Genomic DNA, 72,089 nt, shown 5'->3' on the forward strand with positions numbered 1-72,089 from the left:
CTAGCCCAACAATTTACAACTTGTAAGGTGTGCCTTAAAATTCCCTAAATTCACATCATGACTGCTTTGTCACTATTGTGAAAAAATACTACACTTCTGCTAATGTCATGTCCTTCCTATTGTGGAAAGAATACTACACTAAACTTTCCTATATCATTTTCCCCGCAGTGGTTTTCTTGAGATCAGAACACTTGCAAATATTATTTATTTTTATTTTTATTTATTTTATTATATATATATATATATATATATATATAAAATCTATCATAGATATTCAAGAGATCTGTATATCTTAATATTAAGATTTCAAGATTATGGTTGAAAGCCCACCCAGGCAAGAAATTTCCTTGGATTCTTATCTCCAATAAACTCATAAGGAAAAGCCAGACCCAACTGGCATTGAGGTTCAAGTGGTAGAGCAATAGCTTTGAGCAAAAACAGGCTCAGGGACAGTGCCCGAGCCCAGAGGTTAAGCCCTAGGACAAACCAAACAACAAAAACAAAATAAAAACAAACCTCAAACGTAGCATTTGTCTCATTGTATACAGAGGTACATAATTAAGGAAATTTCTTCCTGTGATATGTATAGGTAGAAAAAAAAGATGTCACCCAATTACTCTTCATACCATGTTACACCAAAGTCTCAAAAGATTGCTCTGTTTCTATATTTATAAATTAATACAATCAATTTGTTTTCTATTTGTCTAGATTATTCACATTATCATTTTACACATGAACTGTTGTAATTATCTATTAACTAATTTCTTATTATACCTCACTTGAAAGACTACTCTAGACAATTAGAATGCCAGAATCATTTGTGAATTTGTAAATTAAATCTTTTACTTGAAAATAATTTTGTAGTATCCTATAGAATATTCAATTACAAACAACAATATCTATTTTAAATCTAAATTCTAATTTAGCCAGGTCTAAAAAGTCCTACATAAAATGAACTTTCCTATTTCTCCAGGCTTAAACTTTTGTAATCCTTCATCATTTCTTTGGAATTTAACAGAATGATGCTTACTTTTTCAAATTTTTGGTTCGGAATCATGAGCTCTTTTGCATCTAGAAATGATCTGTAATTAAGACAACATTTAAAACACAACAGAGGATTATATATGAGTTGCATTTCTATAGGAAACTTGACTTCTCAAAACATAATGACAAAATTAGCCCAAATTTCCAACTGTATATTCCTTTCTTGTTTATTTTTATTCCTTTCTTGGTTGGTTTTATTGAGAAAAAATTATTTTCTGCTAGTTCGCCAGAGTTTCTGATCATCTCAAGTAACTTGGGAGTGGAGTCCATGGAGTCCATTAAATACAGGATCATGTCATCTTCATGTTTTTTTTTCTTCTTGTTTTCTTTTTTTTTAATTTATTATTTTTTCTTGTGAAAATACTGTACAGAAGGATTAAAATTACCTGGGCAATATAATGAGTAAATTTCCTGTCAAGCATTGTAGCATTCTAATTTGTTTCCCTTATCCATCCCTTTCCATCTACCTCCCTTGCTCCCACCCAATCCTCCTTCCCCCCACCAAAGTTGTAAATTTCGATTTCGACATGACTTGTACATCTTATTGTTGCAATGGGTCCACCTGTATCCATAGTTAAACTATTGGTTTTTGCCATTCCGTTCCAGAAATTATACCGACATCAAATACAGTTAAACAGGGGTTATACCATGGGGGAGGGACATATAAAGCAACAAAGAAATAAACTTATAAATGTGTTAGAAACAACCCCATGAAAGAAAAAAAATTGAATACATATCTTAGCTTTCATTTCCCTAACATCAACTTATCTGATTTATTCTTATTGACTCAGACATATTCTAGTTACTGCAAATAAGGAAGACCATGGGACCTATGTTTCTTTGGGTCTGGCTTACTTCACTTAATATAATTTTTTCCATGTCTTTCTATTTCCTAACAAATGGGGCAATGTCATTCTTTCTGATGGAGGCATAGAATTCTGTTGTGTATATATACTACATTTTCTTGATCCATTCATCTACTGAAGGGCATCTGGATTGGCTCCATATCTTAGCTATGGTAAATAATGATGCAATAAACATAGTCTTGCTGGAAGCTTTAGTGTGGTATTGTTTGTGAACATTTGGGTAAATGCCAGAAAGTAGGATTGATGGGTTATAGGGGAGCTCTATGTGGAGTCTTTTGAGGAACCTCCATATTGCTTTCCAAAGTGGTTGAACAAGTTTACACTGTCACCAATAGTGCAGTAAAGTTCCCTTCTGTCCACATTCCCTCCATCGTCTGTTGTTATTAGAGTTCTTGATTATAGCCATTCTAACTGGATGAGGTGGCATTTCAATGCTGTTTTGATTTGCATTTCTTTCATTACTAAACAGCATTTCTACATGTGTTTATTGGCCATCATTCATTCCTCTTCAGTGAAATTTCTCGTTAAGTATTTAGACCACTTATTTATTGGGCAGTTGTTTCTTTGAAGATTTGTTGTTGGGGGATTTAATTTTTTGAGTTCCAGGTATATTTTAGATATGAGACCCTTGTCCATTGTATGGCTAGTAAAAATGTTCTCCCAATCCATGGGCTTTCTAGTGATCTTGCTAGCTATGTCCTTTGCCATGCAGAAGCTTTGCAATTGCATGCAATCCCATTTGTCCCATTTGTCTTTGATTTTTTTGTGTTTCTGGATCTCTATTAAGAAAATTTCAGACTGTGCCAAGGAGACCTAGAGTTTCTGCTATTCCATCCTGTAATATTTTCAGAGTGTCTGCTTTGACTCTGAGGTCTTTGATCAATTTAGAGTTGATTCTGCTGCAGGGTGATAAATAAGGATCTAGTTTTAGTTTTCTACAAGTAGTTAACCAATTTTGCCAACACCATTGGCTGAAGTGCCTGTCTTTCTTCCATTCTCTTTTTTTAGCTCCCTTATTGAAAATTAGATGCCTATGGGACTGTAAGTTCATTTCTGGGTTTTCAATTCTATTCCATTGGTCATCTTGTATGTTTTACTTCATCTTTACCTGTTTGGATTTCCTTTAAGTTTTCATCTTGTCTTATTATCCCAGCTAGCATTCCTATACTAAGTTCAAGAGGAGTGGAGAGAGCAGACATCCTTATCTCTTTCCTGAATTTATGAGAAATGACTTTAACTTTTCACCATTAAGTATAATGCTGGCTGTAGGTTCATCAATCCTTAGCCAAAAGAACAGTACTGGAGCAATATCTAAATTTCAAACTAAAGCGAAAAGCCATAGTAATAAGAACATCTGGTTACTGGCACAAGAACAGTCCTGAGGACCAATGGAATAGGACAGAAGACTCAGAAAAGAACCAAGTGACCTATAGCCTCTTAGTCTTTTACAAAGGAGCTAAAAAATAGAATGGAAGAAAGACAGCCTTTTCAGTAAATGGTGTTGGCAAAATTGGTTAAACACCTGTGGAAAACTAAAGCTAGATCCATATATATATATCAGTCTGCATGAGAATCAAGTCCAAATGGATCAAAGACCTCAAAATAAAAGCAGACACCGTGAAAACATTACATGAAAGATAAGAGAAACTCTAGGGCTCTTTAGCACAGGCCAAAATGTTCTTAATAGAGAACCAGAAACAAAACAAATCAAAGAAACGTTGGGGAAACGGGATTGCATGAAACAGCAGAGCTTCTGCAAGGTAAAGCTCATAGATAGAAAGATCGATAGAAAGCCCACTTACTGGGAGAAGTTCTTCATGGGTCATAAAACAGACAAAGTCTTATATCTAAAATATACTTAGAAAACAAAATCATAAATCCTCCAACAACAAATCCTCAAAGGAACAACTGCCCAATAATTAAGTGGGCTGAAGACTTAAGGATAGACTTCTCTGAAGATGAAATAAAAAATGTCCATTAGACCCTTGAAGATATACTCAACTTTTCTAGTCATAAAAGAAATGCAAATCAAAACATTGAAATTTTACTTCACTCCAGTTAGAATGGCTATAATCAAGAAATGTAATAATGACAGATCCTGGTGGGGATGTGGCTAAAAGGAAACCCTACTGCATTATTGGTAGGAGTGTAAACTTGTTTAACCACTTTGGAAACCAGTAAGGAATTTCTTCAAAAGACTCCTTGTAGAGCTTCCCAATGACCCAGCAAACCCACTTTTGGGCACTTACCCAAATGATCACAAAGCTACCAACACAACCATGTTTATTGCAGTATTATTCACCATAGCTATGATATGGAACCAACCCCAATGCACCTCAGCAGATGAATGGATCAAGAAAATGTGGTGTACACACACACACACACACACACACACACACACACACACACACACACACACACACACACACACACACACACACACACACACACACTGGAATTCTATGCTTCCATCAGAAAGAATGACATTGTTCCATATGTTAGGAAATGGAAAGTCTTGGCAAAAAAATTATATTAAGTGAAGTAAGCCAGACCCAAAGAAATATAGGACCCATGGTTTACCTTGTTTTACCTTTGTTTGCAAGGATTAGAACATGACTAGGACAAGCAGAGAAGATCAAAGGCTAAGAACATATGAACATACAAGCGAAATTTACCCAAGTCAGAATCACAAGTGGTTTTCCTTTCTTTCTTTGGTTTTTAATATGCTTATAATGCACTATGTGATTCTTTTGTAGGTTCATCCCCCCACGGAATTCCCCTGTTTTCACTGTATTTGATTCAAGTGTTCTGGATCATAAATAGATAGATATATAGATATAGATAGATATATATGGCTATATAGCATATATAGCAAATATATATATATATAGATATAGATAGATATAGCTATATAGCATATATATATATATATATAATTTGGAGAGTGGAAGGGAAATAGCAGCATACTTAAATGGGGATGCAGATTGACATATTGTGACAATGAGATGTACAGGACACTGTGTCAAAAATGAATTTACAATGTCAGGCAGGGGTCGATGAGGGAGGAGTTGGAGATGTGGGGAGGGAAAACATGGCAGGGGAAAAAAAAGGAGGAGATAACAATGCTTTAAAAGATATGTACTCATTACCTGGTCCTGTAACTCTGAGTCCTCTGTACAGTATTTTTACGTTAAAATATATATTAAAAAATCTCTGCCTGGTGTAGATTTCCAGTGCTGCCCTCAGAATTTCATTTTCTGCCTATTCTGGCTGTGGTTAGGTCCACCTGCCCAATGGATCAGTATTCTTCAAGCCATCTTGGTCCAGAAGTGCGACTTGGATTATCCACTGGTGGTTAGAACCAGGCCAAGGACAGGACAAAACCACATCCAGGACATGGCTTCTTCATTCCCCATGCAACTAGGATTGCAAGCAGAATTTCTCTGAATTGGGCTCCAGAAAACAATCAGTGAATCAAAAGGCATGTCCATCAAAAACCTCCCTCCGCCCCCCCCCCATTTCCTCCTTTCTCCCTCCCTGGGAAAGTACAAAATAATTTTGAAGGCTTTGGCACACAGAAAAAATGCACACCATCTCCCCTGGTAAACTAGGTTTTAATTCACTAAGTCATGTAAACGGATAATGCTGCATTCATAATTCTGGACAACATCTTCAGGCTGTTCAATGCTTTAATTTTTATTGTTGTTGTTGTTGTTGGTAGGGGGGCCTGACCTCTATGTCTGGGTGCTGTCCCTGAGCTGTTCATCTCAAGGCTAGTGCACTACTACTTCAGACACAGTGCCACTTCCATTTTTTTCTGCTTATGTGGTGCTGAGGAATTGAACCCAGGACCTCATGCATGCAAGACAAACATTCTATCACTGAGTCTCCTTCCAGCCCTAATGGTTTAATTCTTTAAAATTTCTTCTTGTCAGTCATGGGGCTTGAACTCAGGGCCTGGGTATTAACATATCCCTGAATTCTTGAGCTCAAGGGGAGCCCTCTCCCAATTGAGCCACAGGGCCACTTCCTATTTGGAAATAAGTGACTCATAGACTTTCCTGCCAGGGTTTTCTTTGAACAGGTGAATTTTTAAATTATATTTTTTCTAGGTGTTTATTGGTACATTACAGTTTTCTGTAAACCTTTGTCTTCAAGTAATCCAACAGCATTAAATATTACATTTCAGAGTTATCCTTTAGAATATCCATTTTGAAATTATCTTAAGGTGAAATTCTAATTCTTTGTAGTAACAACCCAGTAAAGTCCAAATGGGAAATATGCTAATTTCAGCAGCCTTGCCTCTCATTCCTCTTTTTTTCTCTACAGTATCTTTTCTTGTTTTGGAACAAGTGTCATGGACTGTACAACCATTCAAAAGGAAACTTATTCCATTAATTTAATAGAAAAGGAATCCATCCTGCCTGTATCTCAAGGCAACTTTGAGTATAATATCAATCTAATAATTCATGTCAGTGGATTTTCAGTCATTTCGATAATTTTTTGTTTAACCACTCATTAAAGAGGTTCCAAAAACAAGAATCAAAAATCATGTTCTGCTTTCTAAGAATGTTTAAAAAGCTAGTAATTCAACAAGACACATTCTATTCTTCCAAGAGTCTATGGTGAAGAATTTCTCTTTTATCATAGCCCTTACCACTGACCCCTTCCCTTCGAACTTGTAGCTTTGTTCAGTTTTCTTGTACCAGCTTTCGTTTTGGTATTAGCCTCAGTAATCTCCTTGTAGTATTTGACAATGAAATTCCATTTATTTTTAGAGAGCTCAATTCATATTGCCAAAGGCAGAGTAATGAGCATATAATAAAGCATAAACTATTGAATATCATTAACATGATCAGATGCAACTGTTTCATAAATTAATATAAGTACCACATAAATGTGCATTTTCGTATACTTTTTAAAATGCAAACAAGTTACATATCTATATCATAAATTAGTTAAGATCACTGGCACAAGAGACTAAGCTAAACTTTTATATCATCCCCAATATTTTTGTCAAATTTTCTTTTCTCATTAACTTTCACTTTAGGGCCTTCTTTTCTTAGCAAAAAGTTATAAGTTGATATACTTGGATTTTAGTCTCCTTTGAGTAACCTCTTTTCTTTCCACCACTAGTTAGTCCCTCATGAAAATACCTGAGGAATAACATCCCATTTTGCGTGCAAGATGAGTACCCAAGTCGACTATCTGTTCCTACTCTTGCCTTGCTTTGTTTAGGAATGTGGTGGCAGAGACTGGATTGTCAAGGATCAGGTGGCTGGAACCATAGTGTTAAGAATTATGGGTAGCAAAATGAGTAGCATAGAAAGGGAGTACCAGGGAAAGGGTAATTGTGACTGTAATTGCTGAGTTGTAGTAGCAGGAAATTGGGTAGCAGCAACAGCTTTGCAGGGGTTGGGGTAGCTAATACAGGCATCCAGAAAAATTTAGCAGGGACAAACAAGCATAGAGAAAGTGAAAGATAAAAGTTGTGAGACATTGTGGGAATTCTTTGTCTACCCATGCTAAAAACATGGAGGAGGGCTATTCTAAAATAAAACTACAAAAGAAAATTTAAGGTCTTGGTGCAAAAAAATCTGTCCAGGAGTTATTACATTAAACAGAGAATTCAAAATGGTTTTTCTTCATGAATACGGAGATCAAAGATATTATCATAGTTATTTCAAAATGCAAATTAAAGGGGAAAATCAGTCAGGAGGTAAAATTTATATTGAATGTTAATATTTAAGAGGAAAAGAAGATCCTAGGTGGCAGACTAAAGGCAAAGCAATATCAGAGCACTATATGTTCAATAATAATTAAGAAACTTTAATTGAAAAATTGAGCTGGAATGTACACATCAGACAAAGGCAAGCCTACCTCCAACAAAGAAACACCATAATGTATATCTCAGAAAAAGTAACCAAGTTCCTTATCCTTGATTTCAATGATAAATATTACTCGCCTTACACACACTCACACACGCACACACACACACACACACACACACACACACACACAAATATATGCAACAGCTCAATCTACTCACATCAGTTCAACGTGAATCAACGATCTTCCTGTAATATCTGAAACTCTCAAAGTTTCAAGTCTTACTCTGAAAACATTACAGGACGGAATAGGAGAAACCTAACTTCTCCTTGGCACAGGCCAAAATTTTCTTAATAGAGACCCAGAAATAAAAAAAAATCAAAGACTAATGGGACAAATGGGATTGCATGAAATAGCAGAGCTTCTTCATGGCAAAGGACATAGCTAGCAAAATTACTAGAAAGCCGAAGGATTGGGAGAAGATCTGCACTAGCCATACAATGGACAAATCTAAAATATACCTGAAACTCATATCTAAAATATCTAAAATATACCTAAAATATACCTGAACCTCAAAAAATTAAATCCCCCAACAACAAATCTTCCAAGAAACAAATGCCCAATTAATAAGTGGGCTAAAGACTTAAAGAGAAACTTCTCTGAAGAGGAAAGAAGGATGGCTAAAAAACACATGAAGAAATGCTCAACCTCTCTAGCCATAAAAGATTTGCAAATAAAAACATTGAGGTACCACCTCACACCAGTTAGAATGGCTATAATCAAGAACTCTAATAACAACAGATGCTGGAGGGGATGTAGACAGAAGGGAACCTTACTACATTTTTGGTGGGAGTGTAAACTTGTTCAACCACTGTGGAAAGCAGTATGGAGGTTCCTCAAAAGACTCCACATAGAGCTCCCCTATGACCTAGCAATCCCACTTTGGGGCATTAACCCACATGATCACAAACAAGACCATAGTAAAGCTACCAGCACACCTGTTTATTGCAGAATTATTTACCATAGCTATGATATGGAACCAACCCAGATGCCCCTCAGTAGATGAATGGATCAAGAAAATGTGGTATATATACACAATGGAATTCTATGTCTCCATCAGAAAGAATGACATTGCCCATTTGTTAGGAAATGGAAAGACTTGGAAAAAATTATATTAAGTGAAGTATGCCAGACCCAACGAAACATAGGTCCCACGGCTTCCCTTATTTGCAATAACTAGTACATGTCTAAGTCAAGCAGAAAAGGTCAAATGAAGTTGATGTTAGTTGAATGAACCCCAAGATAAGTTTTTTTTTCTTTCATGCAGTTGTTTCTAACATATTTATAAGATGATTTCTATTTTGCTTTGTATGTCCCTCCCCCATGGTATAACCCCTGCTTTCACTGTATTTGATGTTTGTATAATTTGTGGAGAGGAAGGGCAAAAACAAATCGTTTAACTAGGAATACAGGTGGATCCATTGCATCATTGAGATGTACAAATCATTATGTCGAAAAATGAACTTTACAACTTTGGTGGGGGGAGAAGGGGTTTAGCCATCTACTTTCCAGCTTATCTATTGGTGTAGAAACAATACGTAATACAAAGCAATACAAACCAGTTCTTACTATAAATAATTTTTCTCTGAACATCTTAAAAATAAATTCTGAGAACATGAAATAAAAAATCTCTAAGTTTAAAACAGTCTTCTAGACAAGTTAAAGAATTACTGAGAATATGTATTTTAAGAATAATTTCAGAGAGCTTGAACTCAGGGCCTGGGTTCTGACTCTGAGATTTATTACTCAAGATTAGTGTTGCCACTTTGAGCCACAGTGCCACTTCCAATTTTCTCATGGTTAATTGAACAAAAAAGTCTCACCAATTTTCCTCTCCAGACTGCTTTATACTAGGATCTAGAGGTCTCAGATCGCTGAGTAACTAAGATGATAGTCATGACCCCTGGCACCTGGCTAGAATAATTGCTTACCTGAGAGAGAGACCAGTTAGTATTAAATGTCAATCATGTTTAACTTTGTAAAATTAAGTTAACTGAAATGCTTCCGCTAGAAATAAGGAATCAAATGTGTAGGTGGGTTAAAAAGTTCTTACCAAAAGCCACATATTTTCCTTGTTTTTTTTTTTCTTCCAAAATTGTGTGCTTTCCAAAATCATACCTTATCTTTCCTTGCTGGTTTCTTTAGTTTATCTCATACATGCCCACAGCTCCTTCAACTATGTTCTTTATGTGAAAGCTTGGAAATATCTATTTTCAGTCCAAACTCCTTGTATGCACCTCTCATCCATATATTCAACTGCCATAAAAACTTGTGAAACAGTAATCATCTCTTATCATTACTGGATATTAATGTGTAAGTAAAATTTAAGAAAATAATGAATAGCAGAAATAAATATAACATGATTTCAAAAGTAATGCTAAACATAAATACAACGTTGATTATTTTCTGAGCAATTTAATAAAAACCTCAAGGAAAAGAAATCAACTTTTTTGAGTGCTGATTTTATGGTTTAAACTCAGGACCTTACCTTGTTACTTAGGCATTTTCCCTCAAGGGTGGTGCTCTGTATTTGAACGACAGCTCCCTTTCCAACTTTACTTGTGGGATTATATAGAGATAAGAATCTCATGGAATAAAAATCATTTGTGTCTCTATCTTGGGGTTCATTTCACATAACATCTTCTTATATGGTCATATGGTACCATGTACTAGTTACTTCAAGTAAGATTAACCATAGGACCTATGGTTATATGAGCCTGGCTTATTTCACTTAATACAATTTTTTCTGTGTCTTTCCATTTCCTAGCAAATAGGACGATGTCATTCTCCCTGATTGGAGGCATAGAATTCCATTGTGTGTGTGTGTGTGTGTGTGTGTGTGTGTGTGTGTGTGTGTGTGTGTGTGTGTGTGTGTGTGTGTCACATTTTCTTGATCCATTCATCTACTGAGGGGCATCTGGGTTGGTTCCATATCTTAGCTATGGTAAATAATGCTGCAATAAACAGTTTGCCGGTAGCTTAGTATGGTCTTGTTTGTGAACATTTGGGCAAATGCCAAAAATTGGATTGCTGGATCATATGGGAGCTCTAAGTGGAGTCTTGGAAAAAATTATATCAAGTGGAGTAAGCCAAACCCAAAGAAACATAGTTCCTATGGTTTCCTTTATTTGCAATAACTACTATATGTCTCGGACAAGCATAAAAGTTCAAAAGCTATGTACATAAGACCAGATAAGATGTTGTTAAACGAAATGAACCCAAAGATAGGGTTTATAATCTACCATGTGTTTTTTTTCTTTTTATGTTCCTCCCGCATGGTGTAACCCCTGTTTTCACTGTATTTAATATCTGTGCCCTGCATCTTGTATACACCATTCTCTAGCTTGGGGAGGGGAAGGGAAAAACAAAATAGTTAAATAGTGATACAGGCTGACACATTGTAACAATGAGATGCACAAGACTCTATGTTGAAAAAGGATCTTTACAATATATGCAGGGAAGAGGGGAAGGGAGGAGAGGGGAGTGTAGTTGTAGAGGTGGGAGGGGAGGGTTAGGGCAAAAAGTTCAAGACCTCAAATAAATAAAATGGACTAGAAGTATGACAGAAGTAGTTGAGCTGCTTGGTGCTATACAGAAAAAATCCTATCTAGCAAGCAGAGAATCCCTGAATAGAATCCTAGTAATATTCCTTTCTTCCACCAAAAAGCCTAAATAATTTTGTCCTATTTGAACATCTAATTTCAAGGAAACTGACAAATCAAGATGGTGATATTTTATTAAAAATTAGGTATTCAAAAGAGAGAAAATTCTTTATGTTTTGAAAAAATTGAAAAGGAAGGAAAATGCATGTGATTTTCGTTAGCTCCATAATTTTTGAAAACATAAAATGTACTCAAGTATTTAATAAATATCCATATGTGTGCATATATCCATGTATGCATAAATATGTGTATGTATATAATCATATATATACATACATATATATGTATGGTTCATCTCTTTTCTGTGTAGCAAATGGTACAAATGAATCTGTACAATCACTACTCAAAGGCATGAATAGACAAAGAGAATAAGCAGAGAACTCATACTCAGTAATCTATGGTTATCCCATAACCCTGAAGATCTTTTACACCAGTCTGCATGTGTCAGTTAGTGCAGAACAGGGACAATAAGATGCCAATGAGATACCAGGCAGATGACATGAGAAATGAGAGATAAAAATGGTACTATATTCTTTTTGATGCGTAAGTAGAATTTCCAGTGTGTGTGTGTGTGTGTGTGTGTGTGTGTGTGTGTGTGTGTGTGTGTGTGTGTGCCAGTCCTGGGGTATGAATTCATGGCCTGGATGCTATCCCTAAGTTTTTATGCTCAAGGCTAGCATTCTACTACTTGAACCACAGCTCTGTTTTTTTTGGTGCTTAATTGGAGAAAAGAGTCTCATATAGACTCCTGCCTGCACTTGCTTGCAGTTATAATCTTCAGATCTCAGCATCCTGAGTGCTAATATTACAAGGGTGAGCCACCACCACCTGCCCTCTACCTCTTAGCTATAACCTCGGCCTTCCTCTGAGTTCCAGAAGTGTATGTCTCACCAAACTCATATTTTTTTTGCCAGTGTTGTGGCTTGAACTCAGAGTCTGGGCATGTTCCTGAGCTGCTTTTGCTCAAGGCTACATTCTATCACTTAAGCCACAGTGCCACTTTTGGCTTTTTCTGTTTATGTGGTACTGAGGAATCCAACCCAGAGCTTCATGCTTGCTTGGTAAGCACTCCACCACTTAGCCACATTCACAGACAAGGGATTACTTCTAACAGGAACTATGAGGGTGGAATTCATTGGCATACTCTTTTCAGCACAGAAATCGCTGGCCATTTCATATCTTTGCCAGAATTTGGGACCAGTGTGAGACTCGGCAATGAGGAATGATGAATGAGTGATAGCCACTAGGCCTCAGAGATCTAGTCTCACGTCCTACAGAGGGATAGGGAATATCCTATCCCTCTGTGCAAGAACTTTTCACAACTGCTACAACCTAGGAACAATGGTCTCCCTGGAGGCAGCGGGTGGCTGCTAGATGTCCCAATGAGACACCTCTGCCAGAACATAATGTACCCATTGCATACCCCAGCCAAGGCAAGCCTTCTGGGCTTCAGTTGTTAAATGGCAGAGAAGGATGCTTTGTTCACGCTACTGGCTCATGCTTAGTACTCTCTGAGGGCTTGTCCCAGCTTGCCCAGGTTGGGGGTCTGGTCATGGGCAATCTGCTGAATGCCCATCATACATAATCCATAAATACAGAGAGACATGGAGTTACTGCCTTCTTTTTTTTTCCCTTTGGCAAGACTGAGGTTGAAATATGAGCCTAGGCCCTATTACTGATCTCCTCTTTCTCAAGGTTAGCTCTCAGCCCTTGAGCCACAGCCACAACCCATGAGGATATTTTCCTGTGATCTCTTAGAAATAAGAGTGTTGTGGACTTTCCTGGCCTACCTGAAATTAAATTGGCATTCTCTACATCTCAGCCTCCTGAGGAGCTAGGATTACATACAGTAGCTACTGCCACCTGACTTTCTTTTCTTCTTGTTGTTCTTTTTTTAATCGTGACAATCTGAAATCTTCAGTGTCATTCCAATGGTTTGCATGCAAATAAACTTCCTAGGCCTGGAGTATGAATGTCAGGACTGCCACACACAAATGGAGGGAGACCCTGACAAACTCATTCCTATTTATGTGAATCCTAGTGGAATGTTATAAAAAGAATTAAATTTGCAATTAATTCATGATTCTATTTTAGAAAGCCACACAAAAAGTATTGGATTTATATCTTCCATGGCAGAGGTTGGTGTGCTAAGACTGTGACCACAGTTATGGATTGAGCATTGTAGGCTGTGAGTTGAAATCCTAGCATTGCCAAAAATTTATTCATGTATTAAGAAGCCACTTTAGACACATTATTTTCTGAAAAAATGTCCTGGGTCTCATAATGATGTATACTTCATATGCAAATATATCCTGTGTGATATGATATAATAAATGAAATGTTATATGTATAATAATACTAAATGAATAAGTGTAATAAATGTCATACTCACTAAACTAATGTATTAATTTTTCCAGTGCTGGGGCTTCAATTCGGGCCCTGGGAACTCGTCAGAATTTCTTATCTTCAAGGACGGTGAGCTTACCCTTCACCCACAGAGCCACAGAGATACCCAGATGCTGAGTTCAAATCCCAGGCCTGCCAGAAAAATGGTGCAAATTCCAAGCCAGGGCCTTATTTTATTTTATTTTTGCTAAGCACGGGGCTTAAACTCAGGTCTTGGCATCTCTGCCACAGCTACCCTGGGATCCTAGGACCCAAGTTCAAATGTCGGGGTTTTCAAGAACTAAAATAAAAAGGAGAAGGATAAAATGGAGAAATTCAACAAGGTGGTTTTACATTTTTTTTTCCTTTGCGTTGTGACCATTCTGTGTGTAAATAACAAGGCCCTGAAAGTGTACATGACATCGCATGTTGATATTTGGCTGGCTATTAGGGAAGCCATACCCAAAACCTAACTTAGGCCTGGAGGTCGAATCCCTGGACTGCCACTAAGTATTGGCATGAGATTCTAAGAAACCAATGCCCATGTACATACATATGAATGGAATTTTATAAAAGTAACAAATTAGTAATTAGTGTATGAGTATACTATAAAATTATACACAACAATTATATTACATTGACTAATTGTCAGTTAATACTTTATTATGTATTCAACCATGATACTTAAAAGTGGAAGGAATAATTTGAATGTCAATAATGGGTAGTAATATAATATATGTAATTTCATACTATACAGACACCTTTCTCTTGTTTTATACATATGTATGTATATATATATATATATATATGTGTGTGTGTGTGTGTGTATGCATATATGTATATATATATGTGTGTGTGTGTATATACATAAACACACACACACACACATACACACACACACACACACACACACACACACACACACACACACATATATATATATATATATATATATATATACACATATATGCCAATTTACACATTTATCTGTTCATACATTTGTCACTCCTGGGGCTCAGTGGTATAATGATGGCTAGTACACACAAAGCCCTGGATTCGATTCCTCATTACCACATGCACATAAAAATCCAGAAGTTGTGCTCTCGCTCAAGCAGTTGAGCATTAGCTTTGAGCATTAAAGCTTAGGGACTGTGTCTAGACTCTTACTCAAGGTCCAGGATGGGCATGAAAAAAAGATTGAATGTTGTGACTGCAACTCTATAAGGATAGGACTTCAAATACCTCATCACAGAGCAAGCCAGTAGTGGTGCTGACAGCTGCCATCTAACCTGACTTAGTCAGAGGTATATGACTGCAACTCAGCCCCACAGAACCAGATGCTGCTGGCTTGCTCACTCCTGTAATCCAAGATTCTCAGGGGCTGAGATCTGACACTGGTGGGTTTAAAAATCAGCCCTGGCAGGATTTGTGTGAAACTCTGATTGTGGATCAAAGTGATAGATATCTAGCCTTGAGGAAAAGATCTTTGGACAGTACCCCCAACATTTTAGTGTAATCCCTGTGGCTTACTCCGCTCCCCCCAAAAATACTCCTCTGAACCATTAGATGTGAACTTTGTGCAGTTTGTGATGTGTTTCTGAAAGAATGGTGATACTGATGAAAGCATCCTAATACTGATGACAGCTTGTGGGATACATCTATGTGATTAGTATGTCCTGGGGTGTTGGGGCCCTCACGGGGTGCTGTGTGCTGAGTCCTGCACAGGATGCTATGTGCTGAGTCCTTCGCAGGGTGCAGGGTGCTTAGCTCTGTATTGGGTGCTGGGTGCTGTGTCTTTCACAAGGTGCTGCATGATGAGTCCTGTAAAGAGGGTTATTTGGAGCCGGGCATCAGTGGCTCACGCTTGTAATCCTAACTACTCTGAAGGCTGAGACTTGAGGATCGTGATTCAAAGCCAGCCCGGGCATGAAAGATGCTGAAATTCTGATCTCCAATAAACCACCAGACAACTGGAAATATCGCTGTAGCTCAAGTGGTAGAGCACTAGCCTTGAGCTGAAGAGCTGAAGGACAGAATTCAGGCCCAGATTTCTGCCTACATTTAATGAATATGATTGTTTAAACGCTACATAAAGTATTGATTAAAATCGATCAATATCCTTTACTAAAGTTGTGTATAATTTTATCCTAGAATCATTCAAGAACTGTCCATTCAGTCATAACATACATCACATTCCATTGGTATTCATATAGATAGTAATGAGTTTCTAAGGATCTCCTGCCATTTGGAGGTGGCAGACCAGGATTTGAACTGTGGGCTCCAGTTCCCACCATTTTAACCTGTGGATAGGGAACTCACTTGTCTGTCTAAGAACAGCAAGATTAATGATTAGGCAGGCACCAGTGGCTCTCAGCAGTCCTCCTTGATACTTACAAGTCTGGGAGGGGAGGATCATGGTCAAATCCACCCTAGACAGGAAAGTCCTTGAGACCCTTGTCCAACTTCAGTGCCAACAAAGACAGAAGTAGAGCAGTGTAGCTCTTGTGGTAGAGGGCTAGCCTTGAGCAAAAGCAGCTCACAGACTGTGCCCAGATCCTGAGTTCAAGGTCCGGGACTGGCAACAATCAGACATACACAACAATCTGTGCAGCCATCCAGCTAAAGCAGGTCATCCTCTTGTTTCCAACAGAATTGGAAAGAGTTCCCTGGGAAAGGGGCTGGGGGAGCATCTGTCATCTTGACACTGACCATGCTGCCTACATCACAGGATTCCAGCCACACTTCATTCTTTCATTGCTCTTTCTGACCAATGGGCTACAACAATGGTGGCCACCCCACATTCCATGTTGCCAAGCATCAAGATTCCCTCTGTTGGTTGAAAACACCACCAGCAGTTGAGGAAGGTAGAGGTGGCTGAGTAGTGAGCTAGAGACATGAGGCAACTTTGGAGTAGAGTAGTAAATTGACGTCCTTGTCAGTGAGTGGGAGAATAGAGGATTTCCCAGAGCCTAGGAATGGGGCCAGCCCACCTTTCCCATTCCAGTGCTCAGATGTCTGAAACAACAAGACTCCATGAGAGAGCTGTGGGCAAGAAACTACTGCCAGAACACTGGCAGAAGAATCCTCCCCTTAGACTTGCAACATTCAAAAAAACACTGAACATGAAAAAGGGAGGGATCCCCAAAACAAACGCAACTGGGGAGGGTGATTTATCGGAGGGTCCAGCCAAAAGTGATGCTGACTGGGGGTCTCCCCTGCCTTTGGACACAGTCACAGCCAACAGGGACAAGAATATCAAGGGTTGCGATACCACCAAGGATCTGCAGAGGCGCTAGCGACACATGGTGCCCACCCTGGACTGCAGCAAAAGAGGAAAACCAGGCACTCTGTGCCAAGATCCAACCACTGAAGCAGGAAAAGACAGACCTGCAGGATCGACTGGAGAAAGAGAGGGACAAGATAGCTGAGGTGCACGAAGAACCAAAAACAGAGCTAGAGATCCACAAGCAGGTGGGCCAATGACAGAGAAATGGAGCAAGAAGTTCTCACCTGCCACCTGCAGGCCGCAGAGTGGCGCATGGTGGAGTTCGAGATGGCCGCTTCTGCCGTCACTGCTGCACAGAAGGAGATCGAAATGTTCTTTGAACAGCTGAATGATGTGACACTTCAGCTCGAGGAAAAGACCAGAAGCTTCAATGACCTGGAGCAAATGAACACAGTGTTGCAGGAGAAACTGGAAGCACTCTGGACACAGAAGAGTAACAGGAAGAACAGAATCTGCAAGTTCCAACAAGTGCTGGTGGGGCGGGAGGTACTGAAGAGACTACTGGATAACCTGAGCTGTATGGTGACCTCAGAAAATCTGGAGAGAGACACCTTCACAGAGAACCTGTGCATTGAGAGTTCCTCATGGAAGGAGGAGGCTCAGTGGCTGACTGACCAGGTGAACCAACTGACAGAGGAGAAGGAGAGAAGGGAGAGGCAGGTGCTGGACCTAGAGAATGAGCTGGGGGAACTGAGAAGGAAGCTGATAGAGCCATCTCAGGTTGAGCAACAGTTGCAGGCCCAGGCCTACCACACGCAGATGGAGTTGAAAAACCTGGAGGAACTAGGTCATATCCAGGTCAAGGAAAACCAGAAGCTCTGTCTCTAGAATGCGGAGCAGTGGAACAACTATGGAGACTGGAGGATAAGGTCCACGGTTGACAGGAGATCCCTGAGACCCCCATGATGCGCATGTGTGTGTGACCCATAGCCAGAGGAATAGCTGGCCCTGCTGTGGGATGCTCTCCACAAGGTGATCGGAGAGATGGAGGAGCTCACCAGAATCCTGAACTCAGAGCATCAGGTGAAGAAACATCTGTGGGAACAGCTAGATCACTTAGAGGAGAAGATAGAGGAATGGAAAGAGGTGTCCAAGAGAGAGAGCCATGTGGCTTGGGAGCTGCAGGAGCAGCAGGAGCAATCCCTGGCCCAGCTGCAGGAGCTCAGAGCCACCTGTCAGCAGCACATTGCCTCCAATAAGCGGCTGAACTCTGAGAAGGAGGCCCTGTAGCAGCACCTGCAGAAGCAGACCAAGCTGATGGATCAGCTGAAGCAAGTGCAAGGCCAAACCAACTAGGGGGGCCAGGTGGTGCGCCCAAAGTGGCAGGACATGCTCAAGTGCTGGGAAGCAACCAGAGCACAGGAGGAGTGCCTGCAGGCCCAGTGGGCTTCCTGGCTTTCCCTAGGGAAGGGAAAGCCATGAGCCCTGGAGAAGCAAAAGGTGAGGACGTGACCAAGCAGAGGCTGGAGACATCCCCCAGACGGAGAGGGATTTGGCTCTGCAAGCGATCTCGGAGGCTGAGATCCACAGGGGGAAACTCCTGCTACACGAGCGGTGGCCCTGCTGCAAGTGACCAGCCCACCCAGCAGCACAGTGCCAGACAGAGCTGGAGCCACAGGACCCCCGCTCCATGAGCTGCCACCACAGCAGGCATAGGGATAGGAAGTGGGACACATGGGCATCCAAGAAGAAAATCTGCTATGTCCATGACCTGCATGATGAGGTGGACTTCCATAGTCCAGCAGATAAGCTCCACCATCGATGCAGCGAGCTGTTGGCACAGAACCGCACTGTGGAGGAGTCCCTCATGGGGTGTAAAGAGCAGACATTCGTCCGGGATGAGCTGTGTTGGGAGAAAGCTGAGCACATGTGCTGGCTCTCCCAGGAGAAGATGGAGAACAGAGAGCTGCAGAAGCTGCTGTCGCTCCTTGCAGGGGAAAGCACGGACAGCAGGCTCCAGCCCCCTGCCATCACCACTGCTTCAAATACCTCAGGCTCTGTGGTGAGTGAAAGGAGGGAGGAGCAGAAAGGTTTTGAAGATTTGCAACTTCAAGACACCTTGGAAACTGCCAGAGAAGAGGTCGGAGTTCCCGACCCCGTAGATAACTCCCCCATGGAGCACGTCCTGCAGCAGATGCCCCACATCAAGAGTGGCCTGCAGCTCGTGGGCTCGGGCAAGGAGTACTCTCTCCCTTTCTTCCGTAGACTGATCTGGATGATGACTCTCTATATGACATACTGACTTTCAAAAGCCTAGGCAGCCACCAGAAGTAGATGGCCAGATGGCCTTCTCTCAGGCCTTCATCTGCCACGAGATGGGATGGATAAACTGTGGGTCAGGTAGGGCGAAGGCTGCTGGGTTGCGACCCAAATTCAAGGGACATCTAATGGCACATTGGTGGCCAGGGAAGAGACCCATGTTATGCTTATCACAAACAATAAATTGTTTTCAAAGGGAAGAAAAGCCTCCAACAAAGATTCGTTCTTCCAGTCCTGGGTGTTGAACTCAGGGCCTGGCCACTGTCCTTGAGCTCTTATGGTCAAAGCTGGCACTCTACCAGTTGAGCCCCACCTCCCCTTCAAGCTTTTTCTGTATGGAATTGAACCCAGGGTATCAGTCATTCTAGGCAACCATCTACCACTGAGCCACATTCACAGCTAGGATGATTCCTCTCCCCCCCCCAAACCCATATGGCCATTCCTCAGATAAATAGGAAGTAGGGGCTAGGACGAATATGAAGCACAAGTATTGTTCACACAGAAATACTCCTCTGCCCCCTCTTTGATCCACTTAGTTGAACTTTCTATTCTAACATTTAGGGATGGGAGAGGGAGAGGTGAGTCCCGAGAGAGGAGGACCATGAGCAGTGGCCCTGTGAGCCCCACAGCCTACTTCACACAAGTGGTCCTCTAGATTCTGATCTTACCTGATTCAATTTGGAGTCTACACTATCTCTCCAACACTTCAAGGCTCAGGATGAATTAAAGGCCAGCCCTGACTTCAGCCCACACCCAGGGTAGAAGCTCCTAATCCCAGACTGACTTCCCCGATTTAGGCTGGACCCACCACTCATCACAATGTTGGCAGTGATGACCTCATGGATGGATTCCAGGAAGAAGGTCTATGGCAAAGAGCAGAAGCAGCAGGGTGAGAAGGGTGGAAGGAGGCAGGGTGATTGCTCTGGGATCTTCCTCCTTGGAGCCCTCCCATCAAGCCAGAGCCATGCTGACCCAAAGCATGGCCAAGGCCAGGGTGTGAGATCAAACAGGATTCATTTCAGGGAAGCAAAGCAGGTTCAATATACGCAAATCAATTAATATTATTCATCACATCAACAGGAGCAAGAATAAGAACCACATGGTTATCTCAATAGATCCAGAAAAAGCATTCGACAAGATCCAACACCCCTTTATGATGAAGGTTTTGGAAAAATTAGGAATCCATGGAACATTCCTCAATACAATAAAGGCTGTATATGACAAACCTACAGCCAGCATTATACTTAAATGTAAAAAACTAAAGCCATTTCCTCTTAGCACAGGAACAAGACAAGGATATCCACTCTCTCCACTTCTCTTCAATCTAGTATTAGAATGCCTAGCTACAGCAATAAGACAAGATGCAAAAATAAAGGGGATCCAAATAGGGAAAGAAGAAATAAAACTCTCCCTCTTTGCAGATGACATGATCTTGTATTTAAAGAATGCCATAGACTCCACTCCCAAATTACTCAAGCTGATTCAAAACTTTGACAAAGTATCAGGGTATAAAATTAACCCCCCAAAATCAATGGCTTTTCTGTATGCCAACAATAAGAAAAGTGTGGCTGAAATTAGGAAAGCAACTCCATTTGTAACAGCCCCTCCCCCAAAAATAAAATACCTAGGAATTAACTTAACTAAAGAAGTGAAGGACCTCTATGATGAAAACTTTAAAATATTGAAAAATGAAATCAAAACAGAACTTAGAAAATGGCAAAACCTCCCATGCTCCTGGATTGGAAAGATTAACATCATGAAAATGGCAATACTTCCCAAGGCTATCTACAAATTCAACGCAATACCTAGGCTCTATCCCTGAGTTTTCTATTTTTTTTCAATGTATGTCATTTTACTTTTATTTATTTATTTTTATTGTAAAGATGCTATACAGAGGGTTACAGTTACACGAGTGAGGTAATGAGTACATTTCCTCTTGAACATTGTTACCCCCTCCATTGTTTTCCCCCTACCATCCCTTCTCTCCCTACCTTCCCCGAGGTTCTTTTTTCTAGGTCTTTTGTTGTTCCATATGAATTTTTGGACTATTTTCTGTATTTCAGTGATGTACGTCATTGGTATTTTAATAAGAATTGCATTGAATTTGTATATTAGTTTTGGAAGTATTACCATCTTTACTATATTAAGTCGGCCTATCCAAGAGCATGGGAGGCCTTTCCATTTCCTAGTGTCTTCTGCAATTTCTTTCTTTAACTTTTTATAGTTTTCATTAAATAGTTCTTTTACGTCTTTGGTTAGGTTAATTCCTAAATATTTTATTTTTTGGGAGGTTATTGTGTCCCTGAGTTTTCTTGCTCAAGGCTAATGTTCTGCCACCTGAGCCACAGCCCCACTTGCCTTTTGATGGTTAATTGTAAGTAAGAGTCTCAAGGACTTTGGTGGGGGCCCCAGGGAAGGAAGAGAAAACACAACTCTGGTGGGCAACCCCTGCCCCCTGGTGGCCAGATGCAGGATATGCATCCGCATGCCATTGTTCTCTAGACTTCAATTTTGGGAAGAGACCAGGGCCAAGCTGAATTTAATTCACCCTGAGTGCTGATGCCAGAGCAGGTCTGTTCCCCCTAGGCCATGAGAGCTCCAGGAGGCCCAGCACCCAGGGGTACAAGGAAAGGAGAGGTCAGTTCCAGGCCGAGCTAAGAGCCTTTTCCCACAGACACCCCAACTTGGCCTTCCCTTCCTGATCACCATAAGACCTGTCAAAGAACAACCCAAAAAAACAAAATTGAAGCTATGGCTCCAAGTGGTAGAGCTCTAGCATTGAACCAAAGAGCTCAGGGAAAGGGACCCCAAGCTTTGCATTCAAGACCCCCAGTTGACTCTCCCCCATAAAACACAGGTTGGCTAACGTAAACTAGTAGGATTTTTGAAGTGTTTCTGAAGAATGGTGATGCTGAAGAAAGCACCCTAATTCTAATGACAGCTGAACTTGTGACATACAGGTATGTGCTGAGTCGTTCACAGGGTGCTGTTTGCTGGGGCTTTTCCACATTGGGGTTTTGTGCTGAGTCCTCAAAAAGGTTCTGTTTGCTGAGTCATCCCAAAGGGTGCTATGTGCTGAGTCCATTACATAACGTACTATATGCTGAGTCCTTCAAAAGGTGTGGTGTGCTAATTCATCCCAAAGTCTGCTGCTATGTGCTGTGCCCTTGAGAAGAGAGGGATGAGGTGAAATTTTCAAGTACTGTGTGCCAAGTCCTTTACACAGGGTGCTCTGTACTGTCCTTCAAATGGTGCTGTGTGGTGAATCCTTTGTCAGTGTGGTATGTGCCGAGTCCTTCCACAGGGTGGTATGTGCTGAGTACTCTAAAATTGTGCTATGTGCTGAGTCTTTTGAAGGGTGCTGTGAACTGTTTTACACAGGGTGCTACATACTCAGCCCTTCAAAGGGGGCTGTGGGTGCTCTTAACACAGGTTGTTATGTACTGAGTCCCTGGGAAAGAGTGCTACACGCTGAGTTTTTCAAAGCATGCCATGTGCTGAGTCCTTTACACAGCGGGCTATGGACTCTCTCCTTCAAAGTGTGCTGTGCTGTGTGCTGAGTACTCTACACAAGATACTATATGCTGAGTCCTTCAAAGGGAGCTGTATGCTGAATCCTTTTTTGTAAATTTTATTTTATTTTATTTGTGAACATACTGTACAGAGGGGTTACAACTACATGGGCAGGATAATGCATACATTTCTTGCCAAACATTGCAGCCTCCTCCTTTGTTTACCTTTCACATCCCTTCCCAGCCTCTTCCCTCCCGCCCCAATCCCTATACCTCCCCTCCCCCGCCCCCAACCCCCCCCCCCCCGCGCTCCGACGTTGTAAAGCTCGTTTTGGACGTGACAACTTGTACATCTCATTGTTGCAACAGGTCCACCTGTATGTGCTGAATCCTTTACACAGGGTGCTTTATGCTGTTTTTTGAAGTGTGCTGTGTGCTGAGTCATCTCAAAGGGTGCTATGTTCTGAGTCCTTGAGAGGTTGTTATCCCCAACAGTCTCACACACACACACACACACACACACACACACACACACACACAATCACACACACATACAAGAGGGTCACTGTGTACCTGGTTGCTGTGTGGAGTGCAGGGAGATGGAGGAGAGTCTCCTCCACAGGCGGGGTTAGGGGAGAATCAATTCCCTGGGAAGGGACTCGGGTTGGGGGGGAGTGCTGAGCTGTGGTGAGGCTGCAATTGCCATGGCCTGGAAGCCTTAAGGCCCAATCAGGGCTGGGCTTGTAGCCAAGGGTGGGGGGGAGGGTCCTAGCAGAAGAGTGGACATGGCCAAGGGAAGGAGGGGGCAGGGGGCAGGGCTCACTGAGATCGCAGCAGTGCACAGGGGCATGGGGGAAAGCACTTGGGGAGGGGGCAGGCACAAGGTGGCCCAGGGGAGGAGTGGGGGCAGAGAGAGAGTGGAGAGAAAGAGCAAGCACATGCATAAGGGCAAGCAGTTTCATAATCTGGCGGCCTCCCCAAACATTGCACAGGTCCTGGTGGGGAGCACAGAGCATATGGAGCTGGCACAGCAGGCACACTGCCACGGGCAGCCACGAGGAGGCGCGGTGGCCATGGCAGCCCTGAGACTGAGGTCCCGGTGTACTGAGCACGGAGGTGATGGTGGCAGGGTCGGCCTTGGAAGAGGAGGACGAGCAGAGGCCTTGTGCAGCCCCTCTATGTTTCCACAGATACACCTGCCTCCTCCCAGCAGCATGGCGTGTCAAACATAGCACTTTCATCTTGGACCCGCATTGTCTCTCACAGTCGCCCAACAGACATGGCACACCCCTGGCCAGTTTTCAGCCCCGGCCCGGTCCCAGCCCTCAGTCCTTGGACTCCAGGCCCACATGCACACAAAGCCACTGCCTACAGCTTCTCCCAGCAGCGAAGGTGAGTGGCTGCCAAAGGCCCACAACCTGTGAACCCTCCCGCCCCACTTCTTCCCCCACTGACATGGACCCATGCCTCTTGCCTCCCCTCTCCCATCCTTCTCTTGCCTGCGACGCACCCCACAGTCTGCCATGGCCCTGCCACATATGTGCCCAAGGGGTGGAGGGTGGGGGTGGGTGTCGACCCAGGGATCCCACCCCCATCCCTAGTGGCCAGTGTCCCAGGAAATGGGAAGATGCAGGAAAGAGTGAGAAGAGGGCGCCACAGAGCCCCTGGCCTGGAGCAGTGGGAGCAACACAGCTGTGCATCTGCACCCTTCTCCCTTGTGGGAACCTGGTGGCTTTAGTCAGAGGTGGGGAGCAGCACCTCACCTGCCTTCCTGGTTCTTTTCCTTTTTGCTGAGGGTGGTGGGTGTTGGATGGAGAATATAGGCCCTCCTTGCTGTGTGAGCCCTTGTCTTTTGTGCTCGGTCACCCTTTCACTTGAGGAGGGTCCCAGAAGAGCCCACTAGGGAGGTGAGGGCATTGGGGGTCAGATAGAAGGTGAATATCTGGGAGGAACACACCCCTTCCGACACACATACACTCGGCCTGTTCCCCCCATCCCAGCTGTCAACAGTCCTCACAGGGTGATCACATTTCCTAGCTCTGCCAGAATCTGCTGGTTCTCCAGGTCCATCTGGTCTCCTAGTCCTCCCCAAGAATCCACCAAGTCACCCAGACTCATCTAGGCTGGAAATAGGGAGTCCATCCATGTATGTAGCCTTTAGGATCCCATCCATTTCCCCAACACTGCCCCCACCCCAGGTCAGACACACCTCTGGGGCACTATGACCCCCTGCTTGTTTTCAGTCCTGGCTCTGAGGAGCCACCAATCTCAGGACAACACCCAGCATCCTGACCTAAGGTTTTGGTGAATGGGGAGTCAAAGCTGGTTGTTCCCAAGGGAAAGGGTCTGGCCCTGGAGAAAGGGAAAGGCAGGGTGGTTCAACATCATTAGAGTGGTGCTTCCTTGGGTCAAGCCCCTGGTTCTGACAATGGAACCCCCGTGCTCCAGCTTGCACCTTGTCCCAGAGGAGGAACAAGCAATCTCAGGAGAGTCACTGCTCTGAGTCTGTTTGTGTGTATGTTTGTGTGTGTGAGTGTGCAAGAGAGAGAGAGAGAGAGGAGAGAGAGAGAGATCATCTTTCCCTTATACAAGTAGACTGTGCTCAGGTGAGTGATCAGTTGGCAAATTGCAGGTACTGCATGGATTAGTCTTCTGTCACAGTCTGTATGTGTGTGTGTTGGGAGAGCAGGGAGATGAGAAAAAATGAAAATATATTTAAGTCATCATGTCTAAAAAGAGCAAAAGCCTTTTATTTGTGTGTGTGTGTTTGTTGTTCTTTTTTCATCAATGCCAAGTATGAGTCTAGCCATAATTTTTTTTCTCCTTCACCGTTTCATGGCTCCGTTGGGGGAAGATTTCAGAAGATGTTCCTTTCTACCTATCTCTTCCCTCTGTCCTGTATCCCACAGTAGCTGCTGGGTCTCCCCTAAGAGGCCTATGTGAACCGCAGACCAGAGTGGACACCTGTGCTTCTGTCTTCAGCCTGAATGCTTGTGAGACCAGTGTGACCACAGCTGCACTCTTCCAGCCAGACCGTTTGCTCTCGTGTGTATAGTTGGAGCTAATTCAAGGATTGAGAATGTGTTTACAAAACATAATTAGGGACTGAGATGTGGGGGAGTAGGGCAGGGGCTGTGAAGCTAGGAGGGACTGGGGAGTGGTGAACGTTGTTACATATTAGACGGTTCACCACGACCGAGGATGAGGGGGCAACCTTCCCCAGGGCGTTGACGGTGTTCATGGGCATCTGGGCAGGGTGCTTCAGGCCCCCAGTGGTGGCGTGTTCCCTCCTGGGGAGGTGCACCGGTGGGCAGTCCTCCCTGGAGTCCTTCACACTACAATCTGCATCCCTTTAAGGCCGTTTCCAGCTGGGCAGTGGTAGGCAAGTGTGTTTCCCCTCCTGGAGCTTGCTCGGTATCAGGCCGTGGCAGTTAGCTAAGGCTCTCTGAGTGCCAGTTTCTATAACTTGCTGTAGGCTGTCTGGAAGGAAAAGGGGACCACTGACTTTGGAACCCTTTATGTTTGATTGGGACAACTGAAATGCCACCTTTTCCAGGGTTTTTTCTTGAAGCTGGCAATTTCCACTAACACCTGGGATTATGGGTCAAATTAGATAGACCACTTCAGCCACCAAACAAGGACGTTCAAAGCAGCACAGGCAGAGTTCCCCAGCCAGATGGTCTCCTGCTATGAATTTCGTGCTTTGACGGCCTTTATGCAGCAGCTGTTGATTCTCCTCTGGCTCTCTATAGGGTCACCACCACAGTCGAGGATGCCGTGGGGAGCAGAGATTGTGACCTCGCCATCCCTAGCCTGCCAGTTGTGAACAGAGATGATTCCCAGCATCTGCACTGGACTCTGGGAGATTCAGAAACGCGGGACACCTCGAGGATCCTTTCTCTTCAACATGAAACTTGGGGGCTGGATGTGGTAGAACATCCTGGCTGGCCCCGGGGGGAGAAGAGGAGGCCCCTTGAGCCAGGCCTTCACCTCACGGCAACCTTGTTCACACTTGAGTAGGGAATTGAGTGCCACAGAGCTCGTCAGCCATTGGCCAGAGATCTTTGAGAAGATAGGCATCCCAGAGGCCCCAGAATCCAGCGAGTACATCGTGGCTCACATCCTTGGAGCCAAAACAGTTAAGTGCAGTGTCACCAGGAGGGTGGAAAGAGGGAAGAAGGAGAACTGGGAGAGGTACATCAGGTTCTCCCCCACCCAGGATGCTTACCTGTATGGGATGGGACATTTCTGTAGTATTGTCATAGGCAGATGCTCATTTATTTATCCAAACACGAGTTACAGTGTGCCAAGTTCCAGTGTGTGGGAAGGTTATAGATGATGAAAGGTTCCAGTGCTGGTTCCACAGAACATGAAGAAACCTTGGTTTGAGCTGGATGCTGGAGCATCACTCTTGTCATCCTAGCTATTAAGGATGCTGAGTTAAAAAGATAGAGGCTTAAGGCCAAGGCAGGAAAGACTTTAAGTCTCATATCTCCAACTAACTACCAAAAAGAAAAAGCCAAATAGTCTGGTTCAATAGTGGGGCTACTGTGTGGTCCAAGGACCAGCTTTGAGTCACTGAGCAGGATTCACTCCCTTTTCTACCAGGTGAAACACACCTGTAAAATTTGGAGGCACTCATCCCAGATGTGCTTGTGTGTGAAAATTGCTGTCTCTAATGAGGTAATGAGCCCCTGGTTTTATTTTTTCTGAAAAGGATGAGTTTTGATGTTTCCAGTTATACAGGTTACTAGTTGTAAAGGGAAAATATATTAGAAAGGCGGCCTGCCCACCATCTCCTCCATGTTCCTGTCTCAAAGGTAATAAGGGTAACATACCACATTGTACCACCTCAGGCTGGTACAAGTAACCACTTTTGGTATGGGAGGACTTTAGATTAGAGGTACTGATGGCAAAGAATAGGAGAGAGTACATCAGCGCATCTTCCTCTGAAGGATTCTGTAACCCTGGGGGAGAATAGTGTTTGGATATGACAACTTTAGGCTTGTTCTGCCATCCTGAGAAAAGGAGTAAACAGAGGTACATACAGGACACAGATAGAACTATCAGCATACACACACAGACCAAGAACCACAGACACTTAACACACATGTCCCACACCACTCAATTTTGACCTCTACAGAGATCCCAGTTGACAGAGAGAACATCCCAGATTGCCTCTTGAGGATGCTGCAGATGACCTCTGGAGGATGTCTCATATATCCTCTCTAGAAGGCCCTAGATGACCTCTCATGGAGGTTCCAAATGGCTTCCCAAGGAAGTATCAGTTGACCTCCAAAGGAGTTTCCAGATGTCTTTTCATTGAGGATGAGATTACCTCTTGAGTAGCTCCCAGATGGCCACTCAAGGAGGCCACATATGGACTCCAGAGGAGGTACCAGATAACCCTCTTGAGAGCGCGACAGATGACCTCCAGAGAAGGTCCCATATAGCTTCTCTGGGAAGTCCCAGATGACATCCGAAGACAGTCATATTTTTCATCAAGGTAACCCGAGATGACCTCCCACAGAAGCTCCACATGACCTCAGGAGGTCATCCAAAATTGCCGCTTAAGGAATCCCCAATGAATACTTTTGAATAGGTCTCAGGTGGCCTCCTGAGGAAGCCCCAGATGACCTCTGAAGAAAGTCCAAGATGGCCACTGGAGAAGGCCGAAGATGACCTCCAGGATAGGTCTCAGATAGCTTCTCAAGGAAGTTGCAGATGCACTCTTGATGAAGTTCCAGATGGCTTCCCAAGGAAGCTCTACATAACCTCTCAAGGAGGTTCCAGATGGCTTCCCAAGGAAGCCCCATATGACCTCTCAAGGAGTTCCCAAATGGCTTTCCAAGAAAGCCACAAATGACCTCTAGAGGGGGTCCCAAAAACAGGCTGGCAAGCTTGCCCAGACGCACCCCTAGAGGTACCTATATGACTTTTGTCCATGTTGGTCCTCTGGAGACAATCACTCAAGGCCCTGAAAGCTGACACTCTCAACTATGGGAATTTTCCCCTAGGGCCAAGGCCTGATGCCACCCAAACGGATTAATCTCCATGGGGTTTCCAAAAATTCGGACCTCTATTGTTCAAGAGAATCCATCGGGATACATTTAATATAATAAATGTTCTCCAAACCACCAACCCCCAAAATTATGATATCCAAAGCTCCAAACATCAAAGGGCAAGCCTTTTTTCCCTTTGCCTTTGTCTCTTCTTCGCTACAGACTTATACGTCCTTTGAAGTCTTTCCCATTTTCTCTTCTACCAATTCCTTCTTCTGTTCAGGCCTCTCTACTCTCCACAGGCCTGAACTGCTTTGCCTGGGTCGTCAGTTGCCATCCTTCACCTCCTGCTCTCCCTCAACTTCCTCTCCTCCCAGGTCTTTCCCCTTCTGCTATCACACCACTTCCTTCCTTCCAGGACTTTTCAATTTTTATCTCCCCTTCCATTGCTCTGAACAAGCAGCATATATAAAGTCTGTACCCTTTCTCCACTCCAACTGCTAACAGTTTTCAACTGTCACATCCCAAACTCCCCACAGCCCAATCACTTCTTAACTGCTCAACACTTGGTGATTAATGTATCAGCCCTTCCCACAGAATACCCTGTCTTTTCAAGCTGGCCAGGAGATGGGACCGCGCTGATTATCAGACCCTATAGATTACTGGGGCCCTGCTGATTATTACAGTATCCTCCTTGTGAACTAGTAGCAATTGAAATTGGAAATTTGATTGTGATATTACAAACTCATTGTGACATCACAAACCCATTTTGACATCATCATTAGCATGACATCAAAAACCCACTGTGACAATATTGTCATTGTGACATCATGATTTCATTGTGATATCTCAAATCTATTATGACCTCTTAGATCCTTTGAAAACTCACATGGCCTTTTCAACATTACAGTCCCTTTGTGTCCCCATATCCTTGTTGTTAAGTAATGACAATTGAGATCAGACATGCCAATATAACATCAAAAATTGTTTGTGACATCCTCAACAGTGTGACATCACATTTTCATTATGAGAGCATCAGCTCATTGTGACATCACCAAACTCAATGACATAATCGCATTATAACAACAATTGTCATTGTGACCTCATAAACACATTGTGAATGCCTATTCTGTGATTTCATTGTATTTCAAATGTGGCATGAGAGTTGATATCAGAAACACATTTTTGTGCCTACATAACCATTTTGACATCATAATCACGTTGTGACATCACAGTGCCATTGTGATATAAATAATACCATGTAACATCACAAACCTCTCCTATCCTCATAACTTCTGTGAAATGCTGACATTGTGATATCTTAGAGCTTTTTGCCCTCATAATTTGTTTCCACCCTCATATTTCATGTGTGACATGAGATACCAGAAATCTACTGTGACATCATCACCATTGTGACATCAAACTGACAGATGTCATAAACATCGTGTCACATTGTGACTTCACAAAAAGTTTTGATGTTACAATTAGTTGGTGATGCCATACAGGTAAGGGGTCACAGTAGGTCTATGATGTCACAATTGGTTGGTGATATCCAAATGGCATAATGTTTCTCAGTTGTCATGAAATCACAGAGAGTATGAGTTCACAAATGGACTGTGGTATCTACAAAGGCATGGTTGTCACAAATGTGATGAAGTCCTAGGAGGATTTTGATGTCATAGTGTGACACGATGGTCATGATATCTGTCAGTATGATGTCACAATGGTCATGATGTCACAGTGGATTTCTGATATTACATATCATAACTGAAATATTATGTTTGAAAACAGATTACGAGCTTATAAAGAGCCTAAGTCATCACAGTTGTAGCACGTCACAAGACTAATGAGGACAGGGCATGTTTATGATGTCACAGTGTCTTAGTGATATCACCATGGCACTGTGATGTCACAAAGTGATTGTGATGCCATATATCTATGAGATCACAATGATTTTCTGATATCAACCCACATGCCACATTTAAAATAGAATGAAATAAGAGAATAGGCATTTACAATGTGTTTATAACATCACAATGACAGTATAATGTCATAATGCTATGAGGTCATTGTAAATGGGTGATGTTGCAAGGAGGTGATGGTGTCATAATGAATATGTGTTGTCACACTGCTGATGGGGTCACAGTTACAGTGGCATATATGAATTCAATTGTCATGTGTTCAATTTGAGGATATGGGTACACAAAGGGACTGTGATGTCACAAATGCCTTATGTGTTTTCAAATGTACTTAGGGGTCATGATAGCTTTATGATTCACAGTTGTGATGAGGTCACAATGGGTTTTTGATGCTATAATGATTTTGTAATATCTCAAACACATGTCCAATTTGAATTGCTACTATTTCACAATGTGCATACAAGTTCACAGAAGGAGCGTGAAGTCCTAAGTGACATGAATCTTTTTAAATGTTGTGAGGTCATATTAGGTTTTTGAAAACACAGTGGGACAGTGATATCACCATGGCAATGTCAACTCATACATCATGTCAGAATATTGTTTTGGTGTCACAAATAGTTGATGATGCCACATGGGTGATAAAGTCACAAAACATTGGTGATGTCACAATGTGCTGGCCATGTCACAATGACATGATGGTTCTCAATTGTCTTTAACTTACAATGAGTATATGAGTTCACAAAGGGACTGTGGTTTCTCCAAAAGTTTGTGTTGTCACATATTGAAATCCTAAAAGGTTTGTGATGTCAGAATTTGATACAATGGTTATGACATCTGGCAGTGTGGTGTCACCATGATCATGATGTCACTGGGAATTTGTGATATCAAATGTCATATGTGAAATCTAATGAGGTCACCAACAGATTATGAGGGAAAAAAAGGCATGTCACAAAATTTATGATGACAGGATAGGTTTGTGATGTCACGGTCTGTTATTGATATCACAATGGCAATGTGATGTGCAAAGGGGTTTTGATGTCATAATGATTATGAGTTCATGATTTGTTTATGATATCCACCTATATGCCACATTTGAAGTCGAATGAAATCACAGAAAAGGCATTCATAATGTGTCGATGATATCACAATGACAATGTGAAATTATAATTTTATCATATTTTAGTTTTGTGATTTCACAATGAGCAGATGGTATCACAACGACAATGTGATGTCACAGTTGTGATGACCTCACAAACTTTTTGATGTTAAAATGTCATGTCTGATTCTCAATTATCAATATTTCACAGTGGGGTTTGGGTACACAAAGGCACTGTTATGTCACAAAGATATGTATTTTTTCAAAGGTTATAAGAGGTCATAATAGATTTGAGATGTCACAATGTGATCCTGGTGTCTAAACAGCAATGTGATGTCACAATGGGTTCATGATGTCACAGTGGTTTTGAGGTCACAATGGGTTAGGTAGGTCATGTGTTTGTAATATCACAATTATTTGTCCAATTTTAGTCGCTATTAGTTCCCCATGAGGACACTGTAATAACCAGCAGTACCCCTATAATCCACGTGAACAGATAATCATCATGAACTCCTGGTCTGGACCACCAGAGAGGGGGGTGCATGCTGCTGGAGTGGGCAGGACATGCTGCTGAAGAGATAGGATGTTAAGCCCCACATGGTTAGCTGCCAAGAAGTTATTGGGCGTGGACATTTGGGAAGTGATGATTGAAAACTGTAATGCAGGAAACATATTTTAGTGGGGGCAGGGTACAGCCTATATGTAGGTTGCATGTTCAGAGCAGCAGAAGGGGGAAGAAAAAGGGGAAAGACCTGGAAGGAAAGAAGTGATGAGACTGCAGGAAGATAAAGACCTGGGAGGAGAGGAAATTGAGGAAGAGCAGGAGGTGAAGGATGGCAACTGGCCACCTGGACAGGGCAGGGAAGGCCTGTCAAGAGTACAGCAACCTGAAGAGAAGAAGGGAATGGTGGAAGGAAAAAATGAAAAGACCTGAATGGTAGGACAGGTCTGTAGAGAAGGAGGATGAAAAGAAAGGAAAAAGCCTTGTCCTTTGAAGTGTGGAGCTTTGGAGATTATTATTTTGGGGGTTGGTTGTTTGAAGACCAGTTAACAAATGGCTGGGCTGCTCTTTGGAGGTATGAGGGTTCATAGTTGAGGCTGCAATTAGCTCTGGGGCTCCAGCCCATGTCAAGGTAGTCGCTTGTTGCGAAATTTATGAAGACAAGACAGGTTTGTGATGTTACATTGCATTAATGATATCACAATATCAATATGAGGTCACAAAGGGATTGCAATGTCGCAATGGTGATGTCTTCACAATGGGTTTCTGAAATCAACCTATATACCACATTTGAGATAGAATGAAATCACAGAATAGGCAATCACATTGTCTCTATGACCTCACAATGTAAATGTGATGTCATAATTCTATGATATCATTGTCATTTTGGGATGTCACAATGGGCTGATGGTATCCTAACAACAATGTGATCTCACTCTGTAGATGATGTCACAAAGCGTTTGTAATGGTACAATGGCATGTCTGATGTCAGTTGTCTTTTGTTCACAATGAGAATATGGTTACCCAAAGGGACTGTGTTGTTACAAACACCATGTGCTTTTTCAAAGGTGCTAAGAGATCACAACAGGTTTGGGATATCACAAGGTGATCGTGATATCACTGTGGCAATATGATGTCACAATGGGTTTGTGATGTCACAGTGGTGATAAGGTCACACTTGGATAGTGATGTCACAATGAAATTGTAATATCACCACTATAAGTCCAATTTTATTCTACTAGATCACAATGAAGATACAAATTAACATAAGGAGCTAGAAGTCAGAAAGGCCATAAATTTTGTAAAATATTATGAGGACATAATAGGTTGGTGAAAATGCAATGGGACAGAGATATCCCATTGGCAATGTGATGTTACCATTAAATGAGATAGTATTGTTTTGAAGTCAGAAATGGTGATCCATACAGGTGATGCGGTCACATAGGTTTGTGATTTCACAATGGGATGGTGATCTCACAATCTCATGCCAGATCTCTAATTGACAATGAATATGTAAGTTCATAAGGGATAATGATGTATCCAAAGGCATATGTTGGCACAAGTGTAATGGGTTTTAACAGGTTTGTGATTCACAATGTGACTCAGTGGTCATGACATCTGGCAGTGTGATGTCACAGTGGATTTCTAATATCACATGTCGTACCTGAAGTATGAGTTAAACAATTTATGAACTCAGTGATGCCAAAGAGATCACACTGGCAGCATGTCAAAAATTTTATGAGAATAGGACCGTTTTGTGATGTAACAGTGGGTTAGTGATATCATAATGGCAATGTGGTGTCATCAAGGTATTGTGATGTCATAATAATTATGTGGTCACAATATATTTCTAATATCAACCTACCTGCCACATTTGAAATAGAATGGAATCACAGAATAGGCATTCCAATGTGTCTGTAACATCACAATGACCATGTGATGTCATAATGCTATGATGTCATTGTTTTATGATGTCACAATTGGCTGATGTTGTCATAATGACAATGTGATGTTACACTGGTAATGATGTCACAAAGTTTTTGCGATGATAAAATGGCATGTATGACCTCAATTGTCATTAGCTCAAAATGAGGGTATGGGTACACAAATGGCCTGTGATGTCACAAAGGCCATGCGTTCTATCAAAGCTTCTGAGGTTATAATAGGTTTGGGTTGTCACAATGTGATCATATTGGCACAATGGCAATGTGATATCACAATGAGTTTGTGATGTCACCGCACTGATGAGGTCACAATGGGTTAGTGATGTCTCATCAAATTTGTAATATAACAACGACATATACAATTTCAATTTCTTCTAATTCACTATGAGGATACTGTAATAACCAGTGGAGCCAGAATTATCTGTGGGAGCCATTAATCTTTGTAAATTCTTGGCCTGGCCTACCAGAGAGTGTGGGGAAATCCACCAAAGGTGGAGATGTCAAGCCTCACATGGTGAGCTGTCAAGAAGTGATTGAAGGGCTGGGAAGGTGGCTCAGTGGTAGAGTGCTTGCCTTGCAAGCCAGAGGCCCTGGGTTCGATTCCTCAGCACCACATAAGCAAAAAGCAAAAAGCCGGAAGTGGCTCTGTGGCTCAAGTGGTAGAGCGCTAGCATTGAGCTGAAGAGCTGAGGGACAGCCCCCAGGCCCAGAGTTCAGGCCTCATGACCGGATCCAAAAAAAAAAAAAAAAGAAGTGATTGAACATTGGGCAGTTTGGAAAGTGACGGTTGAAAACTGTTAGGCAGAAGACCCGTTGGAGTGAGGAGGGGTACAACCTATATATAAGTTGCATTTTCAGAGCACTGGAAGAGGAGATAAAAATGAGAGCTAACCGGATGGAAGAAAGTGGTTATACAGCACGAAGGGAAAAACCTGAGAAGAGAGGAAGCAGAAAAGTGGTCATTAGGGCAGAGTAGTGCAGGCCTATGGAGACTGGAGAGGCCTGAAGAGAAGAAGAAAGTGGTGGAAGGGAAAAAGAGAAAGACCAGAAAGGAATGACAGGTCTGTAGTGAAGGAGGGAGTAATGGAAAAGTCAAAAGCCTTGCACATTGAGGTTTGGAGCTTTGAAGATCATAAATTTTTGGCTGGTGGTTTGCAGACCAATTAAGATAGGGCGGGGCTGCCCATTGGAGGTCTGAGGTTTGATGGTCAAGGCTGCTCTTGGACCTAGTTATCCAGACCAGGATAAGGAAATCACAGTCTCCTTTCTAGTGTAAATTGGTTTATTATATTAAATGTGACTCAATGGTTTGTCTCCTTGCCTTAGAGGTAATAAGTACATGAGTTCACAGAAAGAGCTTGAAGTCTCAAAGGCCATGAATCTTTTAAGATATGATGTGGCCATAATAGGTTTGTAAAAACACAATGGGACAGTGAAATAACAATGCCTTTACCACAGTATCATGTCAAAATAATGCTTTGATACCACAATTAGTTGTTAATACCATTCTCGTGATGAGGTCACAATAAGTTTGTGATGTCACAATAGGTTCATGATGTCAGATTGGCATGGGATATCTCAATTGTATTAATTGACAATGAATATATGAGTTCAAAAAGGGACTGTAATGTCTCCAAAGGCATGTGTTGTCACAAAAGTGATGCCGTTCTAACAGCTTTGTGATGTCACAATATGACACAATGGTCATGACATCTGGCAGTATGATGTCATAAAGGATTTCTGATGTCACATGTCATACCAGAAATATGAGATTGAAAACAGATTATGAGCTCACAAAGCCCTACGTTATGATGATGGCAGCATGTCACAAAACTTACAAGGACAGGACTGGTTGTGACGGCACAGCAGGTTAATGATATCACAATGGCAATGTGATGTCACAAAGGATTGTGATATCACAATGGTTATATGGTCAAAAGGGGTTTCTGAAACAGAGTGAATTCACAGAATAGGCCTTCACACTGTTAAGTCATAACAATGTCACTGTGATTTATAATTCTATGATGCCATTGTTGTTTGGTGATGTCACAATGACCTGATGGTGTCATAATGACAATTTGATGTCACTTTTGATTTATGATGTTACAATGGTTATGAGGTCACATTATTTTTCTGATATCAACACACATGTCAAATTTGAAATAGAATGAAAAAGCCAGGCGCCGGTGGCTCATGCCTGTAAACCTAGCTACTCAGGAGTCTAAGATCTAAGGATCACAGTTCAAAGCCAGCTCAGGCAGGAAAGTCTATGAGACTCTTATCTCCAATGAAAACCAGTAGAAAACCAGAAGTGGCTCTGTGGCTCAAGTTATAGAGTGCTCACCTTGAGCTGAAGAACAGGGACAGCACCCAAGCCCAGAGTTCAAGCCCCACGACTGAAAAAATAAAAGATTAAAAACAGGCATTCATAATATTTTTATAACATCACAATGGCAATGTGATCTCATAATGCTATTTTGTTATTGTAGATTTGTGATGTCAAAAGTAGTTGATGCTGCCATAATGACAATACTATGTCACACTGATGATGTCACAAAGGGTTCGTGATGTTACAATGGCATGTTTGATATCAATTGTCAGTTCATAAAGAGGGGATAGTTACACAAAGGGACTGTGATGTCACAAAGGCCATGTGTTTCTTCAAAGGTGCTGAGAGGTCCTAATAGGTTTGGGATGTCACAATGTTATAGTAATATCAACTGGCAATGAAAGCTCACAATGGGTTTGTGATGTCACATTGGTGATGAAGTTAAATAATTTTGTGAAGTCACATCTCATAATCACATGTCCAATTTCAGTTGCTACTATTTCACAATGAGGATATGAGTTCACAGAAGAAGACTGAAGTATAAAAGGCTATGAATTTTCTAAAAAGCTATGAAGACACAGTAGGTTTTTGAAAACACAGTGGAACCGTGACATCACAATGGCAATATGATGTTGCAATATGATGACTTAATAATGTCTTGATATCACAATTGGTGATGCCACACGTGATGAGTTTACAATATGTGTGTGATGTCACCATGAGTTGGTGATATCAAAATGACACATGTGATGTCAATTGTCATTAACCACAATGAGTATATAAGCTCACAAAGGGACTCTGTTGTCTCCAAAGGCATGCATTGTCACAAAAGTGATGAAGTCCTAACAGGTGTGTGTTGTCAGAATGTGACCAAATGTTAATAACACCTATCAGTGTGATGTCACCATGATCAAGATGTCACACTGGATTCGGTTATCACATTTCATACCTGGATTGGGTATGAGAGGATTGCAATTTCACATTGGGTTAGTGATATCACTATGGAAATGTGCGGTCATGAAGGGATTGTGCTACCACAATGGCTATGATATCACAATGTGTTTCTACTATAATAGGTTTGTGCTTTCACAATTGGTTGGAAATGTCACAATGGCATGCAGGATCTCAAATGTCATTAATTCGCAATGAAGATATGAGTTCAAAAAGGGACTGTGTTGTCTCCAAAGTCATGTGTTGGCACAAATGTGATGAAGTCCTAACAAATTTGTGAGTTCACAATGTAACACCATGGTCTTGATGTCTATCAATGTGACGTCACAATGTTCATGTCAGAGTTAATTTCTGATATCATATTTCATGCCTGGATTATTATGAGTTTGAAAACAGATTATAAGCTTACTAAAGACCTAAAATATCCTAATGGCAGCATATCGCACAAGTTATGACTAAAAACTCATGGTCGTTGGAGCTTAAGATTCTTTCTTTGAAATTGTATCCTCATTGTGAACTAGTAGAAATTCAAATTGGACATGTCATTGTGATATTACAAAGTCATAGTGACATCTCAAACTCATTGTGACCTTATCACCACTGTGACATCACAAAACCATTGTGATATCACATTGCTGTTGTGCCTTCACAATCACATTGTAATATCACAAAGCTATTGTGAACTCTTGAGATGTACAAGTCGTTATGTCGAAAACGAACTTTTCAACTTTCGTGTGAGGGGGGAGGGAGGAGTGGGGAGGATTGGATGGGGGAGCAGGGGGAGGATGGGAAAGTGAAACAAAGGAGGAAGCTACAATGCTTGATAAGAAATGTACTCATTATCTTGCCCATGTAATTTTAACCCCTCTGTACAGTATTTTTCACAATAAAAAAAAAACATGAAAAAAAGAAAAAAGAAAACATGACCTCTGTGGCATCATAGACCCTTTGTGTACTCATATCTTCATAGTGAAGTAATGAAAATTCTTATCACTCGTAGCATTGTATCATCACAAATACTTGGTGCAATAATTATCACTGTGAAATCACATTGTCATCATGACACCACCATTCATTGTGACATCACCAAACCCCAATGACACATACCATATTTTTATTTTTTTCTTCTGTGAGTTTTTTTTATTGTAAATACAGTGTACAGAAAGATTACAATTACATGAGCAAGGTAATGAGTACATATACTGTCAAACATTGCTTCCTTGACATCACATTGTCATTTTCATGTCATAGACCCTTTTTGAATGCCTATTCTTTGATTTCATTCTATCTCAAATGTGCCATCTGCGTTATCAGGAAACCATTGTGAACTCATAACCTTTGTGACATCTAAATCTCTTTGTCACAGCACATTGCCTTTGTTATATCACTAACCCACTGTGACATCAAATACCTCTCCTGTTCTCATAATTTTGTGACATGCCATTGTGATATATTAGTGAGTTCGACCTCGTATTTCAGATATGACATGAGATATCTAAAATCCAGTGTAACATCATGATATCACACCGCTGGACATCATAACCATTGTGTCACTTTGTGACATCTCAGACCTGTTAGTTCTTCACCTTTTTGACTACATATGCTTTGCTGACATCATAATCCTTTCCCAAACTCATATACTCATGGTGTGTTAAGGACAATTGAGATCCCACATGCCATTTTGCCATCACCAACCCCTTGGGACATCTCAAATCTATTGCGATCTCCTCATCAATATTGCGTCACCAATTGTGACATCAAAACATTCTTATAACATGATGGTGAGATATCACATTGTCATTGTGAAATCACTGTCCCATTGGGTTTTCACACAGTATGACCTCATACTATGGAGCTTCTTCTATCACCTGGTATCCTCATATTGAATTATGTCATTGAAATTTGATATATCATTCTGATATTACAAAAAAACTGTGACATTGCAAAACCATTGTGACCTCATCACCACTGTGACATCAAAAACCCAATGGCATATCTCATTTCCATTGTGACATTATGGATCACATTGTGCCATCCCAAACCTATTATGATCTCTTACCACCTTTGAAAACACACATGGCCTCTGAGACATCACAGAACCTTTTTGTATCCATATCCTCATGGGGAACTAATGAAAATTGACATCAGATATACCATTGAAACATAACAAATCCTTTCTGACATAATCATAATTGTGGCATCATGTTGACATTATGACACCATCAGCTCATTTTGGCATGTAAAACTACAATGACATCATAGCATTGTAACATCACATCGTCATTCTGATGCCATAGACACGTTGTGTTTGCCTATTATGTTATTTGATTCTATTTCTAATGTGGCATGTCGGTTGATACCAGAAATCCATTGTGAGTTCATGACCATTGTGATATCACGATGCCTTACTAGCATCACATTGCCAGTGTGATGTCACATTGCCAAATTTATGTCAAAAAGGGATTTTGATGTGACAATGGTTATGACATCACCATGAGTTTCTCATATCAACCCACATACCACATTTCAAATACAATGAAATCACAGATTTGCCATTCATAATCTGACAATGATTTCACAATGACAATGCCAAATGCTATACTGTCATTATTTTGTGATGCCACCATAAGCTAAAAGTGTCATAACAACAATATAATGTCGAACTGGTTATTATGTCACACAGGGTTTATTATCTTACAATGGTTATGAGGTCACAATGTGTTTCTGATATCAACTGATATGCCACATTTGAAATAGAATGAAATCACCAGATATACGTTCACAATGTGTCTATGTCAGCAAAATGGCAATGCGATGTCAAAATGCTATGATGTCACTATAGCTTGGTGATGTCACAATGAGCTGATGTCACAATGACAGTCTGATGTCGCACTGGTTATGATGTCACAATGTCACAATGGCATGTCAGATCTTAATTGGCATTAGTTTATAGTGAGGATATGAGGATGAAGTCACCATGACATAAACAAATGAACTGTGATGAAACAAAGGTCATGTTTTTTTGTCAAAAGTGCTAAGTTTCCTAACAGGTACTGGTTGTCAAAGTGTTCATGATATAAAAATGGGTTAGTGATGTCAAAACTAGTTTGCAATATCACATCTTATTTCAATTTTCAATTTCTACAAGTTCACAATGATACAAGTTCATGGAAGGAGCTTGATGTCTCAAAGGCCATAATTTTCTAAGATGTGATGAGATCATAATAGGTTCGTGACCGCATGAGGGTTGGGCTGGGAAGGTGGCTCAGTGGTAGAGTGCTTGCCTTGCACCCTCGAGGCCCTGGGTTCTATTCCTCAGCAACACATAAGCAAAAAGAAAAAAGCCGGAAGTGGCGCTGTAGCTCAAGTGGTAGAGTGTTAGCCTTGAACTGAAGAGCTGAGGGACAGCGCCCAGGCCCAGAGTTCAGGCCCCACGACCGGACCCCCCCCCCAAAAAAAAAGAAAAAAAAGAAAGCATGAGGGTTCAGTAATATCACAATTGCAATATGTGTCAAATTAAAATGTCATAAGAGTGTTGTTATATCACAATTAGTTGGTGATGTCATAATAGTGATGAGTTCAAAATAGTTTTATGATGTCGCAGTTGTTTGGTGATGTGAAAATGGCATTCCAGGCCTCAATTGTCATTAACTCATAATGAGTACATGAGTTTAGAATGGGATTTTGAGGATTCCAAAGTCATTTGTTGGCACAAATGTGATGAATTCAGAACAGATTTGTGATGTGACAATGTGACACAATGGTCATTACATCTAGCAGTTTGATGTCACAATATTCATAATTTCACAGTATATAATATTTGTCATACCTGAAATAATATGAGGTCGAAAATAGATTGAGCTCTCAATGGGTCTAACACAGTGGCAACATGTCACAAAACTTAGGATAGGACATGTTTGAGTTGTCACAGTTGTTTAGAGATATCACAATGGCAATATTATATCACAAAAGAATTGTCAAGTCACAATGGTTATGAAGTCAAAATGTGTTTTTGATATGAACCCACATTTGAAATACATCGAAATCACATAATAGGCCTTCATAATGTATAAATGTTGTCACAATGACAATGTGGTGTCATAGTGGTATGATGTCATTACAGATTTTTGATGTCACAATGACCTGATGTTGTCATAATGACAATGTGATATCACATCAATGATTATATTGTAAATGCTTTGTGATGTCACAATGGCTTATCTGATCTCAATTGATATTTCACAATGAGGATATGGATACACAAAGGGACTGTGATGTCACAAAGGCCATGTGTTTTTCCAAAGGTGCTAAAGATGTCATAATGGGTTTGGGAGGCAATAAGGTGATTGTAATGTCACAATAGCAATGTGATATCACAATGGCTTTGTGATGGCACATTGGTGATGAGGTCACAATGGACAGGTCAGGTTTGTGATGTCAGAACAGGTTAATGATATCACAATGGCACTGTGATGTCACAAAGGGATTTTCATGTCACAATGACTTTGAGGTCACAATGGATTTCTGATATCCACCAATATTGCTAGCTTGTAATAGAATGAAATCACAGAATAGGAATTCGCAATATGTCTATAATGTCACTATGACATAATGTCATAATATTATGATATTTAAGTTTAGTGATGTCAAAATGGCCTGTCATCTTATTGGTAATTAAATTACCATGAGGATCCCAAAAGTTGCTATGTGCTGACTCCTTCAAAAGGCACATTGTGCTGAATCCATTACACAGGGTCCCTTGTGCATTTTTAAAGTGTGCTGTGTGCTGTCATCCCAAAAGATTAAATGCTCTGAGTCCTTGAGAGGACAATCACACACACACACACACGCACACACACACACACACACACACACAAACACACACAAAAGGAACGTTACCTTGCACCTGCTTGGTGTGTGGGGTGGATGGAGAAGAGTCTCCCCCAGTGGTTTGGCTGAGGGGAATCTTCAGTTCCCCCAGGCAGCTGCTGGGGATGGGGGGAAACCCTGAGCTGAGGTGAGGCTGCTTCTGCCATAGCCTGGTAGCCTTAGGGCAGAGTCAGAGCAGCACAAAGCCAGGGCGGGGGCATGGCCGAGGTGGGGAGGGGTGTGACTGAGGGTAGGACAGGGCGTGGCTGAAGGGGCACATAGTTGCTGCAGCCAGTGGCACACGGGAGCTGGCATACTTGCGCAGCAGGGGCTGGGCAGCCTGGGTGAGTAGTGGGGTCAGAGAGAGAACAGAGAAGAGCAGGCACATGCACCAGGGGTGGCAGCATCATGACTGGCCTCCACTGCTGTAGGAGCACAGGTCTGGGCCTGGAGCACAGAGGACACAAAGCCAGCACAGCAGGCACATACCTCTCACAGCCCCAGGGAGGCTCAGAGGCCAGGTAGGCCCTGAGTCCAAGGCCCCTGCACCAGGAGCTCAGCTGTGGAGGGGGCGAGCTCAGCCCTGCCACCTGCCCGCCCCTGCCCCGGCCCCTTCTCCTGACCTCCCTATGACACCGCGTTTGAAACAGGTTGCTGCCAGCTTGGACCCATAGCGCCTCTTGTTGCCATCCAGCAATGGTGCACCCCTGGCCTCCTTGCTGCCCTGACCGGGTCTCGGTCCCCAGTTGAAGCCCCGCGGATCTGCAACTTTCGACCTCCCCCTAGTCCCCACCCCCCACGGACTCAGAACCCCGGACTCCTGCCTCCCTTCTTGTGTCCCAAACGCCCCTCCCCAGCACCAGGCAGGCCAGCCCTGACTTTGCCACAAATGCGCCCCAGGAGTGGGGGGGGGGTAGGGGAGTGGATGTTGATCCTGGGATCCTACCCCAATCCCTAGTGGCCATTGTCCCAGGAAAAGGGCAGATGCAGGGATGAGGGAAGAGGAGGCGCCACTTAGCCCCTTGCCTAGAACAGTGGGAGCCACAGAGCTATGCATCTGCACCTTTCCTCTCCTTTGGGGGAACCTGGTGGCTTTAGTCAGAGGTGGGGAACAGCACCTCCACACCTGCCTTCTTGAAATTTTTCCTTTTTTCTGGGGGTGGGGAGTGTTGGATGCAGAAGATAGCCCCCCCTTCTGTGTGACCCCTTGTCTTTTGTGCTCGGTCACACTTTCCCCTGAGGAGAGTCCCAGAAGAGCCCACTAGGGAGGTGGGGGCACTAGGGGTCAGATAGAAGGTGAATGTCTGGGAAGAACACGCCCCTCAAACACACATACACCCTGCCTGTCCCCCTCCACTCCAGCTGTCAACATCTTTCACAGGGTGATCACATTTCCCAGCTCTGCCATCATCTGCTGGTGCTCCAGGTCCATCTGGTTTCTTCATCCTCCCCAAGAATCCACCAAGTCACCCAGAAGCATCTAGCTGGAAGTAGAAAGTTCATCCATGTATGTAGCCTTTAGGACCCCATCCATTTCCCCAACATTGCCCCTACCCCGGTTCAGACACTTCTCTGGGGGCACCATAACCTCCTGCTTATTTTCAGTCCAGGCTCTGAAGAGCCTCCTGTCTTAGGACTCCTTTACCTAGAGTCCTGGCCTAGGGTTCTGGTGAATGGGCAGTCAAGGCTGGCTATTCCCAAGCAAAAGTGTCTGGCCCTGGATATAGGGAGAGGGAGGATGGTTCAGCATTATTAGAGCGGTGCTTCCTTGGGTTGAGTCCCTGGTTCTGACAAGGAAACTCCCGTGCTCCAGCTTGTACATTGTCCCAGATGAGGAACCAACAAACTCAGGAGGGGCACTACTCTGAGCCTATGTATATGTGTGTGTGTGCATGAAAGAGAGAGGGGGGGGGGAGAGAGAGAGAGAGAGAGAGAGAGAGAGAGAGAGAGAGCCTGACTGTGCTTAGGTGAGTGATCAGTTGGCAAATTGCAGGTGCTTCATGGATGAGTCTACAGTCACTGTTCTGGATTTGTGTGTGTATTTGTTGTTCTTTTTTCAATGCCAAGTGTGAGACCAGCCATAATTTTTGTTTTCACCTTCACTGTTTCATGGCTCCTTTGCGGAAGATTTCAGTAGATGTTCCTTTCCACCTCTCTCTTCCCCCTTTCCTATAGCCCACAGTAGCTGCTGGGCCTGCGTGGGTCTCCCCTAGGAGGCCTGTGTGACCCTCAGACCAAAGTGGACCCCTTCTGCCTTAAGCCTGAAGGCTTGTGAGATGAGTGTGACCACAGCCGCACTCTTCCAGCCAGACAGTCTGCTCTTGTTTGTATAGTTGGAGTTAATTCAAGGGTTGGGAATGTGTCTGCCAAATGTAATTAGGGAATGAGATGGAGGGGGGGAGTAGGGCAGGGGCTGTGAAGCTAGGAGGGTCTGGGAAATGGTGAACGGTGTGACATTGCAGATGGTTCACCACTACCGAGGATGAGAGGACAAACTTACCCAGGGCATTGATTGTGACCATGGGCATCTGGGCAGGGGGCTCTGGGACCCCACTGGTGGTGTGAATTCCCTTCCGGGGGAGTGCACTGGTAGGAAGTCCTCCCTGGAGTCCTGCAGACTCTAATCTGTGTCCTGCCTGTGCTGTTTCCAGCTGGGCAGTGGTAGGCAAGTTCATTTCCCCCTGCTGGAGCCTGCTTGGTATCAGGACATGGCAGTTAGCTAGGGCTTGCTGAATGCGTTTCTGTAAACTGCTGTGGGCTGTCTGGAAAGAAAAGGGACCACTAACCTTGGAACCCTTTAAGTTTGATTGGGGCAACTGAAATGTCACCTTTTCCAGGGTTTTTTCTTGAAGCTGGCAATTTCCACTACGCCTGGGATTATGGGTCAAATTAGACAGACCGTTTCAGCCAACAATCAATGACATTCAAAGCATCACAAGCAGAGTTCCCAAGCCAGATGGTCTCCTGCTATGAACGTCGTGCCTTGAATGCTTTTATTCAGCTCCTGTTGATTCTCCTCTAACTCTCTCTAGTGTGACCCCCAGAGTTGAGTGAAGGTTAAAATACTTGAGGCAGTGACCATTTGTTCCTTGTTTCAGAGCAGAGCAACACGTGGTGCTAAAGTACCTAGTTGTGTGCCTTCATAAGACCTGTAAATACTTAGCTTGGGGCTGTCCTCCTGGGCTCCGCTGTGTCAGAGTGTAGGACAAGGCCTGAGCTGCAGCCCGTTTAAATAAAACAGCTGTAGAGTCTGACTCTCGGTGGTCTTCTTGGTGGGGGTCCTGTGACCTAGACATAACACTGAGGATGTCATGGGGAGGAGAGATTGTGGCCTCACCATCCCTAGCCTGCCAGCTGAGAGTAGACAGGATTCTCAGCACCTGCACTGGACTCTGGGAGATTTAGAAACCCAAGATGCCTCGAGGATCCTTCCTCTGTAACATGAAACTTGGGGGTTCAGATATGGTTGGCCATCCTGGCTGGCCCCAGCGGTTGAAGAGTAGGCCCCTTGAGGCTGGCCTTCAGCTCATGGCAACCTCATTCACTCCTGAGTGGGGAATTGAGTGCCACAGAGCTGGTCAGCCGCTGGCCAGAGATCTTTGAGAAGATAGGCATCCCAGAGGCTCCGGAATCCAGCGAGTACACCCTGGATCATGTCTTCAGAGCCAAAACAGTTAAGTTTGGTGGCACCAGGATAATGGGTAGAGGGAGGAGGCAGAACTGTGGGAGAGCTACATCAAGCTTTGCCTCGTTCACCAGGATGCTTTCACGAATGGGATGGGACTTTTCTGTAGTATTTTTGTAGACAGATGGTCATTTATTTATCCAACAAAGAATTACAGTGTGCGCCAGGCTCTGGAGGGGTCATAGACAATGAGGGTTTCCAGTGCTGGTTCCACAGCACATGAAGAAACCTTGGTTTGAGCTGGATGCCGGTGCTTCATGCCTGTCATCCTAGCTACATAGGAGGCTGTGATGGGAGGATTGATGCTTGAGGCCCAGGCAGGAAAGCCTGTAAGACTCTTATCTCTAACTAACTAGCAAAAAGTAAAACCAGAAGTGGATGTGTGGCTCAAGCCGTAGTCTGTTGGCCTTGAGTACAAAGGCTCAGGGACAGCACTTAGGCTCTGAGTTCAAGACCCAGGAATGAGAGAAAGGAAGGAAAGAGAGAAAGAGGAGGGAAGGCTGGATGGAGAAAACGAGGAAAGGAAGGAAGAAGGGAGAACATGTGAGCCTTGGTTTGGAGTCCCTGGATCAAGGGAGCAAACCATTCACAACCTATGTGGGGACAATTTAAGAGCCTAAAGCCAGTATGTAGGACCAAGCTACTGACACCTCAGCAACTTTCTGACATCCAGGAGCTGTGTGGTAGCCGACTGCAGAAGGAAGCAGCCTCGGGAGGACACTAGGACTCAGGATGGGTCACCAAGTTTCAATCATCCCTGGCGCCAATGAGTTTATTTTCTTGTCACATAAGAACAAGCTGTCCAAGGGCTATGGAGGTATTGGTGTGAAGGAGTGTCGGGGGGGAGCAGGATAAGTAGGAAGATGAAGAGGGAGGACGATCACACGTCAGGAATGTCAGGACATTGGAGCCATGACTTTGCCTGACAACCTAGACCAAAACTGATAGGGCCTTTGACCCAGCCACACTGCTATTAAGAGTCCTGGCACATTGGGTTCTCCATTGACCACCTGGCTATCGTCCACTGCAGGATGCCTGTGCAGTACATCCTTGGGGACTGGGACTTTCCAGGGCTCAATCTGAAGTTGACAACCCACCTTGTTCTTTCCTCCTCCAGAGACAGAAGTAAGCTGGCCACTAGCACAAGACAGCCAGGGAATGAGGGTGGGAGTAAGGACCCTTGTTGCCCCAGACTTGCTCTATGGGGCGCTAGGACCCCGTGATTGCCTTTCTCAGAGGCAGAGATGGGTCTCTTTAGTGGCTCAGCCTTTAGTCTAGGTGGCAGATCTGAGATTCAGAGAGGGCAGACTGAAGGTGGGGCAGGTTTGGATAGAGGCTGGTGGGAAAACCAGAGGCACTGGTCTCTGAGCAGGGTTGTTTCTTTGAGGATACTCCCAACCCAGGAACATTCCGGGGATAGATCAGCCCTTTTCTCCTTCCTGAGAGGGAGGGACCTGGAGCCCTTGAATCTGCATGCCTTGGCCAAGAAATCCTTTCATTCCCACATCCTGTGGTTGGGTAACTAGACCTCACCTCCCTACCCAGTGAAGAGGCAGGACAGTGAGAGATCTTGCGTCTTTGATAAGGTCAGGGGATCCTGAATGTGCGGTTGTATTTGAATATCCTAACTTGGTGCATGGTAAGTTCCATCTAAGATTACCATGATGTAGGACATATAATCTAGAGAATCAGAGCAGGATGGGGTCTGTTCTGGGAGTCTTGAGTATTATGTGTGAGCTTTCAGCTCCCATATGCCCACCTGCTTCCCTTTCTTGGGTGGGTCTTTGCTAGCAAAGCTTGAAACTAGGGACTGGGTCCTATCCCTTGTCGTTTATACTCTAATCTAGCACTCTACCATTTGAGCCACAGCTCCACTTCCAACTGGTTTGAGTGTTTATAATTGGAGATAGTTATCATGGACTTTGTTGCCAAGGGTGGCATCCAACTGTGGTCATCAGATCTCAGTCTCCTGAGGGGATAGGATGAGAGGCATGGAAAAGTATCTTTGGCCGGGTGACACTAGCTCATGACTGTCATCCTAGGTACTCAGGAGGTGAGATCTGAGGATCAGGGTCAAAGCCAGCCTGGGCAGGAAAAACCCTGAAGCTCTTATCTCCAATGAACCACCGAAAAGCAGAAGCGGTGTTGTGTTATGGCTTAAGTAGCAGAGTGCTTGCCTTGAGCTGAAATGCTCAGGGACAGCACCCAGGCCTAGGGTTCAAGTCCCACAACTGAAAAAAGAAACAAAGTAAAATACGTTGGCCTGCAAAGGATGGTTCAGGTGTGGGAGGGAAGAAGAGGGGGGTGCTGTGGTTGGGAGACCAGGTGCTCGCCCCACTGTACAGACATTTCTAAGACCTCCCCAAGTTTACCCCAGCTTGAAGCCACAGCTTCAAGAGGACATGGCTTGTGGCAGGCAGGGAGTGGGCGAATGGGTGCAGAGGTGGGATTGCTGTGTCTGTATTCTCTCCAATAAAGATGGATTTGGATGCTTGGTGACAAAATCTGAAGTGAACGGTTGCAAGAAGTTTGTGGCCTTATAAGATGGTTTTCCTCTGGGAATGTGAAGGTGGCTGAAACCGGAAGTCGCCAGTGGCTCACAGCTGTCATCCTAGCTACTTAGAAGGCTGAGATGTGAAGACCATGGTTCAGAGCCAGATTGGGCAGAAAAGTCTGTGAGACTTGATGTCCAATGGATCACCAGATAAGAGGAAGTGGTGCTGTGGCTTAAGTGGGAGAGTGCTCACCTTCAGCTGAAAAGCTGAGGGACAGTGACCTGTCCCAGAGTTCAAACCCCATGACCAACAACAGAAAAAGAGGTGCCTAATTTTTCTGCATAGCAGTGTGTACGGTATGAAATGCCATGCTTGTCTATGAGACATTCCAGATATATGAGAGGCTCAATGTTTTGTCTTCAGTGGGTCTGAGGTCGGTAGTGCCACCTTCCTCGGGGTGGGATATGATCCTAATGGAATGAGTTCATGGTTCTGTTCGCAGGGACTGCTGAACCCTTGGGCTATCTGTGTGTGTGTGTGTGAGTGTGTGTGTGTGTGTCTGTCTGTCTGTCTGTATGTATCTGTGTCTGTGTGTGTTTAAAGGTACAAGAACTGGGCCTTGAACTCAAGGCCTAGGTGGTTTTCCTGACCTTTTGTGGTCAAAGCTAGTGCTCTGACACTGTAGCCACAGCTCCCTCTGTGGCTATTTGGTAGTTCACTGTAGATAAGAGCCTCTCAGACTTTCCTGCAAGGGCTGACTTTTAAAAGTGATCCTCAGACCTCACCTTCCTGAGTAACTAGGATGACAGACAGAAGCCACCTGTGCCGGCCTTGTGTGTGTGTGTGTGTGTTTGTTTGTATGTTTGTGTGTGAGTGAGTGTGTGTGGAAGTGGGTTGTAACAAGGAGCACTGGGCCCTTTTGTAACTTCTAACCACAATCTTTGGGGGGTGCATGGGCTTTGTGGCTGAAGTCTGGGGGCCTGGAAGGGTGAGAAGCTTGAAGGGGACTCAACACCATTAAATTATAAGACCAAGGGATCTTTGTGCCCTGGAACTGTCTACTCACTTGGGCCTGGTGGTGGCAGAGGGAGCTTGGGAGGACCTGGGGGTGGGGCCCATAGGGGGTGGGTCCCCAGGGGGACAGAGAGTGTGACCAGCATTTAGTAAGGATGTGAGTCCTGTTAGTATGGAGTGTATTGACGTCGGTCAGACTCTGGGTCTTCTGATCATGACGTCTGAGGGGAGAGACAACCCTATTTTAAATCTTGACCTGTGATTTCCAGATCTCAGTCTCCTGAGTAGAAAGGATTATAGGCATGAGCCTCTGGCACCAGGCCTCTGATTCTTTTTGGTATATTAGAGTTTGAACTCAAGGCCTAGGTTTTCCAGTCAGGTCTTCTACCATGGGAGCTAAATTTTTCTTTCTTGATCATTTCCAAGATAGCGACTCAATATATGCTCAGGCTGGGCTGGATCACGGTTCTCCTGTGACAGGCATGGGCCACCATGCGTGGTCATCTGCAGTTGGGATGGTAGACATGTTGCGCCATGCTCAGTTCTTGACAATTCTGTGAGCATATGACAAGAAGATAGCTGGAAAGGGCTCAGAAGGGGCCTGTTATTTATCGTGCAACAGGTATGGGATTATGAAAGTAAACATGGCTGTCTTTCATCCTTACTCTATCCCCATGAGGAAAGGGATCCTTCACTGTGTTCAGTTTTGCAGCTGGGGAAAACGAGGCACGGAGAAGCTGGATGGCCTACTCATTTCCCCCAGCTTACAGGAAGCTCGGCCTGACTTCTCTGCCATGCTCCCTAAGACTATGGGTGCTAATCAGTCCAATTCTTGTGGTAGGAAGTACACTTCTTGTCAGTCAGGGGCTTGAAATCTGGGCCTGGGTGCTGTCCCTGAACCCCTAAGATCAAGTCTAGCGTTCTACCACTTGTACCACAGCACTACTCCAGGTTTTCTGGTGGTTCTTTGGAGATAAGAGTCTCAAAGATGTTCCTGCCTGTGCTGGCTATGAACCATGATCCTCATTTCTCAGCCTCCTCTGTAGTTACCATTATAGGTCTGTGCCACCGGCACATGGCTTAAGTGTACTTTTAACTTCCTCTCTCTGTCTCTGTCTCTGTCTCTCTCTCTCTCTTTGTCTCCCTTTCTCTGTCTGTCTCTCTCTCACAGGAGGTGGGCTGTGGGTCAGGAGCTGCCTTGCTCAGCCTGTTGAACTAGCTCCCTGAAGTAACCCCTCTGTGCCCAGGCTAGACCATGATGGCTATTCATTGTCAGTCCGTCTGCTGAGTCCTTCTCCACTATTCTCTGCTAACCAAAGTGGATGAAGAGGGATCGCGTTTTCCAACCACAAAACACGATCCCGGGCCTCTGATCCTCACCACCACATATTGGGCCAGACCCTGATGATAAGAAAATGAATTCACTCTATGTCTACTTTCACTTTGTGTCATTTTGGGGAGAGGGGGCAGTGTGCAGAGGAAAGACCCCAGGCCTGACACCTCCTGGGGGACATTTGTTCTTGTGACAGAGATAAGTCATTGCTGTGGATAAGAAAGAAGCCGCTATCAGACTGACCCAGAAAAATGCTCAAAGGTAGGTAGGCTGTTGAAGTATCAAACCCGCCTATGTCTGCTTTCTCAAAACATGCAGGGTGCAGTGTGGGTGCCCTGGGACTGGCCCCAGAGGATTATAAATGGATGGTGGTGAACAGGTGCTGGTGGCTGAGGTCTGATGGTCATGACTCAGAGCCAGCCCAGGCAGAAGAGTCTGTGATATTCTTATCTCCCATAAATCACCTCCCCCCACCAGAAAAAAAAGCCAGATGTGGTGCTGTGGCTCAAGTGGTAGAGCCTCAGCCTTGAGTAAAAGAAGCTCAGGGATGACACCGAGGCCCTGAACCCAAGCCCTAGGACTCACAAAAAATAAAATAAATGAATGGTGGGCACCTGTTATGTTACTACCAAAAAGGATTTATTCAATCTTCTCTCTGGTACTTGAATCCAAAGGTAAGGGTCTTCCCTTGATGTTCCTCTAAACCTCTCCTTCTGTCTATTATCTCTCCCAGCTTGAGCTGCAGGATAGTATTTAGATCATCCCTCTTGATATGACCTTAAGTACCATCACCTACTTTTCCTCCTTGGGATGGGGATCCTGGATTTACTCACCACTGGGAGGATGAGGCACTGCAGACATGGGGGTAAGTATCCCCGAAACTCATACTCTCACACACACACTCACCTAGGCCAAGTCAGAGTAGCCTTTTCCAAAAACACTTTATCTCCTTGGATTAACTGACCTAGGAGAGGAACTTGATCCCCTGTAAATGACTATTTTAACTAAGGCTTGCTAGTTGACATGAGATAAACAGAAGCTCAAAAGAAAAGCTCTGGTGCCTGTCACCTCTGGCTCAGGCTTGTGCCTGACATCCTGGCTACTTGGGAGGCAGAGATCTAAGGATCAAAGTTCTAAGCCAGCCATAAGCTGGAAAGCCAGTGAGGCTCTACTGTCCATGGAACCACCAAAAAGTTAGAAGTGGAGCTGTGGTTCAAGTGATAGAGCACCAGCATTGAGCACAAAAATTCAGGGACAGGTCCCAGATCCTCAGTTCAAGCCCACATAAAGAAATGGTCCCATGTGTTGCCCCCAGACTGCTTGAGCCTTGAGTGCTCTCTTCCAGAGTGTGATACAGCACCGGTCTCTGGGTAGTGTATCAGAGCCTTCAGAAATTGGGTGGTAAAAGCCAGACCTTTCCCATTTGTGCTTTCTGAACACACATCAGCTGGTAGGCAGAGCTTGACAAGGGCAGCAGCCTGCAGAACAGAGAAGATCCCTCTCACACAAATAATATGAATAACTACACTAATCACATTATGCAGTAAACTTGTATGTAAATATAAATCATGTATTTAAAATGTATACACATATTATTCTTTAGAGTGTTAGGATTTGAATTCAGGCCCTAGGAACAGGCTTGCCTTTTGTCTTCCAGCACGGTGAACTTCCCCATCCCCCACAGTGCTGCATATTTACCCAGAGCCTGAGTTCAAATCCTAGGGCTGGCAGATAAATGGGCATGAATTCCAAGACAAGGAGCCTCATAATATTTTAAATATTTTTAATGTATCAATGTATGTACTTATTTATTTCTATTTATTTTGTCAAGCACAGGGCTTGAACTCAGGTCATGGTAATTCTGCCTCAGCTTTGATCACTCTAGGCTGGGGTGAAGCCCCTGGACCCACAGCTGAACCTGGGTTCCTGGGTCCCAAATGTTGACAGGAAAAAATAAATTAATGCGACACAGAAAAAAAAAACAAAAAACCAACTGGCAACTTGCAGGTGGCTGCCAGTTTTACATTTGTTTGGTTTGCAAGATGACCATCCTGTGTCTGAATGACACGGCAGAAAAATGTTGATAACCTGGCATTGCTGAAGGCTGGCGGGCTACCCGGAAAGCCATAGGCCAACAGGTCAACATAGGTCCTGTGTTAGAAGCCCCTTCCTGTCCCCTACAAATGGAGGGAAATCCTAAGAGTCTCGTTCTTATTCAGAGGATATTGATGGAAGACTATGAATGGCAAGATGGATTTGGTTGATTTTGAATACTACCGTACAATTAGACAGAGTGATTTTATGAGGCCAATGGATTTTAATGAGTATTTTTTGACACATTCAAAGAATACTATTAATTACATGGACGCAATAGTTTCCAAACAGTGGTTGAATTAATTAATATTTCATTAAGGATGAAAACAATAATATTAATTACATGGAGGCATAATAAATACCCAAGAATTGGTAGAAATGTGTCTATGTAACTGAAGAATGTATAGACATCTCTGGCACTCTATAAATATCTGTATTTATTTGTGTACTACCATCTTCATGTCAATCTGTTCTTATTTTGTCAATGCCTAGGGCTCGATCTCAGGTGCTGGAAATGCTTGTCAGCTCCATATGCCCCAGGCTGGTGTGTTGACACTCACCCATTCATGAATTGGGTCTTGTAGGCTGTGAATTCAGTTGCCAGCACTCACAAAAATTGAATCGTGGATTAAGAAGCCCATGGTGACTTATTTTTTTTCCTTTTCTGTGAAAGTCCTGAGTGTCAGGTGTGAAGTTTCATATATAGGCAAATCTATATCCTATGTAATAAATGTAATAAATATTTCATGCGTAATATCAGTCAATAAAATAAATGGTAAATAAATGAATAAAACAAAAATAAAATGAATAAATATACTAAGCTCCACATGGGGTCAACATCTGGAGCTCGATCTCAGGGTCTAGGAAAGGCCTGGCAGCTGAATTGGCTAGAGGCTGCTGTGCTGACAGTCACTCATCCATGAATTGAACCTTCTAGGCCCTGAGTTTAGATCCCAGCACTGCCAAAAATGTAATTATGGAGTGAGAAGCCAAGCGTGACACATGTTTTCTTTTTCTTTGAAAGTACTTGGTTATATGTAGGATGTATAATTCAGATGCAAATTTATAAGCTATGTAATAGGATGTCATAAATGAAAAAATGTCATAAGTGGAAGAATTGTCACTACAATAAATGAAAAAAAGATTGAATTAGTAGTGAATCATTCTAGGATAAAATAGACACAATAATTAGAGGATATGCATTAAGTTTAATATTTTATTAAGCATTAACAGAATAAAATTGCATGGAAACATAAATACCTAATTATTAGTAATAACAGCTAATGCACAATTTAATAATATATAGACATCTGTCTCATTCTATAAAATATGTTATTATATGTATGGATGTATGTACATATGTGATAAACAATAATAGGATATTGAGTAATTTTAATTAATGTTTTATTAATTGTTTACTGGGACACATCATTAAATGGAGACATAATTTAATACCTAATAATTGGTAGTAATTAATATATAAATTAATAATAGACAGACATCTTTTTATGTATATAATATTTATATACACCAATCTCTATCTATGCCTCATTCACTCTTGGGGCCTGGTGGTTGAGTGCTCGCCTAGTAAGCACGAAGCCCTGGGTTCGATACCTCAGTGTGATATAAAGAGAAAACTCATAAGTTCTGCTGCCACGCCTACTCCAGTGGAGTCTGCTTAGCATGGAACACCTGCTATCAGATCTGAGAATGGGGCCTCACAGAAGCTTACCTCTGAGAATGGGACTTCATAGAAGTCTACCTCAGAGAATGGGGCTTCAAAGAGGCCTACCTCCTGGAAAGGCTTGCAAGCCCCTGGGAAAGATGTGTTCCTGGTCCTGTTTTTCTTTTCTTCGCTGTATAGGAGTGCCTATTAATCTTTTACTGTTCCTGCTGCTTGTTCTACTTTCTCATGTTCAACGTTCCCTTATTCAGGGCTCTTTCTTGGAAGTGATGACGACCCCACCATCCGATGAGTGTCCTGAGAATATGACTAACTCACCAGAGTTAAGTGCTACCCTGAAAGCCCCTCTTATGGAGGCTATTAGACAAGTCATAAGTAAATATAAAAGTATTGGGGGTTTCATGACGTCACTTCAGCAGAAGGAATTGTTTGTAAGAGATTTACAAGAAGCTGTAGGCACGGCTAGAGCAGAAAGTGTATATGGATATTGGAGACTTCCCTTTAATCCTGAAGCATATACAATAGACCCATATAGATATCCTGTAGATAAGAACGATGTAGAGGGATATTTAGACCAAAAGCTAAATAAGATTCCTAAAAGGTTGGTAGATGGAAGGTGGAAATGGCTTTTCAGAGGAAAATGGTAAGATCCTCCATTATCTAGAGGACCCTAAAGACTTCCCCCAGATCCATAGCCTTTTACAGGTGTGTATGATAAGGATGGCAACCGTTGGGTAAACTACTTAAGAAAAAAAACTTCCTATTACTCTCTTCCATTTACTGAGAGACTTGGTAGATCTAGGCCTCCTTGGTGCTTACTATCAAAGAAGAAATAAAAAAGATCTTATGAGACAGTTAAGGCCTCTATGGAGAAGAGTAAACGATTATGTGAAAGGGTTACAGAGAAGACACTATGAGCTTGAATTTGATATATGGCCAAATTTAACTAAGTATACTGAATATTATGAGTTTTGGCCACAAATTGGGGACCCTCTAAAAGAATGGCAAAGAAGCACAATTGCTTAGAAAAGATTTGAAATGCATAAAGTACAAAACTCAACAAAAGTAACTATAAAGTACTAGAGTTCATGCCTTTCTGTCCAGCACCGTGCCCATATGCTCTGGTTAATGGTTAATAGGTGATAAGCATCTCGAAACCAATTGTATTTCTTAAAAATAGAGGAAACGCCTGAAACAAGTGCCTATCATCATAGCTCGTCATACAAAATACAAGATCAGGCGACCAGCTGGTAACCACCCAAGAACAAAGCCTTGCAGCAAGATTATGTAACCTTTTGCCCTTTTTCATGGAGACCTTCATCTATAAAAGCTTGTTATCCTCTGCAATAAATCGCACTCAGCATTCACTCCTCTTGTGTGTGAGTTGTCTGTTTGCCATCTTCCCAACTGTTCCAGTTATCTCCACTAGGTGTCCTCCGTCTTCCCGAAAGAGCCAGTCAGCGGCATTCTGATATCTTTCAATCAATTGAGTGCTAGCCTGGAGCACAAATGCTTAGGGACAGTGTCAAAGCCCTTACTCAAGCCCCAGGACTGATGCCACAAAAAGGTAGAATGTTCAACTGCAACTAGAGAAAGACAGGACCTCATCACAGAGAAAGCTAGTAGTCTGGTGCTGACAGCTGCCACCTAACCTGACTTGGCCAGATGTAAACTGTTGCAACCCAGCTCCATGGGTTAGCCCTGTCATCCTGGTTTACCCTGGCTTACCACCAACATCCCGGCTACTCGGTGGGTTTAAAACTTGGCAAGAAGTCTGCTAGACTCTTTGAAATATGGCTTGAAGTGGTAGAGTTCTAACCTTGAGCAAATGGTATTAGAACAGTACCCTATGCTTGGAGTTCAAGCCCCATGGCTAACCCCCCCCAACAAGAAAAACAACACCCCAATAACCATTAGATGTGAACTTGTGTGGTTTGTGAAATGTTCCTCAAAGAATGGTGATACTGATGAGAGCACCCTAATTCTAATGGCAGCTTGTTGAATAGAGCTATGTGCTGAGTCCTTCATAAGGTGCTCTGTGCTGAGTCCTGCACATGGTGCTATGTGCTGAGTCCTTCACAAAGTGCAGTGTGCTGAGTCCTGCATTGGGTGCTGGTGCTGAGTCTTTCACAGGATGCTGTGTGCTGAGTCATGCAAAGAGTGCCATGTGCTGTGTTCTTCACAGGGTGCATTCTTTCATCAGGTCCTTGTAAGAGCTCCACAACTGAGATGATTATGCAGACAATAATATTGAGGCTCAGATATGTCCCCATGTCAGAGAAAAAATTATGTATTACTGAAAAGTAATGAGTTGTCTCTTCAATTTTTTTGTTTTGTTTTTTCTCAGTCATGAACCTTGAACTAGGGGCCTGAGTGCTGCCCCTTACCACTTGGGCTAGCACTCCACCACGTGGAGCCAAGGACCCTCTTGCAGCAGAGTGCCACCTAGGGGTCAGTAGCTGAGGTTGTCATCCTGCCTGCTCAGGAAGCTGAGATCTGAGGATCTGGGTTCCAAACTATCTCAGACACAAAAGGTCCCATGAGACTATCATCTCCAATTCACCACTAAGTAACCTGAAGTTGAAGCTGGGTGCTTGTCGCTCATGGAGGTCATACTAGCTACTCAGGAGGATGAGATCTGAGGATCATGGTTCAAAGCTAGCCTGAGCAGGAACGTCCTTGAGACACTAAGCAACGATGGACCACCAGAAAAACTGAAATGGTACTTTGGCTCAAATGGTAGAGCATAAGACTTGAGCTGAAGAACTCAGAGACAGCACCCAGGCCCAGACTTCAACTCCTACAACAACAACAAAAAGACAGAAACAAACTAACAAACCTGAAGTAGAGGGCTGGGAATATGCCTTTGGAGTAGAGTTCTTTTCATATATAAAACCCTGGGTTTGATTTCTCAGGACCACATCACTAAAAAAAAAAAAAATGCCTGAAGTGGCTCTGGCTCAAGTGGAAGAGGGGTGGAAGAGGGCTATCCTTGTACAAGAGAAACTAGTTACAGTGCTCAGGTACAGAGCTCAGGTTCTGAATTCAACTTCCAGGAATGGTATTTGAACCAGAGCACATGTGCAAGCACACACACACACACACACAGACTAGAAGTGATGCTGTTACACAAAATGGTAAAGCAGTGGGTTTCTTCACTGAGCTCATGGTCAGCACCCCAGCCCTGTGTTCATCCCTCAAACCTAGCCACCCAGGACCAACTGGGAGAGGTCAAAAGTTTCAAAACCTGATGAGATTCACCAGCCCTAAATGACAGGAAGCTTTGTGATATCAGATACGTGCTTAGATTTTCCAAGCTTCTAGAAACCTAAGGGAGGCATCATATGCCCATCATCGCCCTCAATGAAACATTTCGTGAGGTTCAGTGCCCTGGTTGTCTGCCAGAACGTATCCTGAATTATATTGAGCACTGTATCTAAATACTGGAATATAGTCTCCAAAGGCAGGATAAGTGCACAGAACTTGGCCTGCCACAGGAGGTGGCACAAATGAAGACTTCCTGTCAAACCAGAGCACTGGGGAGAGAGATAGTTTTGGGTACAAAGAGACCTTTTTCTCCTGACTTTTAGAGCCCGCCCAAAATCATTCTCCCTATCTGACCTGGATAGAGATGTTTGTTACACAGCTGTACAGGAGTGAGGCTTTTGTCTGCCTGTCCAGACAATGAGAGAGACTTCTTTCAACAGGCCTAGGATGCAGAGAAATCCTCAGGCTACACTGAGAACAGTGAAGGGAGCCCTGGAACATGCACTTACATGAAAGCAGTCTCTGTTATGAAATCATTTTCTTGAATAAAAATTTCCTAGCTTGGTGATGTTCATCATAGCTACTCTGGAAATTCACCTATAGGAATACATCCATACATACCCAAACACATGGAAGTACAGGCTCTTTTTGAGGTGGCATGTCCGAGGTTGAACTATGAGCCGAGCATTGTCCCTGAGCTCCTTTGGCTCAAGGGTAGTGCATTAACCTTGAATTACAGCCCCACCTCTGGGTTTTTCTGTGATATCTTAGAAATAACAGTGTCATGGACTTTCCTATGCTGGCTGGATTCAAACTCTCTACATCTCAGCTGCTGAAGAGCTGGTATTAAAGTGAGAAACCGCTGGCACCTTCTTTTTTTTTTTTTTTTTTGTCGGCTGTGGGGGTTGAACTCGGGCCTGGGCGCTGTCCCTCAGCTCTTCAGCTCAAGGCGAGTGCTCTACCACTTGAGCTACAGCGCCACTTGCGGTTTTCTGGTGGTTTATTGGAGAGCGGAGTCTCACGGTCTCTCCTGCCCGGGCTGGCTTTGACCCTCGATCCTCAGATCTCAGCCTCCTGAGTAGCTAGGATTACAGGCGTGAGCCACCGGCGCCCGTCCCGCTGGCACCTTCTTTCTTTTCTTCTTCATTTTTTAATCTAGACAATCTTACTTCTTAACAGGGTCATTCCAATGGCTTGAATTTATAAATTAACTACCCATTATTCTTTATAGCTGCTTTCACTGAGAAGGATTTTCTCTCCTCATCTTCTCTGGTCACAGGTTTGAAGCCAAAATTGAGAAGTGAGTATCACAGGATTTGGCAGCAAATGTCCACAGGACATGATAGCCCTGTCACTTAGCATTGAGCTGCAGTGAATTTACTGTCTCAGGATGAGAGGACCGATAGCTGGAGCAATCCTCATACTGTCTACATTGCACCTTTTGCCTATAAAATGATCTAATAATTATGAGTGTTGTGTGTCTCTAACCTTAAGTATCTAGAACACACTAGAAGCATCTTCATGTATCTCTTTTTCTCTAGTGCCTCTTAAAATTTAGATTAAGGGCTTGTGTGGAGGGGCTACTCGGTGAATCCCTAAGGAAAGCACCTTGAAGCCTTTTGGGAGATCGCCGTTCAAAGTCAGCCTGAGCAGGAAGTCTGTGAGACTCTTAACTCCAATAAACCACCAGAAAACCAGAAGTGGAGCAATGGCCCAGAGGGTAGAGCTCCAGCTTTGAGAGAGAAAGCTGAGCAGGAGACAGAGGCTAGATCAGGCAGGAAAGCCTGGGAGGCGCTTATGTCCAATTAATGACCAGATGGGTGGAAGTGTATCTGTGGTGGTGGTAAAGCCTCAGCCTTGTGAAAAACAGCTCTGGAATGCATTGGGCCCTGATTTCAAGCCCTGGGATGGCCACAAAAAATTTTCAAGAAGAGAAGGCCAAGTTTATGTATCACTGCCCGATGCAGTTATGTGTGTATATTACCTCCCTGAGTGCAAACAGACCATATGCAATTCTTCTCCTGTTATTTACTGGATTATTTTTCAGATATACTCCTTGCACATACCGCATCATTGTCTTAATTTCAGGCCCATAGCTTTTCTCTTCCAGGGTTCCAGGCATGTGTCCTTATATGATGCATCCTGAAGCTCTCAGCAGCCTTTATTTACATTTTATTATGGGACCAATGCAAGAATAGTCACAAATCAGACAGGGGAAGAAAAGATCAGGTTTCATAGAAGTAACCAGTACTCAGAAAATTAAACTTGGGGACGTAAAATGGGAGCATACTTATGTAAAAACTACCATTAAGGAAAAGATGAGGACGCTGGGAATGTGGATTACTGAGAGAGTGCTTGCCTAGCATGCAATAAGCCTTGGGTACGATTCCTTGGGAGCACATACACAAAAAAAGTCAGAATAGGTGCTGTGGCTCAAGTAGTAGAGTGCTAGAGACTAATGTCCTGGCTTTTATTTCAACCCAAGAACTGGCAAAGAGATATCTAGATAGGTGGGTAGATAGACAGATATAGGCACATACATACATACATACATACATACATACACAAATACATAGATCCATAGATAGATTCAATAGATAGATAGAAAGATGATAGATGAATCTGGTCTTGGATGTCAAGAGGAAAGAGGGGAACAATTCCCAGTCATGAGGCCTTCTGCAGTGTGCCAGGACACCAGCATTGCCTTCACACGACCACAGGGCAGGAAGACTGTCTCTTTTCCACTTCTCAGGCAGCCAACGGCCCCAGAGTCAAACAGGCAGACCTAGGTTCTAACTCAGGGATTGGAGATTTGAATTAATGAAGTGGAGAATGAAGGAAGGAGAAAGGACTGGCAGAGATAGAAGAATGGCCTTCAAATCTGACAGATGGAGAGTGAAAAACCCACTCCTTAAGACCAGAGAGCAGCGTTTTTCTACTCTGTTCCTCCCCTCTTACCCACTAACCTGGCTCTCTATTGGTAAATTAAAGGTAGGCTGGGGTTCCCTTCACCTGAGGGAGGAAGGTTAATTAGTCATTGTTTGAAGAGGCAGAGAAAAGCCTTACCCTAGTTTAACTCTAACAATTGTTTCAGGTTTCCCCCCATTGGTGGCTGTTCCTGGAATGAATGAAGTGATTTTGCACCTCCCTTCCCTGATGAGTGTGTACATTCTGCCTCCTAATCCTGTAGGCCTACTCTCTTCATCTAGCTTGGCTTTGAAACTGTTTTCTGCCTTCAATTACAGTGTTACACTGCAGTTCTTCCTGCAAACATGGCTAGGGTTTGGCTCCTGAGAACTTCATTTGAACCCAGGATAGGTCAATAATGTTTCTTTCCTGCTTCAAGAACTCTAAGAACTCTAAGAGCTCAAGAACTCTAAGAACATTTAAAGTACAAGTACTTCTCATCACCAAAGGAAACTAAGGAAGCTCTTGAACATCTGACCTTTCATAAGTGGAAATCTTAGTGTCATAGACTTTTCTGCCCTCGCTGGCTTCACCCTGTGATCCTGGCACCTCAGTCTCCTGAGCTAGGGTGACGGAACTGAGCTACTGGTGTTCGGCTTGGTTCAGAATTGCAATGACATTGACAATACAAGTCAACTGCTTATCACAAAGGGTTTGAGGAACATATTAAGCCTTTCAACATTGGACCTTTCAGAACCCAGTAGGACACAAGGTTACAATGCTAGAGTCTGAGAGGCTGGGCATATGGTTCTGCTACACTTGAGCCTGCAGCTCTAGTTCTATTCTGGTGTCCATCAGTGCTCATTTTCCAAAGAATGTTCTCATAATTAGCAAATAGGAAAATTTCTTTGATTAAGCCTCACTTTTTTCCAATTGTGTGTCTCGAACTCAAGTGTGGCACTGTCCCTGAACCCATCAGCTCAAGGCGAACACTATACCACTTGAGCCACAGTGCTACATGGGTTTTTGGTGGTTCACTGGATATAAGAGTCTAATAGGCTTTCCTTGCCTAGGCTGTCTTTGAACAGTGGTCTTCAGCTCTCAGCCTCCTGAGAAGCTAGCATTCCAGGTGTGAGCACTGGCATCTGGCCTATTGTTTTTGACAGTCCTGGGGCTTGATCTTAGGGCCTTGGTACTGTCTCTGAGCTTCTTATTCTCAAGGCTAGGCACTTGACCCACACCACAGCTTCTGCTTTTTCTGAGTATGTGTCACTGAGGTTTAAAACCCTGGTATTCATGCATGCTGAGCGAGCTCTTTATCACTTAGCTGCATTTCTAACCCCACATTTACAATTGTATCCCTCACTTTCGTATCCTCAAGAAAAGGCATCTGACTGTACATCATCTAAAGAAATCCCAAGGGTGGCGGCAGAAACTGCAGCCACCATACCTGAATCACAGAGAGTCCGGGACGAAGGAGCCAGACCCGGCAGGTGAGCAGAATCTACTCAACACCAGCAAGAACCAACAAGAAGAAATCTTCATCCTGCAGTTTGCAGACCAGAGACGACCCAGGAACCAAGACTCGGCGTCAGTAGAAGCCTAATGTCCTCACTCCTTCTCAGGGAGCAGAGGAGGGAAGGCCAGCCCTCCACCACCCCCAGTAATGGAGATCTCCATCTTGGATACTGACAAAGCTCAGCAGAGCTGCTAGCTCCAACTCAGGCCTTGGAATAAATCTAGAGTCATCTAGCAGGTCACAAGAGCCTAACTTGGCCTACCAGACTCAGCTCTACCCAGGGAAAAGTCACCCAGCTCGGGCGCCAGCCCCAGGAGTGGCTTTCTTCACTGGGTAATCAGAGCCAGAGGCTGCCCCTCCCTTTAGCAGCATCGACAATCAATTGAAATTCAGTAAACAGAAACCGTGAGAGTGGCTCCAGGCTGGGATCCATGAGTTTCTCACAAACCAGCCCCCAGGAAAAGCTACTGTTTGCTGAAAGGCCTCAACTCTACCCAGAACCTAGCCTCATCGCAGCATCTCCAAACTTGAGAAAAAAGCCATCTTCCTCTTTGGTGATACTCAAAGCAGATCTCCCTCCCATTGAACTAACCTGGGAGGAGGATCACAGAGCATTTTTCTGCCTGTTCAAAGAAACTGACTTAAGTAACCAACCAAGCCACAGGAACACAAGCAGACCAGAGCCTACAACAAGAGGCTGGTTATGGACACAAGGGAGACACAGGATTTTTCCCACCCCTCCCAAAAAAATCAAAGAACTTTTTTTTGTACCTTTTATAATTTTGTTTTCTAAAAAAAAATTTTATTCTTTAATTTTTACCTTTTTAGAAAAAAATTGTTTTCTAGTAATTTTTTTTCCTCTTAAAATTTTATTTTAGGGGTATAAGTGTGTGTGCGTTTTTCTTTCTTTTTTATGTTTCTGTTTTTGTTTTGTTTTGTTTTTTGTTTAGCTCTACTGACCTTCTGATCTTTTTTCTTACATTTTTATCCTTTTCACCTTTTCTTCTCTTTCGTTCTTCTTTATGTGAGTTAATTGCTGCTCTGCACATCCTCAGATAAACCCGTATTCGATTATTAGACCTTATCCCCAATTGTATACACACTTAATCCACAAATTTATTACTCAATTCAAAACCTCTTAGACTTAAATTCCTTAATAGCAGTACGACATCTTTATAGCTTTATAATATTTTAAGTATTTTGTTTTTAAGTTTTTCACATGTCCTTTATATCCCTCCCCTTCTCTCATTATATTCATGTTGTTCTCTGAATAGTTTGTTTTCAATTCTGTAAAATATATCTAATTTTTACCTTACTGTTTTTTCTGGTCTCTTTTTGTTCCTTTTCTTTTCTTTTCTTTCTCTCTCTCCACTTACATCCTATCCAACCTATTTCCTGCTTTGAGATTAGGACTTAGTTAACTCTCCCTGTGCCTTCCCACATCACTCTACTACTATTTTTTACGCACATCTCTTCCTAAACCTAATAATTTCTAGTTTACCAAATTCTTCTTTGCAGTTCGTAGCCCATTAATATATAGTTGTTTGATGTTGAATAGATGTATCTGTTGAACTAGACTGTACCTGCAGACTATTGACTGTGCAAATACAGACTTTGGTTAATGCTTGCCTAAAGAGAGTGTTCTAGCACAAAACTGTTGTTAATTTCATCCCAAATGGGCAGAGTAAGCCAGAGAAACACAAGAAAAATGGCAAGTACGGGTACCTCAACTCACACTCATGATAATCAGGGGACAGAAGAGATAATGAATAATCCAGAGGAGATTTCCCTAATAGCTCTACAAACACTGCTGGCAAACATGATAAATGAAAAGATTGAAAACATACAAAGGACTCTCTATGAGCGTGATAGGGAAGGAGAGGAGGCAATCCTAAAGTCTATATAGGAATATCATAAGTGTGAGGAAGCTACTCAAAAACTGATACAGGATTTGCATGAGCAGCTTAAGAATACTCAAAGAGAAAGGGAGGAATGGTGTGAGCAAGCTGAGAACACTCAAAGAGAACTGCAAGAATGGCATGAAAGGGAGGAAGTTAATCAAAGAGTAATACAGGAATTGAGAGAGCAGGATGAGAATACACAAAGATCACTAAAGGCATTCATGGGATCCATTAACAAAGAGCTGAAGAAAGTCAGGGAGACCACAAAGGGAATGCTGAATGGAACCCAACAGAAGGAATGGGAGTCCAAGGAAACCATAAACAATCTGAGAATAAACACTGAACACCAAATTAAGGAAGTAAAGAAGTTCATACAAGATCTAAAGCAAAGCTTCAACAAAGAACTTGAAGCCATCAAAGCTGACCAATTAGAAGGAAAAGAAATAAAAAACAAAGTAGAAATTCTCAACAGCAGGTTAAACCAGGCAGAAGATCGAATCTCAGGTACTGAAGACCGCCTAGACATTGTAGAGAAAGAACTTACAACCATCCAAGAGAAATCCAAGAAATATGAGAGATCTATCCAACACTTGGAAGACACCATCAGAAAGCCTAATCTAAGGATAATGGGTGTAGAGGAGCACCTAGAAACAGAAGTTAATGGTCTAGGAAATTTGTTCAACAGGATCCTAGCAGAGAACTTCCCAAAAATGCAAAAAGATAGGCCTATTCAAGTACAAGAAGCTTTTAGAACCCCAAATAGACCAGACCAGAATAGGACATACCACCCTCACATTATAATCCACACAGGATCAACTCAGACCAAGGAAAAGATCCTTAAAGGGGTCAAGGAGAAAAGATTAATCACCTATAAAGGGAAACCAATTAGAATCACCTCAGATTTCTAGGCAGAGACAATCAACGCAAGAAGAGCCTGGAATGATGTATGCCATGCCTTAAAAGCAAACAACTATCAACCAACAATTCTGTACTCAGCTAAACTCTCCTTCATAACTGAAGGCCAAACAAAAGCCTTCCATAGCAAAGAAAAATTGAAACAATACATCTCCACCAAAACAGCCCTATAAAAGATTCTTAAAGACGTCCTACACATAGAACACCAACAAGAACACAATAAAGATCAAGAAATTGCACCCAAACTGAGAATCCAAGAACCATAGGAAGCACCCAGTTTTCGCAACCCCCAAGAAAGTGGATAACATGACAGGAACTCCCAAATGCCTCTCAGTCCTGTATCTTAACATTAACGGACTTAACTCTCCAATTAAGCGGCATAGACTGTCTAGTTGGATTAAAAAACAAGGTCCTTCTAGATGCTGCCTTCAGGAGTCACATCTTGCCCATAAAAACAAACATATTTTCAATGTTAAAGGCTGGAACAAAATCTACCAAGTAAACAGCAGCCATAAACATACGGGAGTTGCAATACTAATATCAGATAAAATAAACTTCAAATTAAAATTTGTGAGAAGAGATAAAGAAGGTGGCTAAATACTAATTAAGGGATCTCTCCTTCAGGCGGATATTACAATTCTAAATATATATTTGCCAAACAACGGAGCACCCAAATTTATCCAAGAAACACTATTTTCCCACAAATCACACATAGATCCAAAGACAATAATTGTTGGGGATTTTAACACACCTATCTCCGCACTAGATAGATCAACTTGGCAAAAACTCAACAGAGAAACCGCTGTTCTATACAACTGCATAGATCAATTAGATATAACAGACATCTACTGAATATTTCACCCAGCAGCATCAGAATACACGTTTTTCTCAGCACCTCATGTAACATTTTCTAAAATAGACCACATTTCAGGAAACAAAGCAAACTTGTCCAAATTCAGAAACATTGACGTTATACCCTGCATTCTCGCGGAGCACAAGGGAATAAAATTAGAACTCAAAACCAAAATCCACCAAAGAATGTCTGATAAAACATGGAGGCTGAACAGCACACTGCTGAATCATGAGTGGGTCAAGGAAGAGATTAGCAAGGAAATTCAAATGTTCATGCTATTCAACATAAATGAGCACATAAATTACCAGCTCCTCAGGGAAACAGAAAAGGCAGTACTCAGAGTCATGTTTATAGCTTTGAGCTCCTACATTAACAAATTGGAGAGATCGGAAATTAACAATTTAATGAGCCATCTGAACCTACTTGAAAAAGAGCAGCAAGAAAACCCCAATCCAGTAGACGGAAAGAAATAATTAAAATTAAATGAATTAGAATCCAAAAAAACTATAGAAAGAATGAACAACAGAAAGAGTTGGTTCTTCGAAAAAATTAACAAAATTGACAAATCTTAGCAAATCTTATCAAAAAAAGAAAAGAACACATCCTAATAAATAAACTTAGAGAAGAGAATGGAAACATCACCACGAAAAAAACCAAGATTCAGAACATTATGAGGGAATATTTCTCAAAACTTTATGCTAATAAGTTTGAGAACTTGACAGAAATGGACCTTTTCCTAGCAAATATTGACATGCCAAAACTAAACGAAGATGAGTTAAACCAGCTTAACAGGTCCATATCAAGTATTGAAATAGAAACAGCAATAAGACACTTGCCAGCTAAGAAAAGTCCAGGACCAGATAGTTTTACAGCAGAACTCTACAAGGCCTTCAAAGCAGAGCTCACACCAATACTCCTCCAAATCTTCAATGATATTGAATGAGAAAGTTCACTACCGAACACATTCTATGAAGCCATAATAACCCTCATCCCAAAACTAGGCAGGGACTCATCAAAGAAAGAGAACTATAGACCCAGTTCTTTGATGAACTTTGATGCAAAACTTCTCAACAAAATTTTGGCCAACCGACTTCAACAATTCATCCAAAAAATCATACACCGAGATCAAACAGGATTCATTGCAGGGATGCAAAGCTGGTTCAATATATGGAAATCAATTAATATTATTCATCACATCAACAGGAGCAAGGATAAGAACCACATGGTTATCTCAATAGATGCAGAAAAAGGGTCCAACAAGATCCAAGACCCCTTTATGATGAAGGTTTTGGAAAAATTAGGAATCCATGGAACATTCCTCAATACAGTAAAGGCTGGATATGACAAACCTACAGCCAGCCTTATACTTAATGGTGAAAAACTAAAGCCATTTCCTCTTTACTGAGGAACAAGACAAGGATGTCCACTCTCTCCACTTCTGTTCATTCTGGTATTAGAATGTCTAGCTACAGCAATAAGACAAGATGTAAACATAAAGGTGATCTGAATAGGGAAAGAAGAAATAAAACTCTCCCTCTTTGCAGATAACATGATCTTGTATTTAAATAATGCCGTAGACTCCACTCCCAAATTACTGAAGCTGATTTAAACCTTTGACAAAGTAGCAGGTTATAAAATTAACCCCCCCAAATCAATGGCTTTTCTGTATGCCAACAATTAGAAAAGTGTGTCTGAAATTAGGAAATTAACTCCATTTGTAATAGCCCCTCAAAATATAAAATATCTAGGAATTAACTTAACCAATGAAGTGAAGGATGTCCATGGTGAAAACTTAAAATCTTGAAAAAGAAAATGAAAACAGAACTTAGAAAATGGCAAAACCTCCCATGCTCCTGGATTGGAAAGATTAACATCGTGAAAATAGCAATACTTCCCAAGGCTATCTACAAATTCAATGCGATACCTATCAAAATTCCAACCTCATTCTTCAAGGAAATAGAAGAGGCAATCCAAAAATTCATGTGGAACAATAAAAGACCCCGAATAGCAAAAACGCTCCTCAACGGAAAGAATACTGCTGGAGGAATATCAATACCAAATTTCAAGCTCTACTATAAAGCTATAGTAATCAAAACAGCTTGGTACTGGCATAAGAATAGACCTCAGGACCAATGGAATAGAACTGAAAACCCAGAAATGAACCTACAGACCTATGCCAACTAATCTTGGATAAGGAAGCTAAAATAATAGAATGGAAGAAAGACAGCCTCTTCAGTAAATGGTGCTGGCAAAATTGGTTAACTACTTGGAGAAAACTAAACTAGATCCTTATATGTCACCCTGCACCAGAATCAACTCCAAATGGATCAAAGACCTCAGAGTCAAAGCAGACACTAAGAAAACATTACAGGACGAAATAGGAGAATCTCTAGGCCTCCTTGGCTCTGGCCGAAATTTTCTTAATAGAGACTGGAAACACAACAAATCAAAGAAAGATTGGATAAATGGGATTGCATGAAGTTGCAGAGCTTCTACATGGCAAAGGACATAGCTAGCAAGATCAATAGAAAGCCCACAGATTGGGAGAAGATCTTCACTAGCCATGTAACGGACAAGGGTCTCATATCTAAAATATACTTGGAACTCAAAAAATTAAACCCCCCAACAACAAATCCTCAAAGAAACAACTGCCCAATAAATAAGTGGGCGAAAGACTTAAAGAGAAACTTCTCCGAAGAAGAGAGAAGGATGGCCAATAGACACATGAAGAAATGCTCACCTCCCTAGCCATAAAAGAAATGCAAATCAAAACAACATTGAGGTACCACCTCACCCCAGTTAGAATGGCTATAACCAAGAACTCTAAAAACAACAGATCCTGGAGGGGATGTGGACAGAAAGGAACCTTACTTCATTGTTGGTGGGAGAGTAAACTTGTTCAACCACTTTGGAAAGCAGTATAGATGTTCCTGAAAAGACTTCACATAGAGCTCCCCTATGACCCAGCAATCCCACTTTTGGGCATTTACCCAAATGTTTACAAACAAGAACACACTAAAGCTACCAGCACAACTATGTTTATTGCAGCATTATTTACCATAGCTAAGTTCTGGAACCAACCCAGATGCCCCTCAGTAGATGAATGGATCAAGAAAAGGTGGTATATATACACAATGGAATTCTATGCCTCCATCAGAAAAAATGACATTTCCCCATTTGTTAGGAAATGGAAAGGCTTGGAAAAAAATATATTACATGAAGTAATCCAAGCCCAAAGAAACATAAGTCCCATGCTTTCCCTTATTTGCAATATCTAGTATATGTATGAGACAAGCAGGAAAGTTCAGATAATGTGATGTTAGGAAAATGAACCCTTAAATATGTATTTAAATGTTTTTTTTTCTTTCGTGCATGTTTTTCTAACTCATTTATAAGATTATTTCACTGTAGCTTTGTATGTCCCACCCCCACGGTATAACCCCTGCTTTCACTATATTTGATTTCGGTATAATTTGTGGAGGAGATGGGGAAAAACAAGTCGTTTAAGGATACAGGTGGACCCGATGAAACTATGAGAAGTACAAGTTGTCATCTCAAAAACGAACTTTACAACTTTGGTGCGGGGGCGGGGGGCATTGGGTGGGAGCGCGGGGGGTGGCTGGTAAGTGATGTGAAAGGTAAACAAAGGAGGAGGCAGCAATGCTTGATATGAAATTTACTCATTATCTTGCCCATGTAATTGTAACCCCTCTGTACAGTATGTTCACAAAAAATTAAAATAAAAAAAAAATACCTGAGCATTTAAAGTAGCTAAGAGTTTTATAAGAATTATTTAATCAAATATGGAATTGTAATGTCATTATTTAATTTTGAGATTAAATAATCAAAGAACTTTGCCTTATCAAAAAAAAGTGGCAATAACTCTCATGCTCTTGGATTGGAAAGATCAACGTCGTCAAAATGGCGATACTTCACAAGGCTATCTTCAAATCCAATGCGATACCTATCAATATTCCATCCTCATTCTTCAAGGAAATAAAAGCGGCAATCCAAAAATGTATATGGAACAATAAAAGTCCCCGTAATATCTAAAACGATCCTTAACAGAATGAACAGTGCTGGAGGAATATCAGTACCAAATTTCAAACTCTACTACAAAGCCATAATATCAAAAACAGCTTGGTACTGCCACAAGAACAGACCTCAGGACCAATGTAATACAATTGAAAACCCTGAAATGAACCTACCGACCTATACCCATTTAATCTTCGATAAGGGAGCTAAAAAAATAGAATGGAATAAAGTCAGCCTCTTCAGTAAATGCTGCTAGCAAAATAGGTTCATCACTTCTAGAAAACTAAATCTAGATACTTATATATCACCCTGCACCAGAATTAACTCCAAATGTATCAAAGACCTCAGAGTCAAAGTAGCCACTCTTAAAACATTACAGGATGGAACAGGAGAAACCCCAGGTCTCCATGGCACAGGCTGGAATTTTTTTATATAGACCCAGAAACACAACACATCAAAGAAAGGTTGGACAAATGGGATTGCATGAAATTGCAGATTTTCTGCATGGCAAAGGACATAGCTAGCAAGATCAATAGAAAGCCCACGGATTGGGAGAAGATCTTCACTAGCCATATAACAGACAAGGGTCTCATATCTAAAATATACTTGGAACTCAAAAAATTAAATTCCCCAACAACAAATTTTCAAAGAAACAAGTGCCCAATAAATAAGTGGGCTAAAGACTTACAGAGAAATTTCTCAAAAGTGGAAAGAAGGATTTCCAATAGACATATGAAGAAATGCTCAACCTCTCTAGCCATAAAAGTAATGCAAATAAAAACAACATTGAGATACTGCCTCACCCCAGTTAGAATGGCTATAATCAATTACTCTAATAACAACAGATGCTGGAGGGGATGTGGACAGAAGGGAACCTTACTGCATTGTTGGTGGGAGTGTAAACTTGTTCAACCACTTTGGAAAGCAGTATGGAGGTTCCTCAAAAGACTCCACATAGAGCTCCCCTATGACCTAGCAATCCCACTTTTGGGCATTTACCCAAATGTTCACAAACAAGACAACACTTAAGCTACCAGAACGACTATGTTTATTGCAGACTTATTTACCCTAGCTAAAATATGGAACCAACCCAGATGCCGCTCTGTGGATGCATGGATCAAGAAAATGTGGTATATATACACAATGGAATTCTATGCCTCCGTCAGAAAGAATGATATTGCACCATTTGTTAGGAAATGGAAAGACTTGGAAAAAATTATATTAACTGAAGTAATCCAGGCCCAAAGTAACTTAGGACCCATGGTTTCCCTTATTTGCAATAACTATTATGTGTCTGATTCAAGCAGAAAAGTTCAGGTAAGTTGATGTTAGGGAAATGAACACCAAGATACATATTTCAATGTTTTCTTTTTCTTTCAGGTGATTGTTTCTAACACATTTATAAGATTATTTCTTTGTTTCTTTGTATGTCCCTCCCCAATAGCATAACCCCTGCTTTCACTGTATTTGAGGTTGGTATAATTTGTGGTGGGGAAGGGAAAAACAAATCATTTAAATAGGTATACTTGTGAATCCATTTCAACAATGAGATGTACAAGTCGTTATATGGAAAAACGAACTAACAACTTTGGTGGGCGATGAGGAAGATTGGGTGGGGAGACTGGGAGAGGATTGGAAGGGGAAACAAAGGAGGAGGCTACTATGCTTGATAGAAATGTACACATTATTTTTCCCATATAATTGTAATCCCTCTGTACAGTATTTTCACAGTAAAAATTAAAATTAAAATTAAAAATAATCATCTATTATTATTATAGTCTTATATTCTGACTTATTTACTTTGTAACAGTTTTTAAACTTTTTGCTGCTCTGCTGAAATTTATGTATTTAAATATTATCATCAAAGTATATC

The sequence above is a fragment of the Dipodomys spectabilis genome, unplaced genomic scaffold (genome assembly GCF_019054845.1).
Source record: "Dipodomys spectabilis isolate Male_0828 unplaced genomic scaffold, ASM1905484v1 ptg000301l, whole genome shotgun sequence".
Classification (NCBI taxonomy): Eukaryota; Metazoa; Chordata; class Mammalia; order Rodentia; family Heteromyidae; genus Dipodomys; species Dipodomys spectabilis.